Raw genomic sequence first — 72,089 nt, 5'->3', positions numbered from 1 at the left:
GGACCTTAAGCAAGAATTGCCCACCTGGGCTGAGTTAAACTACAGACCAGTGAGAGAGAATAAACTCTGTGTGTGTGTGTGTGTGTGTGTGTGTACCAAGTATGAAATTCCTTTATCTTTTGCTTATCAATTTATATGAAATTTTGTAAATTAGGGATATTAACGCTAATATTAACTCAGGATATTGCCTGACATTTCAATACCATACAGTTTCCCTCTTTTGTTATCTGCCTTTCATCTGCAGCACAGAGGTTTAGTTTTTTATATTGATGTAGTCAAATATTGCAATTATATGATTTTATGACTTCTGCTTCCACATGCTATTTCATAGGCCTGCCCCACATCAAAACCATATTATTTGGTCATTTATGTATTAATTTAACAAATATTCACTGAGCACATAGCCTATACCAGGTACTCCTCTCTTTTGCTAGGTCTACAGTATGAATAAAATAGAACAGGACCATGCCTTTACTAAGCTAACAGTCTCCTATGGGATGAGGAGAAGAATTTGAACACAGAACTGCTATAAAGAATGTTATCTGTAATGTGGGGGAAAGTAGCAGTTGCCATGCAAGCCTGTAATAGTTAAGGGTTTCCAGGGAGCTCAAGGAAAGATTCCCGGAAGAAATAAGGTTTAAGCTAACTCCTCAGATATAGGTAGGCAGGTAGGTAAGTAGGTGGATTGATCTTAGCTTTCCATCTAATACTTCGATCCATCAGGCGTTAATTCAAGTTCAAGTAAAAATGTCCATAGGCAATATGACATAAATGTAAACTATTGTTTTTACCTACTGGATTTCTACATGTACTTGAGTCTGTTTCTAGGTAATTTCTAGTCTATTTCTGTAACCTGTTCTAAAAATCTGCCTCTTTTTTTGCCTCATAGATATTCTCCTCATAATTGGTCTTTTAATTTCATATTGGGCCAAGATATAAAATCATTCATCTTTTTCCTACTGATGCTTCCTACTCTAAATTATTTTTCTTCATATGTACTTGTATTATTATATTCTATTATACAATCAATTTGCAATCGCATTTCATAGTTTTTAGTTTAACTTTTTAAAATATTTATTATTTTAAAATAATTTGTACTAAAGTGTACACAGTATATACACACTACTGAATGAGTTATAATAAAATCATATGCACATACCACCAAGCTCTGGGCTCTGAAGACCCACTGTGTTCCTTCCTAAACTATCCTCCTTCCACTCCCTTGAGTTAATCCTGTCCTGAATTACCATTAAGAATTCTCTTACTTTTCTTTATAGTTTTACTACCTGTATATTTTCCTAAACAATATAGTTTTTAGTTTTGTCTTGTTTCTAACTTTTTCTAAATGAAATTAACCCATATATATTTTTGTATTTTTCTGTAAATTTCTTTTGTGGCTCTACATTGTGTGTGTGTGTGTGTATGTGTGTGTGTGTTTACATATGTTGATGTGCACAATATAGTCACTTAGCTTTCACTTTTCGTACTATTCTATTTTTAATCCATTCTATTATTGATGGATATTTGCATTACTTCCAGATTTTTCTTAATAGGAATAATGCTACCCTGAATATCTCCTGGATTGTGTGTGAAAGTTTCTCTAAGATTTATATACAGGAGACAACGTGCTAGGTCATAAGTAAGCACATATTCAGCTGCACTAGTTAATGGAAGATTGTATTATAAAGTGTACCAATTATACTCTCTCATTCTTTGAAAATTCCTTTTACTCCATATCCTTGATATTAACACTTAATAACACTTAATATTAAACAACTTTTATTTTTTGTTATTCTGGTAGATATGAAAAGAATGTCATTGTGGTTTTTGTCTGGACACATAATGAAGTTAATATTTCCACATTTTTGGGGGGTATTTGTGTTTCCTCTTCTTCCAAAATGACTGTTCATGACAATTGCCCATTTTTCTATTAGCTTATTCAACTTTTTCTTAAAGAGTTCTTTTCGTATTCTGGATACTATCCTTTTGGTTAATGCCAAATTGTTATATGGGCAAATGTCTTCCCTTTCTTTATGAATATAGTGTCTTTTAATGAGGCAAAATTCTTGATCTTAATGTAATCAAACATATTTACCTTTTCCTCTATCATTAGTTTCTTTTCGTGTTTCATATAGTAAATCTTTCACTATCCTTACATCCCAGAGATAATCTCCACTTTTTCTAAAAGGTTTTAAATTTTGCCTTTCAATTTTTAAGTCATGAATCCATCTGGAACTGATTTTTGTTTAAGATGCGAAGAGTATTTTCCATTTTTTTATACTTCACAAAGACAACCAGTTGTCCCCCCACTTTTAACTGAATAGTCCTTCCTTGCCGCATTAATCTTGTGCCCAATGAAGGTGACATATTTTAGAAGTCCCAAATTTATGCAGAACTCTTCAACCCACCCTCTCCTTGATTAAACTCCCAATTTTTGCTCTTATCCCTTCAGGACACTTGGACCGTTAAAATCCAGGCAAAGTCCACCAGGGAGAAGCATCAGATGTTGCACACGGCAGATAACACTCTGAGGTCACATCCCCCTGTGGAATCACTCTTTCTTCTGTTTCTGGCCTCTAATTATTTCCCTTACTTTATTACTAGTTCAGTCATAATTTTATAAATATGTATCTCAGTATAACAGATTTCTCCACACTTCAATTTAAAATATTGCCTTTAACTTTAAATCTAAACCAATTCTGTCTTTTTTTTCTAGATTTCACTTATAAATTGGGTTTCTTTCTTTCTTTTGTTTTTCTTTTTAAAGATTTTATTTATTTATTTATTTATTTATTTGAGAGAAAGAGTGTCTGCAGGAAGAGTGGGAAGAGCAGAGGGAGAAGGTGAAGCAGAGTCCCCACTAAGGAGGGATCCGAGATGCAGTGCTCACTCCCAGGACCCCAAGATCATAAACTGAGCCAAAAGCAGATGCCTAACTGACTGAGCCACCCAGACGCCCCTCTTCATTTCTTTTTACATTATTATTATCTTTTATTTTTATTCTGATGGGCTGAGTTACATTTGCAAGAAATTTTCTAGGAAGAGTTCATGAATAAGCTCTTTCCTCAGAGTATTTTACTATTGGCCTCACACAAAAAAGATAACTTGGCTGAGTGGCACCATTTTCCCCTTGGCATTCTATGAATTATTCCTTCATCTTCCATCTGAAAATGCTTCCAAGGAGTCTGACATTAATTTGAACTGTTTACCTGTTTTTGTTTTTGTGTATGGAGGTTTATGGACATAGGGGGAGAAATGGAGTGAGAGTGACCTGTCTCAGTTTCTATTTGTGGATAATTTTTTTTTCTTTTTTGATGTTATTAACTTCACCAAAATGCATCTTTTTTTTTTTTAAAGATTTTATTTATTTACTTGATAGACAGAGATCACAACTAGGCAGAGAGACAGGCAGAGAGAGAGGAGGAAGCAGGCTCCCTGCGGAGCAGAGAGCCCGATGCGGGGCTCGATCCCAGAATCCTGGTATCATGACCTGAGCCTAAGGCAGAGGCTTTAATCCACTGAGCCACCCAGGCGCCCCCAAAATGCATCTTTAAAAAAAAAAAAAAAAAAGATTTTATTTATTTATTTGAGAGAGAGAGAGAGCACAAGCATGGGGAAGGGTAGAAGGAGAGGGAGAAGCAGGCTAAGCAGGGAGACCGACAGAGGGCCTGCGGCTGGGGTGGGGGCTGGATCCCAGGACTTAGAGATCATGGCCTGAACTGAAGGCAGATGCTTAACTGATCGAGTAACTGAGGCACCCTCACCAAAATTCAACTTGCTGTGAGATATTATTTATTAAATTTTCCTAAGCCAACAGCCTTTCAATCTGGATTTTCAGGTCTTTTTAAATTTTAGATAAGTTTTCTTATAGTATATCTCTGAATACTTTTTTCCCTTTTCTTGTCTATAAATTGCTATTTCAGGGTGCCTGGGTGGCTCAGTGGGTTAAGCCTCTGCCTTCGGCTCAGGTAATTATCCCAGGGTCCTGGGATCGAGTCCCGTGTCAGGCTCTGTGCTTGGCAGGGAGTCTACTTCCTCCTCGCTCTCTGCCTGCCTCTCTACCTACTTGTGATCGCTCTCTGTCAAATAAATAAATAAACAATCTTAAAAAAAAATTCTTAGATCTCCAATGGCTATTCTTTATATCCATAATTCCTTTCTAATCTCTTACAAGTCAGTCGTTTTCCTTAGCCATTTTTTTGATTTTTCTCAATCTCATCCTTTATTTCACTGATTTTGGTGCTTCACAGTATCAATATTGTTCTTTTACTGCTTCTAATGTAATTTAAATTTCTGTAACAAAATGGCAGTGCTGGTCAGGACACAGTCATGATTACTCTACATTATTTCAGATTTAAAATGCCCTAAAAATCTTATAATTTTTTTTAAACTTCATTGAGGAGTTTCCCTCAAGAAAAAGTATCACTAGCTTTATGGGAAAGGAGGAAAAAGTTTAAATGTAAAAGGCTATATTGGCATGTATAATATCTTTACATGCTCTTAGTTTCTTTTCTCCAAATGCACATTCCATTTTAAGGAAGAATTTAGGAAAATAGCCAAACATGAGTAAGTTCTGCCATACCCAGATTGAGCTGACAAATTCCCTTCACATTCTACAATTCTATACCATATACTGTTCAGATTGTTAAAAAGTCTCATCAACTCTTACATATCAAGGATATCTGTATATAATTTTTTCTTTTTTAATGAAATAACCACTGTTTTCTATCATATTCAAGACTCCCCCCCCCCCCCAACTGAATCCTGCCCAAAATATCAAAAGACAGACATGGCAGTCACAGTGTTTTCTACCCTTAGGGTCTAAATGAAACACAAAGAAATCCCAGAAAGAACCAGACCAGATCACTTTGGAATAGAACAGTACTTCAGATATGAAATAATTTCACAGATTCTAATTTCAATTATTATATCTTATTTATGAATGGGGAAGCTAAGGTGCAATGGAGGGAGCTCTCTAAAAATAGCTAGCAAACTGAGATTTCAATAAACACCAGACCCTTTTTCTGTCAATATATTTTTAAAAGTGCCCATGAAAAATGTGTGTGTAAGGATACCCTTACCCCTTTAGAGTAGGTGGAACTACTATTGCAACACTGTCATTTTCAAGGGAAAATTACTTGGGCAGCTTCCTTTATGCCTGGACAAATAAGAGCCGTGCAGGAATTTGCTAATTAGTATGTGGTGATGGCTCCACTCTGTAGCCCTGGCACAGAGTTATCCAATGGGGATAACATGAGAATTTATTAAAGTCATTTCTCCAAGTATTAAAAAAACGGACAGAATTAGAATTCTTTAACTTAATAAGGAAGAATTATTTAACTTAAGAAGAGAGAATGCCAAAGGCTAAATTTGTTATTTTCAAGTACCTCAAAAGTACAACTCTCTGTGGCCTATAAACAGGAAAATTAGATAAGTATGGCCAAAGAGTTGAATTACAGCAAAACAAAACAAAATGAAGAGAAACAAACTGCCAATCACAATGATTAGAGAAAAAAATGACCAAAGAAATGACAAAAGCAGTATTAATAATAATACCAATTATTTAGTATATTATATGTTGGTTTCTATTTTAAGCACTATATAAACATTATCTTATTCAATCCTCATAATAAGGTTCTACAATAAGTATTGTTATCTCCACTGAACATTTAATTATTTAATGATTATTTTTAGAGGGCCTGCTCTGTGCCTTCTAGGGCACCGTTCTTAGGCCATGGAATTAAATGTTCATAACACAAGGCAAAGTCCCTGGATTTACGAACCTTTTATTCTAGTGGAGAGGAGACCCACCATAAACAAAGAAATAAATAAGAAAAGTCACTTAGGGTGAAAAGTGCTATGCAGAGAATGAAAACTAAAGGAATAGAATAGTCACTGGGTAAATCAGGCAATCAGAGAAAGTATCTCTAAGAAGATGGGATCTGATTGCAGAGAAGGAACTAGCTAGGAAAAGGGAAGTGGCAAGAACACCAGTGATAGAGAGAGCAAGTAGAGACAAGGACCTAAGGCAGGAACAAATTTGTGGAAGACAGAAGGCCACTGTGACTGGAGCACAGCAGATACAGGAAAATGGCAGAAGAAGACAACCAAGGGGAGGACAGAGAACAGGTCATGGGGCTTTCTGAAGATTAAGGTAAAGATTCTGATCCTATTCCAAATATTGTGGGATGTCCTAGGAGAGTTTTAAATAGGGGAGTGAAATAACCAGATATATTTTTTTTAAACATCACTCTGGCTTTTGTGTAGAGAATGGACTATAGGGAAGTCAAGCAGGGAGATCAAGAAGCCTTTCCTAGGAAGCAGAGAAAAGCTTCTTCCAGGAAAAAGGACTCAGGAGGGAACAGGGTCACTCATCTGTTCTATAATTTGGTCACAGCTAGAGCCCATTAAATTCTCCCACTCCATGGTGGTTAGACAGTGTCAATGAGCAGTGTCAATCTGGTAGAAAACTTTCCAGCTGATAAATAGTGTCTCCCCCCCCCCTTTTTTTAAACTTTCAAGTCTTTGCTGCAGTAACTTACCTGTCAACATATCCCAATCCCCCCCACCCCGCCAAAAAAAAGGCAAAGCAAAAAAAAATCCATTTTGCACTGTCTTCAGTCATGTGGAAATGCCCTAAAATGTGTCTTCCATGGAATGTATCTCACTAGGGCCAACTCCTATCTGTAATACAAGGCCAACTCTACCCAGAGAAATCTTTTTCCTGTCCTTCTAATATATGGCCCAGAAGAATTAATGTGCAGGAATTCTTAAGGGACTCCTTATTACACTGGGGAAACTCAGCCTGCCAAAATTATTGTTAAAAAAAGCAAAGGTTTTGTGCTCGCTTCGGCAGCACATATACTAAAAAAAAAAAACAAAGGTTTTGATTAGGTTATTCCTCAAATTTCATTGCAAAAGGGGGAATAAATAATGTGGTATACATGATTCAGTTCCTTGATGAAGGGAAAAAGATCAAGGAATCATAAGCATTCATATATTCATCATGAAATCATCTACATGCATCTCTCATCCTCCTTCTACAATTGCTCAAGTCAAATGAATAATGTCTAATGCCCATGTCCAACGTGTGAAACAGATATTGGACAAACAAATTCCAGTTCAAGACAGCAATGCAGAAGGATTCTGGGCTTATTTCCTGCTATAGAAATACTGAATCTACAGCTATATATGGAGCAACATCCTCTGAAAAAAAAACTAAAAACTGAGCAAACAAGAGAAGGCCACATTGAAGCAGGTACTAGAGACTGGGACACAGTATTGCCATAAACTCCACCCCTACTGCAGTGACTCACTATTAAGAGGGAACTCAAAACCTGGAGTTTCTCCCTGAGGAGCAAAGGATTTGAACCTCACATCAGGCAACTCAACTCTTAAAGACAAGCACATGAGGGACAAGCTCCCAAAACATCTAGCTTTATAACCCAGTAGGGCTCATAACTTACCCACAAGGCTATAATGATCTGAGGACCACCATCTAAAAGGCTTACTCTGAAACTCACCTGTCCCAGGGCCTAGCAGAGAAATAGCCAAGAGAGGTCCCTAGACCTTACATGAAAGAGGCTCATTTTCTAATCTTAAAACGATAGCCTGAGGGGCAGGCAACTTCTTTAGCCCATAGCTGGTGGCTCCTGGCTGGTGGGCACCACTTTCCTGCTTTCCTTCTGCCTTCCTCTAGCCAGTGGGTACCACCCTATTATTACTATTACTATTATTATTATTATTATTATTGCAAGGGGGTTTTCCCCCCTTTTTCCTTTTCCCCCCTCTCTTTTTTTCCTGCAGGTACCATCTATACGCTGTCCTTCTCCCTCATTTGAGAGTAGAGTGGTTTTTTTAACATGTTTCTGGTACCCCAGTTTTTATGGATACCACCTGGGAGAGCCCCCTTAATTGCCTGGCTAGGGGCTGGGGTAGGAATTGGGGGTTAGAAGGGCAATGCCTGCATTCTTGGGTCACACAGAATTATAACAAGTGGAGAGAGAGTTCAGGGCAATCTACCACTCCCAGAGAACTACACAGACAGCAGGCTGAAATACATCCCATCTTTCTGTGAAAGAGGCCTATTCACTTGTCCTGGAGCCTTGGCTTGAGGAGCAAGCTGTAGGTTTGGCACACACTGAGGTACATGTGGAAATGCTCTCAGGGAACACAAGCCAAGAGATGCCATCTATGCACTCTCCTCTGCTTCACTACACCTCACCAGTATCTCCCAGGAAAGAGCTTATTTATACACTTGTCTGGAGCCCTGATTTTTTAGAATGCTGCTCAGGGGACACCTCTAGTTCAGCTGGCTTGGTGGCAAGGAGCTTTATCATCATGAGGCTTGCACTTGTGGTTCAAGAGGACTGTCTATATTTGTATATTTTTAAAGCTGCTGCCTGAGGGTCTCACCTCGAGTCAGCCTGCATTTGTGTGCTGACCGAGATCCTCCCCTCAGGGACACTGACAGGTCTCAATACACCCTCAACTACTGGGAGCTTTTAAAAATAAAATAGGCTGTATGGACAATCATAAAAGTTTGAGAGATAACCAATAGCTAGGGCAGGATTGAACAATAAGTTTCATCTCCTACAGGAGGCCACACCTTGAAGATTCAGATAGAGGTGGCTGTTTTATCTAATGCATAGAAATGAACACAGTCAAGCAAAACGAAGAAACAGAGGAGTATATTCCAAATGACAGAACAAGATAAAATCTCAAGGGGGTTTAAAAAAAAAAAAACCTTAATGAAATGGAGATAAGTAATTTTCCAGATGTAGGAAAAACACAAGTAAATAAAACCTTGAACTTCAATGATTTAAAAAAGAAAAGTGATACTGAAATACTTGATCTGTTTCTTAAAACAAACAGGCTGCCCAAATCATACCTACTACAGGATGTCATTATGATCTACAGACACAAGGATTCAGTAGTAATAAAAATACCAGCACTTCAGTGTTAATGTTGGGAGTATCCTTTGGTTTTAGTGGCCAAGGCTCCACGTGCAATTAGTTTGAACATATTTCCCACACAGAAAGGCTTTTTCAAATGCTCCCAGAGATATGGGGATACAGGGCCTACCTATGACAAAAACTGAACCAGGACAACAGAGAAACCCTATTCCTACCACCAGGCTAGCAAGCACCAAGTAACAAGAAATAGGAGTCTGCTACTGGCTGAGGGTCAAGAGCACAAAGAGAAACTTTCTCTGTGGCACAGGAGCACAAGAAAGTTGAAGAGGGAGCAAAAACATTGAAAAAATCCTCCAGTAATTCAACTATCACTACTATGCACAAGGTAATACTAGAGGAATTTGAAGCCAATGATATACTGAAGGTAACTATAACAATAATAAAAACAAATACAGCAAAAAGGAACTACTGGGATTTCATCAAGATCAAACTCTTTTGCACAGCAAAGGAAACTGTTAACAAAACCAAAAGACAACCCACAGAATGGGAGAAGATGTTTGCAAACGACATATCAGATAAAGGTCTAGTATCCAAAATGTATAAAGAACTTATCAAACTCAACACCCAAAGAACAAACAATCCAATCAAGAAATGGGCAGAGGACATGAACAGATATTTCTGCAAAGAAGACATCCAGATGGCCAACAGACACATGAAAAAGTGGTCCACATCACTTGGCATCAGGGAAATACAAATCAAAACCACTATGAGATATCATCTCACACCAGTCAGAATGACTAAAATTAACGAGTCAGGAAATGACAGATGCTGGCGAAGATGCGGAGAAAGGGGAACCCTCCTACACTGTCAATGGGAATGCAAGCTGGTGCAACCACTCTGGAAAACAGCATGGAGGTTCCTCAAAAAGTTGAAAATAGAGTTACCCTATGACCTAGCAATTTCACTACTGGGTATTTATCCTAAAGATACAAATATAGTGATCCGAAGGGTCACATGTACCCAAATGTTTATAGCGGCAATGTCCACAATACCCAAACTATAGAAAGAACCTAGATGTCCATCAACAGATGAATAGATAGAGAAGATGTGGTGTATATATACAATGGAATACCATGTAGCCATCAAAAGAAATGAAATCTTGCCACTTGCCACGACGTTGATGGAACTAGAGGGTATTATGCTGAGTGAAATAAGTCAATCAGAGAAAGACAATTATCATACGATCTCCCTGATATGAGGAAGTTGAAAGGCAACATGGGGGATTTGGAGGGTTGGATAGGAATAAATGAAATAAGATGGGATTGGGAGGGAGACAAACCATAAGAGACTCTTAATCTCACAAAACAAACTGAGGGTTGCCAGGGGGAGGAGGGTAGGGAGAGGGTGGTTGGGTTATGGACATTGGGGAGGGTGTGTGCTATGATGAGTGCTGTGAAGTGTGTAAACCTGGCGATTCACAGACCTGTACCCCTGGGGCTAATAATACATTATATGTTAATTAAAAAAATAAAAAAAATTAAAAACAAAAACAAATACAGTTCTACATTTGACAAGACTGACTCAACAATTTTACCCTCTTGCACCACTAATGGCCTAGGAGAAGAAGGGACATGTCCTTTTCCAGGCATAAAGATGATTTACCTCAGTCTCTACTGTTCTACACATTAGATTAAGGTATTCAAACAAAAATTAGAAGATACATAAAGGGTCAAGGAAAAACAACTCACTTTCAAAAGACAAAGCAACCAACAAAAAAGACTGAGAGATAAACTAGATGTTATGACTATCATTGAGAAATTTTAAAATAACTGATTAGTTGACTTGCAGAGAAAAATGGTAGAATAGGAGGACCTAGGCTCACAGATACAACTAAATAACACCCACGTTGGGGTAAATAACCCAGAAAATGACTCAAAGGCAGAGAAGACTCTCCATAGCTAAAGGTAGAGAAGAGGCCATGTTGAACAGGATATGAAGGACAGAGATTCAGTCTGGAAATAAAAATACCTGCAGGATTGTCTGTGGGAAAGAGGGACACTGCAAGTGTGGAGAGGGGAGAGCATATCTTCACACCAAGCACTCTAGGCACAGGGAACACACAAGAAAACCAAAGGGGCATATTTCTCTAGTCTTACAATCCACAGGGCTTAACATTGGAATTCTGAAGGTCAGAAGACTAGCAGGGAGGGCAATAGTAAACTGAGCCCCTGTCCCTACAGAGACAGCCAAACTAACGGCCCTGTGGAGATAAAGTATAGAAACAGCAATTTGAGGAACACATAAAGTATACAAGAGGGAGATTTGTTTTCCTAATTCCAGAATATGTAATGGAAGAGCAGGTGATTGTAGGGAAACTTCTCCAAGAGCAAATAAGCTGGTGGCTGCCATTTCCTTCCACTGCCCCCCCCAGCCTAGATACATAGACACTTACCAGAACCAGCATCATGCCGCATGCCAACATTCCCCACGTAACTTGCCAGCAGCCTGTCCCACCCACTGGTTCTCCTATGGACACGCCTCCTCCAGCCAGGCCTTAGTCCCAGGTTCCTACAACAGATTTGGCAAACCTTGCTAAAACTGTGAGCTCCCTCCCTGCCCCCACAAATTCTCCAGCAAATCTGTCCCCTCCAATACATCCATGGTTGGAGTCCATCCAAAGCAGTGCCACAAGCCTGGTAGGGTATGAGCAATCCCCAACCAGGGACAAGCACCATTCCAATGTGACTCAGACCCAGGAGAGATGAAATCCGTACACTTCAGTCCAGCCCCTGTCGTGGGCTGGGGACAGACATCTCATCTGATTTCAGGTCCCATGTACCAAAGAAATCACCACAGGGAAAAGACAGGGGAAGCACCAGTGTTACTGAATCTCTTAACAGCTTCCTGGTCTGATTCAATTCACAGCTCAAAACTAGCCACTAACAATACAGGGACCAAATGCTGCCCACACAGGCAGAGAGCCATGGCAGATGACTAGACTGGCAAACACAACTTAGCCACAACAGTAGGGAATATGCAACACACACAGGCAACACCCATGAAATGCCAGGTTCTAGTGAACAGGGACACTGCCCTACAGGGGACTATAGGACCTCTTCTTTCAAGAGTACTACTTTCAAGAGCAAAAGACATACCTGACTTTCCTAATACAAAGAAACAGATGCAGAGAGTTAGACAAAATGAGGAGACAGAGGAATATGTCCCAAACAAAATCATGGGACAAAAATTTCAGCAGAGAGCTAAATGAAACAGAGGCAAGAAATATGTTTGTCAGAGAATTTAAAGCAATGGTCATAAACACACTCACTGGACTTGAGAAAAGAGTGGAGGACCTCAGTGAGACCCTTAACAAAGAGACAAAAAACATAAGAAAGAATCAATCAGAGATGAAGAACTCAGTAACTAAAATTAAAAGTACACTAGATGGAATAAGTAGTGGACTATAAGAAGCAAAAAAACGGATCAGCAAACTGGAGGACAGAGTAGTATGAAGTAATCAAGCTGAACAGGAGAGAGAAAAAATAATAATAAAACTAAAAGAACTCAGTAACACCATCAAGCATAATAACATTCACACTATAGGGATCCCAGCAGGAGAAAAAAGAAGAAAGGAGGAAGGAAATTTATTTGAAAAATAATAGTTAGAAACTTACCAAATCTGGAAAAGGAAATAGAAATCCAGATCGTAAAGAGAGTCCCCAACAAAATCAACCCGAGGAGGTCCACACCACAACACACAGTAATTAAGATGGCAAAAAGTAGTGATAATTTTAAAAGCAGCAAGAGAAAAGAAAATAGTTATATACAAGGGAAACCCCTTAAAATTATCAGCTGATTTCCCAGCAGAAATTTGGCAGGCCAGAAGAGAGTGGTATATATATTCAAAGTGCTGGGGAGAAAAAAACCTTACAGCCAAGAATATTCTACCAGCAAGGCTATCATTTAGAAGAGATGAAGAGTTTCCCAGATAAAAGTTAAAGAAATTCATCATCCCTAAACCAGCTTTACATGAAATGTCAAAGAGGATTCTCTGAATGGAGAGGAAAGACCATAAGAGTAAGAAAAGTAGTATTATTCATATTTTGGAGTTCTCTGAATCTACATCTTTGCCTTATATTTTCCCCTGTCCTAGCTTGCTTCCTTCCCTTTCTTACAGATTTCACCTGGGAGCTCTCCCTCAAGATTTCCTTTCTCAATCTCTGCTTTTGAGGACCTAGATGAAATCACTCAACATTTCCACAAATGATGGCCTTAACCATAGGTTTTTCTACATCTTGTTTATAAGGAATTCCTTCTATTCCTTGTTTCCTATAGAATTTATGTCAAGAATGAATGCAATTTTTTGGTAAATTATTTTCCCACATTTATTTATATGACCATATGATTTTTCTCCTTTGTGTAATGTAGTAACTTTTGCAGAGTAACAGAATTTTTAGGATACACAGAATTTGATCATAATTTTTAAAAGAATTTCTTAATCTATTAACTTAAAACTTTTCAAACTATAAAAAACAAGATTTTTTTATCTTTTTTACAAGAATTCTGAAGATTATAGGGAGAAAAACTCATTGATACTAAGCAAGGAGCATCAGGAGAAAAACCAAATACATTTAAACCTTCCAAAGTTCCTAAAAACAAGAATAATGTTGGCACATTTCTTATTCAGTGAGTCTGCACCACGTCTGCAGAAGGAACAGTCCTGCCTGCAGGCAAGTGTGGAATGAGAGGGTCTGCAGATTTTGCTTGAAGAGCCAATAAAACTCTGTGCTTCAGTCTATAGGCATGGCTGTTCTGAGGATCAAGACATATGGCTCATCAATCCCACAGGATTATGAGAGTAGGGAATAGCCAAAGGAATCCACAAACTGGCAGAGAGCTTTTCACAGAATAGATTTTCAATAAACATTGGTGGATTCACAGATTTTTATTACCTATGTGTTATAGAATACCTTCCTGGTCTACTTTGTTCCTTTAAAAGTTGGAAGAACTTGGGGCACCTGGCTCAGTGGGTTAAGCCTCTGCCTTTGGCTCAGGTCATGATCTCAGGGTCCTGGGATCAAGCCCCACATAGGGTTCTCTGATCAGCAGGGAGCCGGCTTCTCCCTCTCTCTCTGCCTACCTCTCTGCCTACTTGTGATCTCTGTCTGTCAAATAAATAAAAATATCTTTAAAAAAAAAAAAGTTGAAGGAACTTAAACCCAATTGCCAGTCATTTCATCACTAAATACATATATTTATTAATGAGAAAATAAATAGCCATCAACATTCTAACTAGAAAATACATAGGTCTTCATGTATGGAATGAAGACACCAAATATACAAGTTCTGGAATGATGAGGTTACCCCGGTCCAAATAACTTATTCAGCCCCTCTCATGACCCTTATTCCTGAGATAGCTTGAAGGGCTGGTCACATATTCATTAACTACAAGGCTAAAAGATTTCCAACTTTGTTAACCACTGTAAAATGTTTTTTCCATTCTCTGCTAAACTCTACATTCCTCCAAGGCTTTTTTTGAAGACAAAAAAAGATTTGTCTTTCTTTCTGTCTTTCCTGGGAAAGTACTAAGGACATAACAGGTCTGGTCAATTATTATTGAATTAGATATGACTGACCCATGTATTTCAACACTGGACCAGGACCTCACTAACACTCGTCTTTAATCAGGTGTGTTACTGAAGAAAATATGTGAAGTGAAGTGAAGTGAAGACAGAAACACTCTGCCAAAATAGAAATCCTTAAAAAAAAAAAAACCAAAAACAAAAAACCTCTGAAATCATGACCTTTCTTTAAATTTTTCTATTGTCCTTCCATTTATTTATAAAGTCAAGGGCTTACTGGACACCTTTAACCTGAAGATCTGGGCTGTTCAGCAGCCCAGATCTTTTGAAACCTTTTGAAAGCCTTTTGAAGCCTTTTGAAACAGTCAGTCAGTTGTGAAATAAACACTCCTGATCATCTGATAGTTGCTGACTTGTGACTTGGGTTGCTTTTTTTTTTAATATTTTATTTATTTATTTGACAGAGAGAGGTCACAGTAGGCAGAGAGGCAGGCAGAGAGAGAGGGAGAAATAGGCTCCCCACTGAGCAGAGAGCCCAATGCGGGGCTCAATCCCAGGACCCTGAGACCATGACCTGAGCCAAAGGCAGAGGCCCAAACCGCTGAGCCACCCATGCGCCCCATGACTTGGGTTTTTCAGGGAACTCTCCTATGGCTCAGTTTAACTATTTCACCAAAGAAGAGGCTGTGCCATTTGTCAGCTCAAAACACTTTCATTAAGAAAAACTGGCCTCTCCTTTATTCTCCCTGACCCAGTCTATTCCTCCCCACCCTTTATAAGCATATTGTCCTGAATAATCTTACTGGTGATGCAGTTAGCATTGACTTTTAAAATTGTTCCATGACCTTAAAATTGTTCCAATTCGGGAGGCAATGATCCTTGGAAAATAGCCACTATTCCTTACATTCTTGGTTTTCACTTTTTTTTTTTTTTAAAGATTTTATTTATTTATTCAACAGAGATCACAAGCAGGCAAAGAGGCAAGCAGAGAGAGAGAGGAGGAGGAAACAGACTCCCTGCTGAGCAGAGAGCCTGATGTGGGGCTTGATCCCAGGACCCTGAGATCATGACCTGAGCCGAAGGCAGAGGCTTAACCCACTGAGCCACCCAGGTGCCCCGGTTTTCACTTTTTACCAAAATACTAAGTATTTTGGCTTAAATGGCATTACATCAAGTTGCACCAACTAATCAGAATTTGGGAGCTAGAAGGAACCTGAATGATTGGCTAGTCAACTCCACTATACTGAAACTGAGCTCCAGAATAAATGCTGTAGCCTATATCTATAGACAGATTCAAGAGGAAACATCAATTCTGTACCCTTTCTAATGAATACACTGTGTTACTCTACTGTCATAACCCAAATCTGAGAAAATGAGCTCATGAGTTCATGCCCAGTAGCATGAAAATTTTCCCAATTCTCTAGAAACAATGTGATAATTTAAGCAAGCAAGACCTCACTCTAGTTTCCCATCAAAATGAAGGAGCAGAGTTGCTATAAACATTGATGCCTCCTAGGGAATTTCCTCTTATATCCCAAGAAAGGAGAGGGTCAATACCTCATTTTGACAGATCTTTTTCACATTCCTGATCTACATAACTTCTTATTTCTACATTTAGTAGGGTTCACTGGAATAGGTCTCAAACACCTTATCAAGCAGTATTTAGAAATCTTTCTGTGCTATTTTTCCTGTGTATTCCAGACTCATACCCTCTCCTCTAAAGAAGGCTCCACAAAGATGGGAGAGTAGAGATGAGTCACCTCTAGAGTCTAGGAAGGGAGTCTGCTAAAAGCGCCCTCCTTCCAGTAAGAATTGTTTTTTCTGACCTCTATGTGAATAGAACTTGAAAACTTGAACTTTGAGTTGTGATTCGATACCTGAAATTCCTTTCATTCCACAATTAAAGATAAGGCATTCAGGGTAAATATAGCAGAACTAAGTGCTCTCTGGACTAACTAATGCTCATAAAAGAATAAATGACTACATGGGTCAATTCCTAGAGCTAATTTTGGAAAAAGAGGAGGAAAAGGAGAGGTCAAGGGCACTAAAGGGAGAATGAACACAGGAAAAAAGAAAGGCTGGAGGCTTTAAAAAGAAAGTCTGCCCACTTCACCATCTGCCCTGAATAATGCTGTTTAATTGCTTCCAGATCTGCTCCTCACTTTTTTTTTTAAATCAACTTTGACCACAAAGGCAACTATTATTGGTTTTCAAATGGACAAGGATATCATTGGGTGGCATCTATCTAGATGAAGATGAATGAACATTAGGTTCTTATAAATAGGCATGCTAGAAAGAGATTTTAAAACATGTAATAATCTTTGTATACCTAATTGTATTACCTAATCAGGATATTTTATATTAGCATGGTTCTCTCAACTAAGAAGCTGAAAGTTGAAAAGGAATCACAGATTTATAGAAAATAGAAAATTCAGCTCCCCAAGCACCCACCAGAGTGCTGTCTGTATTAGGAGTCACAAAAAAATGAAAGATAAACACTCATGTTAAAAAATTTTCCAGGGACGCCTGGGTGGCTCAGTTGGTTGGGCGGCTGCCTTTGGCTCGGGTCATGATCCCAGCGTCCTGGGATTGAGTCCCGCATCAGGCTCCTAGCTCGGCAGGGAGCCTGCTTCTCCCTCTGCCTCTGCCTACCACTCTGTCTGCCTGTGCTCACTCTCTCTGACAAATAAATAAATAAAATCTTAAAAAAAAAAATTTCCATAATGGTGTGATTGCTTCCATAAGTGGAACACTAGAAACAATAATGATGTTGAGAAAGTGGTAGAATTCAGTCTCTTTTTATTTTCTAGGAGGGAAAAAGCAGAGAAAGAGGAGGAAGAAAAATAGTGGATAGTTCTCCCATTTATACACTACCTGGATTAATATGTAACTGACAAGCTAAGAACAGCATAATAATTACCTCTGCTGTTTACCATCTAGATGGTGGCCAGCCATCTTACCACTCTCTCCAGCAATGGGGATGGCTTTGTAACGAATGCAGAAAGTGACTGATAGGCCACCATGTAACCTAGCTAGAGAAGACATTCAGGAGGAAGTACACACGGAGATCTGGTGATGTGCCCAATGGTGGTGTGTGTATCTCTCTGCACTTGGTAAAGACTCTCACTTTAAAACTGCTATGCTGAGTTGTGCCAGAACAGAGGTAGGTTGGGCCCAGCCAAACCCCACCTGCCCCATTTGAGAAAAACGAAAGGAAAACTCTCAGGATCCAGAGAAAGCTCTCATTTCTGTCCTCTCCAAAATGTTAAGGAAAAAAAAAAAAAAAAAAAAGGCAGAGCATTCCCTTGACTGTCCTTGCACTGACCTTGGACGTGCTGGGAAGTACTCACCTTTTATGTTTGTTTCATGTTGCACATTTGCAAGGATGTGAAAAAAAATTCCTCCTCACTCTTTCCTGATCCATTTTCTAAGCTCCTGCCTCTTGCCCTTCACAATGTGAGACAAGCAAAGATACCAAGACTTTTAGTCATAAACTACAGAAAGGCTTTCCATGGAAAGGTACCATGAACCTAACTGCTATGGCTCTAATCTCAGCTCATCTTGCCTCTGACAAGGACCAGGATGGCTGGACATACAAAAATAAGGGTTGTGTAATTTATTCTCACATGCCCTTGTTCTCTTTGATTACCTTAGTAATCAAAGTGTTCTCTTTGATTACCTTAACTTTCATGGGTCTCCTCAATTTCCAATAAATCAAGTTCAGATTCCTGACACTTGAGGAGGCTTTCCTGGGGGCTGGTAGTAATACTTTGCCTACCACCCCTTTCACTCCAACTTATAGTGCTTTATTGTGTCAGTCTTTCCTTTCTTCTGCCCACCTAGACATCTCCTTCTACTCACTCCCTCTCCCTTTAAATCCTGTCCCTCTGTGGCAAACCCTTTTGCATCTCCCTATAATAAACTCTCATACACCTTGTCATTTTCCTTCATAACACTTAAGGCTATAAAATACTTATATGTGTAGTCATCAGTAGGGTGACTTTCTTCCTCACTAGACAATTAGTTCCCTGAAGATAGGAACAGCAAGTATTATGTTCTGTGACATATATGTAGCAGCAAACCAGTAGTAGCTGTTTATATTAATTGTCAAGTTAGTAACTATATTAATGAAGGTAAACACCAGTTAAAATTTCTACTTCCTTCATAAGCAGGACCTTTAACCTCTCTAACTGATTATATTCTTGTTAGTCATCATCTGAAGTAACAGGCGAATGTTGTACTTCCTGTTGGCACTATCATTTTCCATGTTTCGTCAGCACTGTCTGGATCTTAGTCTTATCTTGTCTGTTATTCTAAGCCTCCTTGACAGCAGGGACTTTCATTCATTCTTTACATCATTTACAACTTCAATCATAAAAGTTACTAGATGGAACTCAAAACCTGTTGTTTGAATGATGGATAGATCTTTTATGTATTCATCTGTTTGTTTGTTAAATGTCTGTAATTTCACATTCTTCCTGCAAAAGAGGGGAAAAAAAAGAAAAGAAAAAGAAATTAACCAGTCAACAAATCTTTTCAGCATTTCAGAGTTTCAGCCGCGTAGCATATGCTCCTTCCAGGGCCATTCCATTGTGTTCTGAGAAGTTTGGAGTTTAAAGATGTGAAGGCAGAGCATGAAGGACTTTCAAGTTTTTGGCCAGAGACAACAGAAGAGGTTAAGAGGCTGGATCAGTGGGAAAATGGAGACAGCAAGAATAAGTACCAGGACAAATGTTTTCGGTGGGAAAAAACTATTAAGCTCCAAGAAAATCAAGGGAGTGATGGGCTTTGAGCTAAAGTCTTTATCCTGTATATACTGTGCCACTTTGGAAAATCATTTTTCTCCCTAGATCTGTTTCCACATGAGTGAAATGACACAAATGATACTTAACTTTCAGATTACTTACAGGATTCATACAATAATAAGTGAGAAATTGGTCTATCAGCTCAAAAGTGTTATGTAAGTGGAATCACCTAAATGGTGATTAGGACTGAGAACTGCAGTGAGACAGCTCAGAGGGCCTGGGAGATCACAGGCAGAAGCTTATGATTCATCAGGAGAGTAAAAGGACCAACAGCCTAAAAGTCCCTGAAGTAACTGGGGATTAAAAAGTTAAATGGGGAGAAGGTAGGCAGAATATGAGGAAGGAATGTGGGAAATGAGGCAGAAAGAGCAACTAAATAGAGTATGAATGAGGCATAAAGTGCACCAGGGGAAGGTGAGAGGAATACCCAAGGAAAGGGGACAGCTGGGCACTGAGGAGGCTGATGTAAGAGGACAGGTGCTTAGTTTTTCTCCTGTGAGACAGAAGATACATACAAGAAGAGACTGAAGAGAGGGAATCCAGGATAACACAGATGCAGCATTTAGGGGATGGGAAAAGGCTGAGTACCAAATGCCTCCCTCAGAAAGTGGACCTGTACATCTTAAACTTACACAATGTGATATGTCAATTTATCTCAATAAAACTTGGGGGGAAATTAAGTACCGATACTTCCTGTTTATCAGATGCAATCAGTATAACATTATTAATATAGTAAGCCAGTGTGATGTTTTATGGAATAAGATAAAAAAATATCAATTCGTAGAGATGGAAAGGAAAATGCTGGGGGTTGGGAGGAGGGGGAAAATGGGAGTTAACATTTAATGGATACAGAGTTTTGCACTTTGGCAAGATGAAAAAGATTCTGGAAACTGATGGTGGTGACAGCAGAAAAACAATGTAAATGAGCTTAATGCCATTGAACTATATATTAAAAATGGTTAAAATGGGAAGTCTTAATGTTATGTATATTTTACCACAGTTTTTTAAATAAGTAAATAAATAAACAAAAAGAAAATGAAACTTAAGGAGAGTCAACTGTACTTTCCACAGAGAGAATATAAGAACAGGAGGAGTAAAGGGGTCCCTGAAGAACTGATGAAAGGAAAAGAAAACCAAAAGCTGAAGAAAACGTCCAAGCCAGGCTGTCTTCTTCCTAGACATGCAACCCACTACATTTTCCAGATTCCTTGGTAGTTGGGTATGGCCAGGTAACCAGATTTTCGCCAAACTAATGTGAACAGAATGTTATAGGTCACTTCCACAGGCAGTTACATAAAAATCTTCCACTTGGGTTCCTCCATGCTATTTTCCCATCTGAAGGTTGGTTGCTCATGTCCAGGGTGACACAGGAAGCCACATGTGGAAGATAATGAAGTCACAAGATAAAAGGAGCTCAGTCTCCTACAACACTGCCTGGAGGATAGACCTTTATCAATTAGGACATCTACTTTAACTATTAAGACATCTATTTTAGACTTAACATTAACAAGAAAAAAACAAGGGCACTGTATTCAAGCCAATATACAATTGGAGGTGAATTTATTACAAGAGCTATCGTTACCTTAATTAACACAGCATTGACAAGGCTGGGAAGGTGACTGAGGAGCCCACTGGCTGCATTTTTGAATATTCAAGTGAGAGTTATAAGAAAAGGACGTGGAACAGCTGGGAGAAAAAAAAATAATGGCAGATCATATATGGATGGTCTTTGAAGCCAGAGTCCAGGAAAAAAAAAAAAAATCAAATTGTGGCTTTTAATGAATGATTTTAATAAAGCATTTGCCATCTGCACATCATGACCCAGTCAGTACATATAGATCCCTGTTTATTGGCTCTCCTCTATTCTATGACGTTGACCATGGCACTTAACCTGTCACTGGCTTTCTATTTATAGCCACAAAAGAAAAATATCAACCAAATTTCCATAAAGGAAAAACTCCAAGTTCCTTCTCTTGCTTTCTCTCTCTCTCTCTTTATCCCTCCCCCCCAATTTTTAATTGTTTAATGTGGGAAAATGTTTTATGGGAATTGCATTCCTTTCTGAGCCACTGCCTGGGTCATTTAAAAATAAACAATAGACAAAGGGAAACATTAACTTGGGGGTACTTTATAATAACAACCTCCAGGACTGATCCAGCACTGGCTAGGAAGATAAAAGGAGCTAGAAAATTTGTGGCCATCTAGGCTACATAAAAATAATACTCAGCTTTCCCCTCTCCTACTCCCTAACAGGTATTATCCAACTAGAGATGAAGCCTAACTAATTCTGTGGTCCTGTCAGTTCCTATTATTGTTAAAATGTTCTCAGATGCTCAGATAAGTCATAGCCCAGGGAACTAATATAGTTACTAAAGGCTAAAGTTTGCAGAGACTCTGAAGCCATTCTAGCAAAGACAAGGTGTAAACAGGATTTATTGTAATGACCATGATTATTTTTATTATTTTAAGCAGATAGGTCTAACCAAGACATGCAAACTTAGCTTTTGAGTCTTTTTTTTTTTAAGATTTTATTTATTTATTTGACAGAGAGAGATCACAGGTAGATAGAGAGGCAGGCAGAGAGAGAGAGAGGGAAGCAGGCTCCCTGCCGAGCAGAGAGCCCGATGCGGGACTCGATCCCAGGACCTGGGATCATGACCTGAGCTGAAGGCAGCGGCTTAACCCACTGAGCCACCCAGGCGCCCCAGCTTTTGAGTCTTGATCATAAACCTTTAGGCACTTTTCTAGCCCCTGTAATAGCATCAATGAGAAATTAAACTAGAAAGCAAGTCTACAAGTGAGTAGCTATCTTATAATTAGTAAGCACTCTCCTTCATATAAAATTCCATGACAGTCTTTAATAGCCATACTTTATACTCACCTAGAGTCTTTCATCTGAAAAGCTCAAAGCACTTCTTGCTAATACCAATGCCAATTCTCTCAAAATGATTTTAAGTTAGGGAGCTAGAGTTCCCATCTACAAGGCATTTTGGCCATTCCTGAGATCTGAGCCCTCAGTCTCTATCCCATGTAGTTGTGGGTGACATTATTTGCCCAGAGCACAGCTCCACTCCCAGCCCAATTAAGGGAAGAGGGATCCTATCAGGGCAGGAAATACTAGTTTCAGTCACATTAGAGGCAGTGGAAGGAAAAGAAAAGCTCAGCCTTTGGAATTAGACCTGACTACACACCATAGCTTTAAACAAACCATTGCAGGGGCACCTGGGTGGCTCAGTGGGTTAAAGCTTCTACCTTTGGCTCAGGTCATGATCCCAGGGTCCTGGGATCCAGCCCTGTGTCAGGCTGTCTGCTCAGCAGGGAGCCTGCTTCCTCCTCTCTCTCTGCCTGCCTCTCTGCCTACTTGTGATCTGTCTGTCAAATAAATAAATAAAATCTTTTTAAAAATTTAAAATAAACAAATCATTTTAACCTCTCTGAGCTTCAGTTTGTTCATCTATAATCAAGAATATAAGATAATATTATAGTTCTTGTCACACAGTAGCCATTCAGTAAATGCCTGCTTCAGAGTATAAGACCATGTCATTCTGCATATTCCTAATTTCACTGGATCTTTTTTTTTTTTTCCCATTGGCTCTTTAAAACTAAGCAATGTTTTATCTGGTTAATACTTGGTTGAAAGTCTGCATGAGAATACTGCAGAGAATACTGCAAAGAATACTCCACTGTTATTGAAGTTGTCTTGTTATGGAAGAAGCATATATTCAATGCCCACGCTAACCAAACGCTAACTTAGCCCAAGCTAAGCTACACCTTAGCTTACCTATAAAAACAAGTCCAATATAATCTCATATAAATGCTAATCCTTGGGTATGAAAGATTTATACTAGCGCAACTGTAACCCTCTTTAGAACACCTAGGTTGATTGTCTAAGTCCTTTACATCCTCTATTTGTATATAAAGACATATTGTTACGGATTTTAACACTTTTTAAAATACCAAATGATAAGTTATTGGTTACAGAGATTTATTTAAAAAAATATATAATGTTGTATAGACTTTAATATATTACTAACCTTTTGAATTTATTTGGATTATTTTTAGGAGACACATACTAAGTCTTTTCAGCTATCTGAAGACAAAATTGTATACCTTCCATTATAAATATCAAATTTTCGGGGCGCCTGGGAGGCTCAGTGGGTTAAGCCTCTGCCTTCGACTCAGGTCATGATCCCGGGGTCTTGGGATTGAGCCCCGCATCGGGCTCTCTGCTCAGCGGGGAGCCTGCTTCCTCCTCTCTCTCTGCCTGCCTCTCTGCCTACTTGTGATCTCTCTCTCTGTCAAATAAATAAATAAAAAATCTTTAAAAAAATATCAAATTTTCATTAGATTTTTTCATAGCTTATCAAAAACGCAACCAAACCATTTATCAATCAAGAATCCCTAAAATTGAAAGGAATCCCTGGGTGCCTGTGTGGCTCAGTGGGTTAAAGCCTCCGCCTTTGGCTCAGGTCATGATCCCACGGTCCTGGGATCGAGCCCCACATCAGGCTCTCTGCTCAGCAGGGAGCCTCATTCCTCTTTCTCTGCCTGCCTCTCTGCCTACCTATGATCTTTGTCTGTCAAATAATTAGATAAAATCTTAAAAAAAAAAAATCCCTATTCCCTGGATTTCAAGGTGTTAAAAAAAATTCTAGAAGGTATAGTGCTAAGTGAAATAAGTTAGTTCGAAAAAGACAAATATCATACGATTTCACTCATTTGTGGAATTTAAGAAACAAAACAAACAAGGGGAAAAAGAGATAAATGAAAAAACAGACTCTTAAATATAGAGAACAAACTAGTGGCCAGAAGGGAAATGGGTGAAATAGGTGAAGGGAATTAAAAGTACACTTATGAGCACTGAGTAATGTACAGAATTGCTGAATCATTATATTGTACACCTGAAATTAATATAACACTGTATGTTAATTATACTTGAATTTTAAAAATTAATTTAAAAAATTTAAGTTATTAATTTACTTCTTAGGCCATGACAGTGACACCACTTACTCAGAACTTGTCTAGAAACCTCAATCAATTCAAAACATGGTACTGACCAAACAGTAAGGACAAAAGTTGGGAGGAGCTTCTGAGTAGGCAAAGTAGATATTAGGAACATTTATGTCTAATAGTCATGAATTTCATTCAAGACATATTTCAGAATATCACTCAGGGCTAAGTTACCCTTACTTTGTCCACAATTCTAACAAGTTTTCATTTGATTTCTCCGATTGTCAGTAGATAAAAAGCAAATCAGAAGCGTGTAGACATTAAAAGGAAGAAGACTTCTTACAGCTGTCAGCCAATAATCCAACAAACCAAGAAGTTCTTTTTGAATGGTAACTATTTTCTGGCACTTTAGTAGTTTCTAAAGGACAGAAAAGTAGACTTGCCCTCCATAGCTTACACTTCGGTTAAAGGTAGAAAAGAGATCCACACAGAAACAAATAGAAACAAATAAATTAGATAGCACAGACCACAGCTTTAAAAACTTCAGAGAAGAGATAAATCAGCATAGGAGAGAATACAAAAGATTTCACTAAAGCCAAATCTTTTCTTTTTAACTTTTCAAAAAAGGACACACAAAAAATATTAGAAAAATTAGAACAAGCCCTGTATCTGAAAGACAAAAAACAAATGTCTGAAAGGGGATGCCTTGTAATCACTGTGGGAGACACTTAAAAATTTTTTTAAAAAAATCTTATTCATCTTGCTCAGAAAAGATGAACAGGGAGAATTAGGAAGTTTCAAGTCTCAAACACAGTGATTTTGATACACAGTGTGTATATCTAGAAAACCAAATAAGGAGAAATCAACTTCTAGTACAGAAGCAAAGACTTCAATAAGGCATTGATGTGTATTTTTAAAAACAATTGTTTTTTCAAGTCTTCCTTTTATATACTGCTCTTTAAATGGTTTCAGTGAACTAGCATGGAGGCAGAGTAATGCGTGCAATGACCCATTCAGTAGTGCTGGGTTGCATGACCTATGTAAGGTCATCCTCCCCTGCCCCACTCTACCAGCTTTGCCAAACTACAGGCTCACTAACACCTTCCCAGCAGCAATGGCTCTCCTTCAAGGAGTTTCACAGAGATCATAATCTGTAATCAGGATTCTGAACAAGAACTTCATGAACTGCTCTATTCATGACCCAGGTTGGAAAAGAGGGCCAAGTCTGTCTGCCAGCATCAGTGGACAACAATGATGATAAAGGCCATGGGCCAAAGACTCTGAAGAAGGACAAATGTGCACACACCAAACTTGCTGCCTGACTACTTGGAAATAGATGCTGGCTTGGATTTGAAGGGCACCAAGATAATTCCCAGTTAAATCTCTTTCCCACCCACAAGAAAAGCAATACAGTATGGTGAAGAGCAGATTACAGTTATTTCTTCCCCAAGTAAAACAAATGCAATAAAAGCAATAAAGTTCCTACCAGCCAGAGACAACTAATGACATAAAAATTCCAGGTTAGCGGCCATTTGCAAATCTGTCCTAGATCAAAGACGGCAGAGAATAGCCTTCAAAAAAATGAAAGAATATTTTCTCATATTCTTTGTTGACATCCACAATGTAATAAAACTGACATGACATACTTTTCCATTGCATTGCATGATCAACATTTTTTCCATCACTTTTTAAAGTCTAGACTCTAGATACTCAGCAAAGCATTAGATCAAGTCCCAATCTGCAACATTTGTGAATGTCTGTGGCTTAAACCATAGCCAATTTCAAGCTTCCAATACAACATCATTGAAAAAAGAGTTGGATGGGGCCCCCTGGATGATTTAGTTGGTTAAACATCTGCCTTCGTTTCAGGTCATGATCCCAGGGTCCTGGGCTTGAGCCCCACATCAGGCTCTTTGCTCAGTAGGGAGCCTGCTTGTCTCTCTGCCTGCCGCTTCCCCTGCTTGAGTGCATGCCCTCTTTCTCTCTGACAAATAGATAAAATATTTAATATATATATAGAGAAAAAAAAACAGAGTTGGTAAGGGATGAGAAACAGCCTACCACTATACAGTGTTTCTATCACACAGATAGAAAAGATTTAAGCAATCTCAAAAGAACAGAAATCTCAAAACACAGTAAAATAATTTGAAAGTGATGAGTTTTTAGAATGTATTATCTTTATGTTTAATATAATTTTTAATAATGAGTTTATATAATTTAACTTTTAATAATGGCTGTATTTAACAGGGCTCACAAAATTCCTACAAATTGAACAATCAGCTCTCAAGAACAGTATGCACCAGATTCAACACAACATGGGTTCCATTCTACCCTGAGGCCCACCTATATTCCCACCCTGATTTCAGGAGCTGACAAATGCCCTTGTTTGTCCAATCTATATAGATCAAGTTGTTTTTTGGTTTTTTTTTTTAAGATTTTATTTATTTATTTGACAGACAGAGATTTCAAGTAGGCAGAGAGGCAGGCAGAGAGAGAGAGAGGAGGAAGCAGGCTCCCCGCTGAGCAGAGAACCCGATGCGGGGATCGATCCCAGGACCCTGGGATCATGACCTGAGCCGTAGGCAGAGGCTTTAACCCACTGAGCCACCCAGGCGTCCCTAGATCAAGTTGTTTTCCAGTCACCTGCAACCAAAAGAATTTTGGCTTATTAAAGAGATCCCTGACAGCTAAGCAGATGAGGATGACTTCATCTAAGAGGCAGGATTGAAGCTGACACCTCTGAAGCCCAAACTTCCAGGTTGTTTTGTTTTGTTTTCTTTCTTTTTTTCTTTTAACTGGGCTTCCCATCTTGTTAAAGGGAATTTCCAACTATGAAAAACCTGGCCATGCCACGCAATGGTCCCTTTAAATGTCTTCCCCAGATGAAGAATGTTTAATCAGCTGAGGAGAGCCTGCAGGCCCCACAGGAGTTGGGAGGATGTTAACAGCTCACAACCGCTCCTGCATTCCCAGGGGCCACAGCATCACTTTGTGAAACTGCACAGGGTGGAGTCCTGCTTTTCCCTGGGGAGGAAGTGGCTGCTGAAATGCCAGATATGCCATTCCCACAGCAGCTGGTGGAAGGCCCATCTCTCCCAGGGTGAGGAGCAGCCTCTGCAGAAACCAAGCCCCGGAAGTCTACAAAATTTTCACAGACTTGACAGGAGAATCCAAGCTGCACAGGGCCTGAGGCAACACAGGATGATAAACAGAACATTATTCAGTGCTGATGCTCCCACCCACCTCCTTTGTTTTGGTCCACCAGTGTTTGAAAAACCTGTTTAAAGAGTTATCCCAAGTGTTTTCAAGTCTCTAGTCTGTCTTCAAAAATATCCTTGAAGAGGAAACAAAGGTTGTTTGCTAGCATTGGATGGGGTGGAAATGGCTATGAAAAGTTTTTCCAGCAAACCTAGATGAAAGCCACAAATTAGGGTTGGGGAGGGCTTAGACAGAAATCAGCTGTCTATCAGTCTGCTTTGCTCTGTTTGTCCTGCATTTTTAATAAGAGGGACAGCTGAACTCCACTCCTCTGTGTGAAAGCTGGGGGTGGCAAGATGAGGGCAAAAGAGAAATGGGGGAGCGGGGTAGAGAGGCTACAGATGATTGGAAAGGGGAAGTGGGCTAGACAAGGAAAAACAGCAGGGAAATCAAATGTGTGGTTCATCTGAAATCTTGTTTAATGTACATTTCCTCAAAGGGGTTGAGCTGAACCCTTCAGCCATGCATCCAGAGTTGATTAAAAACCTGAAATTTCCTGTAATTGGACCTCATTAATAAATTCCTCAGGGTCCCAGGAGGCTCTGAAGAGGTAAAACAAGGGTCTGGAGAGATGAGAGCAACAGGAGGTTGTAAGATCCCAGACCATGGAGTTAATTCCATTTAATCAGCCTGGAAAAAGTCTGCATTCACAACAATCCCCAGGACACACTGAGCCCTCCTGCCCTCTTCAGCAGGGATTTTCTCTCACTCACTGGGCCCTTACTTTTTAACCCCTACGTCCAAAATGGATAATGAACTGCCCCACAAGTTTTGTAAGTCAATTGTTAGGAAGTGACGCCTCTCTTCTCTCAAAGAGAAGATGTGGCAGGTGTGATTCTAGTGATTGAAGCAGAGAGGCTGCCACCTCCCAAGCTCCTCTGTTCATTTCCATCCACTACTGCTTTGCCACACCCATCTCCTCCCTTCTTGCCTTTATTTCCACCTCTATCCCCAGATTTTAGCTTGATCCCAAATTCACACGTAATCCCAAACCTTTACTAAGGCATTAGCATTGGCTTATTGCCACACATCTACTTCTTGAGTGATTAGTAAAGTGGCCAAGTGTGCTTGGTGTGAAATATACCTTCTCTTTTTTCCTCTAGTGGAGTGAGCCTAAACTACAAAATGCCCAAGGATCAGAAATCTAGGAAAAAACAAGAAGCAAAGGGTGGTGTCCAAATTAAGAAGTCATCTTCTAAAAAGGAAAGGACAGGGTAAAATGCAGAATTTTGCCAGGGCTCCAAATGACTCCTTCCCATTGTCTCTATATCTTGAAAATTTCTCCTTCTCTCTCTGGGCATTTCAGTGAGAAGTATCATTTGGTAAGACCAGAATGGAAGAGGCATAACAATATCAACCTCCATCCCCAAGGATCATTAACCTCCCTCCCCAAGAACCCCAAAGTCACTGGTCCTCAGAGCAAGACTCATACCAGGGCAAGGGCAAAGTGTCTTCTTTGGAATGCGATTATTTTTATTGTCCAGACTAGAGTTAAGGTGCAGAGAAAAAAGGACAGAGATGGAGAAGAGAGGAAAGATCAACTTATCAGAGATAGTGGAACCAGAAGTGGTAGTTAAGCCAGACCTGCAGTTACCTTCCTTTGCACCCACCCATAGCCATCTTCACACCCCAAATTTGAGCTTGGGAATGTAAGAACAAGCTACTCCTTTCACTTCTATTATCCTAGTCCCTCACCAGGTTGTATTTGGAGAAGTTCTTCTCAACTCTTCTCCATCCTTTACTCTAATACCTCCTCACCCCCACCCCAATGTAGAAAAAATAAGTCTCTTTGTACTACTTTTACTTATGATTATAGAAAAATCTCAGGTGACCCACTGTTTCCATCATAATGAATGGTAACTAAGCTGTACCTCTCCCTCTTTTTGAAGGCCATCTTTGTGTTCTTACTCCCAGCATAGGGCATTATACCTAGGCCATCATAAAGGAAAAGACTGATGAATATGCCTACAAAAAATAAAAATTAGATTTTAAAAAATGGCAAATATGAGGCAAATCATAAACGAAGTCCAACCACAAAAACTGAAGAAAATTTCTTGAAATATATCTAACTGACAAAGGTCTGGTTTCTTTTTCTTTTTCCTTTTGTTTTTTGTTTTGTTTTTTAAGATTTTATTTATTTATTTGACAGAGAGAGAGAAAGATCACAAATAGGCAGAGAGGCAGGCAGAGAGTGGCAGGGGGAAGCAGGCTCCCTGCTGAGGAGAGAGCCTGATGTAGGGCTCAATCCCAGGAACCAGAGATCATGACCTGAGCTGAAGGCAGAGGCCCCAACTCACAGAGCCACCCAGGTGCCCCAAGGTCTAGTTTCTTAATAAACAAAATAATCCTGCTAAATCAATGAGACAAGAGAGCAAAGGAAATTAACTCTCTGCTCATTAAGAAAAAAAAGAGATATACAATAAGTGTGCAACATCACTCAACATTAAAAAGATAAAAATCAACGACGCCTGGGTGGCTCAGAGGGTTGAGTCTCTGCCTTCAGCTCAGGTCATGATCTCAGGGTCCTGGGATCGAGCCCTACATTGGGCTCTCTGCTCGTCAGGGAGCCAGCTTCCTCCTCTCTCTCTGCCTGCCTTTTTGCCTGCTTGTGATCTCTCTCTCTGTCAAATAAATAAATAAAATCTTTTTTAAAAATAAGAAAATAAAAAGATAAAAATAAACAAGTCACTATTTTCCCTATCAAATTGGGAAATACCAAAGGTTTGGTAATCTCAAGTGTTGATGCGAATAGGGAGAAACAGACAGTCACATACTGTTGGTGGGGGTCTCCATTATTACACCTTTGCAAAAGTAAATTTGGCAGCATCTAGCGAAGTTTAAAAAAGTACATATACTTTGATTCAGAAATCCTACGATAAATCTATTCTATAGAAAAAAAGCACCCCAAAACATGTACAAAGATCAATGAAACTTCACTTGCAATTTTAAGAAATTATCCACATATAGGCCATTGTTATATTGATTTTTTTTTAATTCTAGGGAAGAAAATGTAAAAGGCAGGTGTCTTAGTCCATTAAACTGCTATACTAAAATACAGCAGACTAGGTGCTTATAAACAAAAGAAATTTATTGCTCACAGTTCTGGACGCTGGAAAATCCAAGAGGAAGGCAATAGCATGGTCACGTTCTGGTGAGAGCCATTTCTTGGTTCACAGGACAGCAACTTCTTACCATGTCCTCACATGGTGAAAGGGGCTGGGGTCTCTCTGCAGCCTCTTTTACAAGGCACTAATCCCATTCGTGAGGCCTCTACCCTTATGAGCTAATCAGTTCCAAAAAGTCCCTTCAATACTATAAATCTTTGGAGGTTATGACCTCAACATATGAATTTTGGGGTGACACAAATATTCAGACCACAGCACTAGGATTTGAGGTAAGATGAGAGGCTTTTATTTTTTCCCCAAAACGTTTCCATTTATCTTAATTTTTTACCAAATGTATTTTTTTCTAAAAAACATACATTTTCAAATCAATTAAAAACAAACAAGAAAACCCTTCTAGCTATACCTGCTGGCTGCTAACTCCTTTCTGGTGCCCACAAATTCCCCAAGACAAACATAGGATTCACTGAACCAGTCCCAATTGAGTAAAACCTTTGACAGAAATACTCCGTATCAGAACAGTTGACAAAAGACCAAAAAATTAATTTCCTGATGGTCTCTTTCCCAGTGACTGGTTCAGAAACAGTTGAGAGAAGCTAGGTTATAGGCAATCAAGAGGGGTTTTGGAATAAGCAGCCATCAGCTTCATCCTGTGCCCTTGTGGTGGGGGCTGGCCAGGGTAGAACTGGGAACAGATCAGCAGGGAGGTGGGTAGTACCAGGGGCACCTACCACTCTGACACCAAGTGGCCCCGCTCTCTATTGTACATACTGTCAGGAAGAGTCAAGGAGGCTTAGAATCCTGCCCCAAGAAATAATATTCCAACCATATGACATTCTGGAGAGTAAAAAAGATCAGTGGTTGCTAGGAGCTGGAATAGAGGGGATGAATAGGTAAAACACAAAGAATTTTTAGGGCAGTGAAACTATTCTGTATGACACTAGAATGGTGGCTACATGTCATTATACATTTGCATTTGCACAAACCCTCAGAATCAACAACATCAAGAGTGAACTTAGTTTACTTAATGTAAACTACAGGTGATTATGAATTACAGATGTAGGTTTGTGGATTGTAAAAGGTCCCACTCTTGTGAGGGATGTTGATAACAGGCGTGGCTGTACCGGTATGGGCACAAAAGGTATACAGGAAATCTCTATACCTTCCTCTCTAAAAAAAAAAAAAAGAGAGAGAGAGAGAGAGAGAAAACAGATACCGTTCAATGTATGCTCATTAGATGCTAAGTAAAAGCAAGTCCTGCCCCAGGCACTGTTACCACATCCACTGGGAGGAAAGACAGTGCTGTGCTCTCATCTGTCACCTGCTTTCTACAGCTCAGGACAATTTTCACTCTTAACTGGACTCTTTAGGGTTTGGCCAGGTTCCACCTGTAATTTCACTGGTAAACATTTGGGGATAATGTGGGGATTCTCATTTTTCACTCCACATACATTTATAACTTGGAATTTTACAATAATATCATCATGCATTGCTTCTACAAAAATAAAATAAACAGAATGTTGCAATATTGTATTAATTAAGCCTCTGATTTCAATTATAAGTCAGATGTCTGTCTGCTCAAGCCTTTCTACTCTCTTGGATTTGTTACACTCAGCCTTAACTCCCCTTCCGAAGCTTGATAGAGGTTCCCAGAGAGATAAGTCTTTGGGGAGTTATCTCCTGGTATCTGCTCCCCACAATTTTCAGCCTGGTGAGGAATGGAGTTACACATTATCTCACTGCCTGCCTTCCTCAGTCCCCCTCAGGAACACTAATGAATCCATTTCTTCCCATTTTTTATACGAATTAATTCTAGCTAATTTAACCAAAAGAACTATGTGTTAAGGATATAGGGAGTCTCAGGGAAGTAAGAACTGGAAAGCCCTGGGCAGGGCTTTATCTCTATCTCCCCTCTCTGCTTATCTATGTGCTGTATTCTTTTCTCTCTCCAATGCCTTTTCTCTGCTTCTCCATCCATATAGGGGTACATGGCTGCACCCTAGTTACCAAGTGTCCAGCTACATAGTAAGATAAACTGGCTGCCTGCCTCAGGACTCCAATCCCAAATTCCTAGGAAAGAGCTGGTCAGATTGGTCCTTGCCTATTATCTGCAGCCAAGAGAAAGAGGGACTTGCAGCAGCAGGTCACATGAAAGGTGAATGGCTCGTGGCTAGGCACCTCCCTGGTTCTTAATTTCCTTGTCTATGAAATTAAGATAATTATCCATCAAGAACGTGGCTGTGAGTGTGGGACACTCTCATCTACTTAAAGCATCACTTCACAGTGGGCTCTCAGAAAATGCTGATTCTCTTCTTCCTTTATCTAATTCTTGATGGAGTGAGACTAATCATTCTACAACAACATCTGGCTGTGTTACTCCCTTGCTTAATGCCTTTCTGTGGCTCCCCAAAAATCCCTCAGAATAAAGTCGTATCTCCTCAGGATAACATAAAAGGTCCTTAAAATCTCTCTTTTCTCTCTTTCTGTTCTCTCTTCTCTCTACATATTCACTCCCCATCACACCTATGACCCTGCCATACCAAGCCACTTGCAGTTCTTAGCAGTCATCAAACTCTGTCTTTCATTGTTCCTCTTTTCTCCACTCATGCCTCCAACATTGTCTGTCTATTCTTCCTTGGGAAAATTGTCTGGCCATCACTTCTACCTGCAAGGCTGACCTAAGATTCTCTCCCATGCACAGAAACCTTCCTTTGCCTTGCTGGGAACTAGCCTTCCCAGTTTTAACATTTCTCGAACTGTGCATTGCAAGGTAGCCCATTCTATAGCTAATTTCTTAAAATGTTCTGTCATCTTCATTCCAACTGGCAAGAGAACTGAAAAAGCCTTCCCAGAACTGCCACCCGGTGATCATAGCTTTTACCCTGGAACAACTTAGTTGTTACCCTAGTTTAAATTACTAGAAGCTTGGGTCAGCTACCCTCTCCCCCACTTCCCCAAATTTCTCTCTCCATTCCCTTCACTTGACCTCAGGAGGTATGGTTCAGAGAATATTCATTATCCGATAACATCCTCTAGTTTATTCCTATTTTTCTCAAAGTCTGGTGTTCAAAGGTAAGTTCAACCACCAGCACCTCCCTTGTTATGGATCCCACAAATATGCAGCCTGAGACTGAGTCACTCAGGTGAACTACCTACCTAGGTCCTGTGGTGCTTTTGGTCAACCACACCCACTCCAAGTCCTTATCATATGACCTGCTATCATGCCAGGTCCCATCTATCACCACCCCTAGACTTAACACAAGTGATTGAAGTTACCCAGCAAGCCAAGGGCAGAGACCAGGAGACATCTCAAGATTTATGATTTCTAATCTAGCATGGTTCAGCAATACATCTATCCACTTTGAACTGATGGCCATATGTCCAAAATAACAATAAGTATGGCTACTGACAGTCTATGCTGTGTTAGGTCCTGGGCTAACCAGTATACATGCATTTTCTCATTTAACCCCCACAAGTATTTTATAGACGAGGAAACTGACGTTTAAAGACATTAATAAATGTAATCAGTATCTCTACAGAATGGGAGGTCAGGTTAAACAACAAAGCAATAAGGTCTCTGAGCATATCAAACACGGAAGCTTTGGATGCTCATATTTCTTTCCCGTAATTAAGAGTCTCCTAATTTGAAACTCCTAGTTCCCTTAAATTTGAAACTCCTAGTTCCCTTAAACTCTTTCATTTAAACATAGGATAAAGAGGACTCACATCAATTAAGTGAAGCCTGAAGGTCCAGAGTAATAGCCCAGCTTTCAGGTATTCATCTTTTAGGTGTTTAGTTCCCTTCTTACAAAATGTTTAGATGCTATAGAGCTTTTGTCCCACCCACCTACCCCTTTTATTAAGCTGAAGGCGGTGTGAGGACAGATTTGGCAGCCTTGCAAAGTTTCTGTAGACATTTCTGTCTTACAGTACATAACACTGTGGCAAACTCTTGTTCATTTATTCAACACAATTCTGAGAGTTTCTTATATTTAATTTTTAAAAGGCAATTATGAGTTATTTTTATAGCTAAACCATGAAATGAGAAACTGGCAGTGGCTGGGTTGGTTCCCATGTAAAGAAGGCCTCAGAGGCTTGGTGGCCTTCTGGTGACACTGATCAGCTTGACTGGCAGATAGAGAAGTCTTCAATCACATCCTTTCCCTTGTAATCAATGTATAATGAAGAGAGATTTGCCCACCAAACCTTTCACCCAGTCCTAGAGCTCAGGAGGACCAGAGGCTGTCAGCCAACATCCTGGGCAAGGGCTCCCCATGGAAATTTCTGCTGGTCTAACTCAGAACTTGCCTTGCTTGTTCTGAAGCAGGATCAAACATCTGACTGCTCACTGTGTGGCTTCCCAGAAGATTCGGAAACATGCTTGATGTGGGTATGAGATGGGGACTGGGGAATTCTTGTGGCCTACAGGGCAGAGGAGGGTTCCAAACACAACATTAGGGTTTGGCAAAACCCAAGAACATCATGCCAAGACCTTTTCCCTTCACTTTTGAGCCCGTACACATTTCAAAGGGAACTAAGCCCTTATTTCAGGAGTAGCTGCACAGTTGTCGTGAGTGTCCAGTAATATTAGCACTAGGTCTTAATATGTAAAATGTTCACTCTATTTTTTTCCTTTTCCAATTTCTGTTTATCTGTCAGAATCCAGTTCCTTTCCACCAAGACTTCTCTATTAAGTCTTCTATGAACACTTTACCCCACAGGAACCACTAGCCTATGACAACATAGGCTCATTGTTAGTAAGGTGGCTCTGGACCATGTGCAACCCAGTAGCACCTTTTGAATTGCTTATTTGCATATACATACATATGTCCATATACAGATTATAACTCCAATGCACTTACTCAAAAATGGTTTACTAAGAACGTGGTATTGCCAAACCCAAGCTTGTAACTTGAGATGCAAGATAAGCAGGTCTTGGCCCTTCCTGACCTCACAGTGTGGAATCGTTATCAGTGAGAATTCAGTGCAAACAAGAGAACTCACTCAAGGTATTTCCAACTGAAAGGGAGTTAGTGTAGGGAATGGAGTGCTTACAAAACTACTGGATGGGCTAAAGAGGAAGTCAAGGGGCCACCACTGGACAACTTATTTTAAGGGCCTGCAATTCTAATTCTGATCTTGAAGCAAGGCAGATGCTGCAGCTACTGGAACTTCTATCTCCCCGCAAGTGAATCGGCCACAGAGCTGGAGACTAAGTATGGAATGCTTAGTCTATCCACCACAATCAACTCTAATGTCTACATGGGCTTGCTTGCAAGCAAAAGAACTTTAGGCGCTTTCCATATTTTGGAAAGAGAGAAGGGGAAGATAACAGTGGCCACAGATTGCTGTGTCCTGGACAGTATAGCACACCAGTCAGCCATGTGCTAAACACAGAAGGCTGAACTGCCTTCTCAGTCCTACAGGTGTTAGATTTTTAAATCAGACAATACTCCACAACTGACATTTCTCTTCGGATGAACTGGTTTGCCTTTCCTACATTTCTTCTTAGCTGCAAAACCTCTATTCATCTTTGAAGATACAGCTCAAGCATTGCCTCTTCCATGAGGTCTTTCTCTGTGCTGCCAATATAAGGACTGGCCCTTGGGTCCCATGGAAGCAGACACAGATTCTCAACATGATGCCTGCCATACTTCTTTCTACTCATACCAGCTTTTCTGCTTAACGGTCAGCTCTTTTTTCTTTTTTCTTTTTTTTTTTTAAGATTTGATTTATTTGACAGAGAGAGAGAGATCACAAGTAGGCAGAGAGGCAGGCAGAGAGAGAGGGAGAAGCAGACTCCCCACCGAGCAGAGCGCCCGACACCGGGCTCAATCCCAGGACCCTGAGATCATGACCTGAGCCGAAGGCAGAGGCTCAACCCACTGAGCCACTCAGGCACCCCAACGGTCAGCTCTTTAAAGCAATTCTATGGCATATAGCAGAAACAGAATTAATGCCTGCTGAATGAATGGGCAAGGCTAGGGTTCTTACCACAGACCCAAAAGCAGGTGGTGATTCCAGCGGTGCCCGTTATCCTACTGAATCAGAGAACTGAGTGAGTGGGTCAGTCCTCTGTTTTCATGAAGGCTGAAATTTTGGACAAGGTTTGTGCATCTTAGCTCTGGTACGGTTTGGGGCAATCACAAGACTCTGGGATAGCCTGAAAAGGGAGTAGGAAGTAGAAAAAATGTTTACTATCTGTTAGTATTCTCTTCATTGCAATTAAAAGAGTTGAGCTAACAAAAACTAGCTGGGCTAACAGAAACTCAGCTCAAATGAGTTTTTAAAAAAGTTGGGGTTGAGGGGTAGATGTACTCACCAGCATAACTGAAAGGTCAGGGTGCTGGCTTCAGGCACAGCTGGATCCAGTCTATACCTTATATGTCATCAGGGGGTCTGTCACCATGGCTCAGTTTTCCTCTGTGGCTTATATTCTAACACTGACTCTTCCCGTGTGGTAGCAAAGGTGATCATCATAGCTCCCAACTTCTACTCTTCACAGTTAGCAACCTCAGTGAAAACAGAAGGTCTCTTACCCAATATTTCCCCAAAGTCTTTCAAGATTGACTCTGATGTAGCCCAGTCTGGGTCCCAATTATCCTGAACCCAAAGCCAGGAAGACAGAAGATGTGCCCACCCTGAAACCCAGGGGCCTTCATGGTCTGGATAACCTCACCAATGTTCATGGGCTAAGCATGGAAGGTGGTAGCATATTAAGAAAAAAAGAAAAAGAAAGGAAATAAAAGAGGGGGGAAAAAAGAAAAGAAAAGAAAAGAAAGAAGGAAGGAAAAAAGAAAGAAAGGAAAAATCAAGGTGGTGTTATGAGAAAGAATGAGTATAGATAGTGGGTAGGAAAAATAACACATTTCCTGTAGTGGGCATCCAATACTGTGCTATCTCAAAAGCCCTACTCTTCATTTTAAAAGAGACTTTGAACTACTCAGAGGATCAAGAGCAATAGTAAAACTGCAGCCATTCGCAGGGTACTTCTCTGTTGGGCTGCCCAAGGAGACTGGTACAAAACAGAAAAATCTGACATCATTTCTAAGTTTCAGTTGAGACTGGGGAGAGAAAGGAAAAACCCATCAGTTTTGGGTCTTGAGTAGTAAAATGAGAGTGAGAAGGAAGAGGAAAAATGCTTGGGATGTAAATGTAATGAACAACAGAAAATAACTGAAAAGGAAGTGGCTTCCTCTCATGTGTCAGTCGGGCCTTGTGAAGAACAAGAGAAGTACCTTTTCTAGAGCCTCAGCTGCTCTGCTGCCTTTCCAGCCGCCTCTTTGGGAAGAATGAGGCTTTAACAACTAGCATGGTGTCAGGGCTGGCTTCCACCCAAGCCCGAACAGTGCCCCCATTGAGAGACCCCAGGGACAGCCCTGGATGCCTCTCCCTTCTCCTGCTCCCCTCAATGGGCTATTTGTGGGACTAACAAGAACAGGGAGACACACTGCCCATCTTCTACAAGACCCCAGCAGCTGCAGGAATCATCAGGAACTCCACAAGGTCCCTGTACATCTCTGCAAAGAGACTAACAGGAGGAATGCCAGATTCAGAAAGGGTCCCTAGGAGCCTCCTGGATGAGAGAGAAAATACTCCCTTCCAGGCCTTTCTCTCATTTCCTAAGACGATGGTTCTTCACCCCTAAAATATTTGATACCTTGCCTTCTTTATGGCAAAAATATGCTTTCTGTTCCACCCTCCTTGCTGACTGGGAGAGAGAAAAGAGAGGAGAAATAAGCTGAGAGTTTACAACTGCAGCCATATTCAAACTGTATCTTTATCACCCACTTCCAGCACTGAGATAAAGTGACCTCAAGTAGAGTAGGAAGTGGTGGCTAAAAATTCTCATCAAATACCAAGATCACAGCTTCTGTTTTAAGTGATCTTTTAATCCCACAACAGCACAAAAGGACAGCAGATGGATTGTAATTTTTCTCTGCCTATTAGGTAATGATTGCTACCACCCTGGGAAAACAGACATGCATATGGTCCAGAACGCACAGGTGAAAACACATTGTCTCTGGCTTCCTACTTCCATAAAATATAGAAGCGTGCCTATATGTTCTCATGAAGAGATACAAATTGACTCCTACCCAAAACTCTCCCTCTAACAGCTTGTTACTACACATGAAAATCTCTCATTCTTGTAACATGTTTTTGGTTTGTAGGTTGAAGCAAGCAGCGGTCTGCATGAATAGAAGCATGCTTATTTGGTGGAAATTGACCAAACCATAAATTTCTCTGGGCTCCAAACATCAAGCCCTGTAAGTGATAAATACTTGGAGGTGAGCCTACCTTTCCCAGAGTAATAGCTGGGATAAAGAGAAGAGGGGATAGCTCCAGAGACAAATTTTGACTACTTAGCAATGAATAGAATCTGAAGAGTAATCCAATATAGCTTCATATTTCAATCCCACCATACCCTCCCTGACAGAAGGTTGATATCTGGCCACATTCTTCAGCATCAGGGGATTCCCCTCTTCCCATGCCAGTCCATTCCACTTTGAAAAAATCTTATTCATCGGAGAATTTCCAATTTCATAAATGATTTCCTTACAATGTCCAGACATTGACCTGGGTCTTCCCCAGTGCTACATACTCTAATCCAGGAAATCCTCAACCCTTCAGATAAATATTTCTACACAGCAGTCACTCATGCCTCCTCCTGAGCTTTTCCTCTGCAGGCTAAATCATGGCTCCTGCAATTCCTGCAACAGTTTCCTATGTCACCTCTTCCCTGATTTTTACCAGCTGGTTGACTGTGTCTAAATAAAGTCTAATTTGTTTTGGACCCTGTAATGATAAGGAACTTGGCTGAGGTTTGGCCAAGATTAAAATACAGGACCATTAGCAATCCTTAATAGGAGGATTCTACCTCCATTAAGGCACTCTTGGGTTGATACTTGTCATGGGACACAGGACTCCCATTAAACTTCCTGGTGATAAAACTCATGAGACTTTTCACATGAACTTCTATTAAGCTAATCATCTCCAGCCAATTAATTTTTTTAAATCTAATCAAGTATTAATTTCTTATTAAACTTTATCCCCTTCATTTCAAGCCAACAAATTAACATAGGGAGATCTTTTAAGAATATTGACTCAGTTGTGCTGTGAAGTGTGTAAACCTGGCGATTCACAGACCTGTACCCCTGGGGATAAAAATACATTATTTGTTTATTAAAAAATAAGAAATAAATAAAAAAATTTTAAAAACCCATAAAAAAAGGATATTGACTCAGTTATTAGTTATTAGATCCTAAATTTATATAAATACCTGAATACATCTTCATTTCATTCAAATTATTAATAAAAGTGAAGGCCAAACTGAGAAGCTCAAATAAAAAGCCCTGAAACCCAATGTTAGAGACCCTTCAATGCCATGTTCAAAACTGTATCAGTACACAAAAAACACGTGCCAGCACCCTGACAGCTCTGTCCTTTCCAACCCAGAGAAACCTCAGATAAAAGAGTATCTTACTGTTGAACATAAGGAAATGTTTTTATGTTTTCCTTAAGATGACTTTGGATAGAGATGGTCAGTATTGTTTTTCATACTATACAAACACAAAATTCTATGGAGACAGAAGAAGCAGTGGCCTGTTAATCTACCTCATGCATTAGGTAATGGGTCTCTGATCTCTTTAAAAAAAAAAAAAAAAAAGGATTACTTTTATTAAGACAGTCTTATGCCAAATTTGACATTTCATGCCAAAATCCTTGCCCTCCTTTCTAAGACTTCTTTTTTTTTAATATTTTTTAATATTTTTTATTTATTTGACAGAGAGAAATCACAACTAGGCAGAGAGGCAGGCAGAGAGAAAGGAGGAAGCAGGCTCCCCGCGGAGCAGAGAGCCCGATGTGGGGCTCGATCCCAGGACTTCTAAATCAAAGCCAATCCAATCAATATGACAGTAAAAGACACACCAAAACCTTACCCATTATTGTGCTGGGGTTCTCCAAAGCCTCCCCAAAGAGGCACTATGTGTTCATTATCCAGGGAAAAATAGAACCATTCTATAAATTATTTGCAGATAATAGCATGAATCCCATATCCAAATTCTTACAAAGTAGATTTGAATTTTCGGCTAAGGCAGCTCTAGAGTAAAAGCCTCCATTTGAATGCAGAAACCCCTTCTGGCAAAGTCATGTGAAAAATGCAAGCACATCTCAAATCAGATGTTTTTCCTAAGCCATTCCCTGGCTTCATGTCTCAAAGAGGTTGAGTGCGAGCTGAAAAATGAATTGGATAATAACATGAGAATAAATAAGTCACTTATTTTGGGATTTTAATGGAAAAAAAATTCACTGAAAAAAAAAATTCACAGCTAAGTTCAGGTTTTGAGCTAGTCCAATCATGGGAGGAACAACCAAAAGGGAAACTCAAGTAATTCTATTGCTTTTTGGGCTCATAGTAAGCTCTTCCCTACAAGGTCCTATTACAAATCATAACTTGCACCATAGCTTACCTTGCCACATTTCAGTCTAACAAAACCAAGGTTTTGGTGTGTCTTTTACTGTCATATTGATTGGATTGGCTTCTGTCTCCAGAAGAAGTTTACCTCTTTCTTTCCAAAAACCCTGTTAATTATCTTGTATTCTACTCAATCATTTTGCAGTTCTATCGTGATGAAATATTGCTTCCCTCATCCAGTTCTAATGCTCAGCACCTTCCCACATGTCACCAAATCCTCCCTTCAGAATATTTCCTCATTCATTCCCTCCTTTGTTTAATACTTCCCATTGGAAGGAATAATACTTTCAAGCTCCAGGATCACCTTTTCCATTAATATCCAAATATGAGTCTTAGAACCACAAGAAGTCTAGTACCCATCTCAGTACGTCAGAGGACCAGCCACAGGATGCTTCTCCTGGCGACTGCCAGTAATCTATTTCCCCAAATCCCTGTTCCTGGCTCCTCCAAATCCATCTGCTCCTTTTGTCCATCCTCACAGCTTTTTGTCCTTCACACATACCCTGGTCTTGCCCCTTCCTTACACAAGATATTACCAACATAGACCATGTTGTATAATACTTTGGGAAATTTTGGAGAGGAATTACACCACAACATAAAATTTAATTCAGACATCACTGTTGCTAATGTCTATCCATAAAGAGATCCTTCCTGGTCAAGTTACTGGGCCTGCCCTCAGAATGAAGTCCCAAGCATCATTTTTTATCCTCCTCACCCATGAAGGGAAAACTCCACCTTCTTTGACATTAAAAAATACAAACAAATTAAAAAACAAACCAACCAAAAATCTACAATAATTCAGCAGTTCTGAAGCACAGATACATCTTTTGTCAGATTTTTTAGTAGCCATTTTTTAAATTCAGCAAGCAAAAAAAAAATTTTTAATGACAAAGATGCAAAATTACTGGAATATTTTCTTATTTTTTAAAAGATTTTATTTATTTATTTGACACAGAGAGAGAAGTCACAAGTAGGTTGAGAGGCAGGCAGAGGGAAGCAGTCTCCCTGCCAAGCAGAGAGCCTGATGCAGGGCTCCATCCCAGGACCCTGAGATCAGGACGTGAGCCGAAGGCAGAGGCTTAACCCACTGAGCCACCCAGGCACTCTGGAGCATTTTTCTAAAAATCACAGTACATCCATATGATGTAACAGCACTTTGTTCTTTAAAGTTATTCTGCTACATCTAGAAGGAATAAGTATTTGTAGCTTCTTTCAGTTGTGGGAAAGCTGTTTATTACATAATGTTAAAGAAAATCAGGATCCCAAACTGTAAATAGAGTATGATATCAACTGTAAAATGTCAGGTGGAAAGCATGCAAGATTATCAACAGGGATTATAGGAACTTGGGTGATTGCTATGTTATTGTGTAAGCTTCCCTATGCTTCTTAAAGCCCATTGGATAATCGCTGTCTTTTATGACCATGCAGAACATTGAGTTTACTTACATGGACACCTATCTGGCTGTTCTCATGTTGGGGCTTACCCTACTCCCAGAGAAATATTCCGTAACATTCAGCCCAATTATCACCCATGGAACCATTTAACCTACCCATCTTCCCTTCTCACTGGGCAGTTGGTTGCTTTCCCTACTGTCTATCTCTAAAACTCTGAACAACCTTTCTTAGTACTTCTCATTTCTCTATCAGTAGGGTCTCAGCAAGAGACAATTAGCACTCTTATATTGAAGAGAGTTTGTTACAGAGACTCTTTACAAAGAAGCAAAGTATAAGGAAATTACAAAAGATAGTGCATACCCCAGAGAAAACAAGAGGGGCTCTGTTACCACCCTTAGCCTGAAAAAGTAATGGAGAAAGTGGTTCCCAGAACCTGGATAAGGGATGAAAGAAAGCTGCAGTGATCACTAGAGGGATGCAACTAGCCTATTAAACCCTCAGGAGAAGAGCCAATGCTCTCTCCTCCCTCCAGCCAATTATTTACTGATGGTCAATATTGGCCATTCCAGGCGGAAGCCAAAGGACAAGAAAGTCCTTTGATGTGGTACATAGAGGGCAGTTTCCCAAGAGGAAAGCAGAGCGAAGAATGAGGAATGGACCTAAAATCCAGTATAGTAACATAATTATTGATCAATAGGTGTGGCCCCAGTGTCTATTGCCTGAAGTCAAGGTCACATTCCATGCTCTGCAAAATCCAGACCCAACACCCTTTCTATTTTACAAAGGAACTCAGAGGGTGAGGCTTCTCTTGAGCTAGGCCTTGCTACACCCTGCCTGGTTCCTCTCACTAGACCACTTCCTCCCATGCTGGATACCACCCTGCTTCCTTCCTTTTCTCAAATCAGCATGAATTCAAGGATTATTGTATGTATCTCACTTTTAACTGAAGGGCAGAGAGCAAAGGAGGTAACTACAGCACAGCATTAGGAACAACTTCAAAACCTTTATCAGTCATCTCTTTCATAAATATTCATTAACCATTTTCTACCATGAAGAATTTCTTGACTATGCTCACTATCATCTTCCAGGAGCTCCATCTCCCCCAAGGGCTTTCTCCAATGACAATTCTCTAAACCCTAAGCTCTGTTATAAAATTCTTTGTCTAAACCATTAGATATTTTAGGGCATTAGTATTAAAAAAATCAAAATTGCCAAATTTTATAGTTTTATTGTACCCAGGACCAGAATTAGGGTGAGGAAAATGAGGCAAGATTATATACATGCAGGTTCAGATCTTCTCTTTTTTTTAATTTTCATACTTTGTTCACCATGGATTTTTTTTCATCAATTTTGATTTTAAATATTATAGTAATATTTACCTTAACAACTAAGGTTTCTGGCATTCCCTTATTTTCTGCACCCAAGGCAAGTGCTTCACATCACCCTAGTCCTGGCTTATTCTTGGGGGGGGGAAGCAGGGAGGGCAGTGTTGGAATCAGAGGGGAAGAGGCAGGGGCTCATCTTTCTACATTAAATATGCTTTTAAAGGACTTCTAAACCAAAAGATAATTTCTTTTCCTAAGCACAATTTTTCCCTTCAAATTCTTGCCAACTCTGAGAACAATTTTTTCTTGCTATCCCTCCTCCATTGGACCATGAGATCCTTCAGGATAGAAAATGATGCTTAATCTATTTCTATATCCCCAGTGCCTAGATTTAGAGGATGAATTAAAACATTTACTAAATACAAGGGTCTAGTGTAAAAACTCAAAAGCAAGGTCAGTTTTTTAAATATTGAATCTATTTAGAGTTTTTCTTTTTTTGTGTCAAAATCCAGAGTCCTAGAAAACTAGCTGGCAAGAGCCCAATCAGATAATGTAATCTATAATCTTTTCATTTTATACATTAGGAGGCTAAGGACTATGTCCATGGTTATAATTGCAAGCAAGTTGTTCAGGATTTATCCAGAATAATTAACATTTCCCACTGTCAGGGTGCCATCCCAGCTGAATAATTTCTTTAACGATTTGTTTATTTATTTGAGAGAGAGAGAGAGAGAGAGAGAGAGACAGTGAGCAGGGGGAGGGGCAGAGGGAGAGAGAACTTCAGCAGACTCCCCACTGAGTGCAGACCTGAGCAGAAACCAAGAATCAGAGGTTTAACTGACTGTGCCACCCAGGCACACCTGAATAATTTTGGTAGCATCCCAGTGGACAGAACAGAGTAAAATTCCCCATACTATTACAATGCTGTTATTTCTCCCAGCAGAAATCTCAGGCCATTGGAAGGGTACTTCACTATGTAAACACACGTAAGAGATGCAAAATAGGGAAAACACTGACACCTAACCTAGGACCTGAGTCAGAACACCACTTTTATCAGAGCCAGATACAGAAACTCTAATCTTAAGGAGAAACTGGACTTTTAAATCAAAGTCAGAAAAATGTATTTGCTAAAGGTAAAGGTATGAGTGAAAGATTTACAGAGAAGGACAGCAATGATAAGGAAAGTTTGCTTCTTCACAATGAACTCATTGTGTCAAACTTGTGAGGCACCCAGTGAGCTGACAAAAGTCCCTTCACCCCTGTGCCCAGGACAGTTTGGCCAAAGGACATCTAGGGTGACATGCCTCAAACAGTCAGCACTAATCTCTTATCCCGGAATAGACCAACAAACCAGTCTAACCTGACTGGCTGCCTTTTAGAAACGCCTTTTGAATTCTTTGTTTAGTCCTACTTGGTTTACACTGGATCGTCTCTCCTGCGACTCCTCTGATGACCTGATCTTTGTCCAGGACGACTTCCCCCAAGACGTCTACCAACCCCCAGATATGACCAGCAGGTGACATTAATAACATCCAATTAGAAGTAATGCATTCAAAACAGACGAGGCACACATTCAACACAAGTTAGAGCTGCTGCAGAGTTACTTCTTCCTCACAATATTCCCCTGGCAGAGAAGAGGTCAAACTGACCTTGAAGAAGAAATGTCCTTTTTGACTAGTTACCAAGACAACACCAACTGTCTCTCTGCAGGGTACCTGCCCATGGGGTTTGCACCTGCCAGCTGGTAGCAAAAGTGGCCCAGCAGCCTTAGTTCCCTGTCACTGGGCTCATTTCACCAACAAAGGTGCCAGCAGTGCCAGTTGGCTTCATGAAATGGATACCTGCCCACTAAGCATTGGCCCAGAGATTGGGGACTTTCACAAAGGCCAGCCAACAGCTGGCAGGCAGGCACCGCCAGGTCATTGTCATCCTGGGCTGAATAGGAGACAAAGGCTCTGTCTGTACCATGGCATCCCTCCCTCCGTATTTTATTTTCAGCTCCTAGTCCGTCCCTATGGGAAGGCCATGTAGCTGAAAGTGCCTTTCTTGGCTTTTTTTTTGTTCCTTCAGCATTACCCTGTCTATATATGCTAGTGTAGAAAAGCCTCCCCTGCCCCATGTCTTATTTTTATTGGGAATCAGAAAGCTCTCCATAAGTCACCTAGGGCCAGTGAGTTCTCATTTGGAGCTGTAACCAGAAGCTGCATCAAACTTTTCCCCCTGGCTTCTTACCAAGGCCTCAGAGGATCCCTTGTCACATGAGGTTGGTGTAGTTTCACATCCTCTAAAGCAAAGCTCTGTCGAAACTCTCTAGTCTCACATGGCTTCAGCTCCAAACAACTGCTCGACTCAGCTGCCTTTCTAACTGTTTTGAGCAGTTAGTCAGGAGACTTGGGTTCCAGTTTCAGCTTAGTCTACATGACCCTGAGCAATCACTGGTCCTCAACCACTTCTTTGAGAATATTAGGGGCCAACATAGCTATCACTAGGGTCCATTTCAACTTGCATTTTTTTTTTAAAGATTTTATTTATTTATTTGACAGAGAGAAATCACAAGAGAGGCAGGCAGAGAGAGAGGAAGGGAAGCAGGCTCTCCGCTGAGCAGAGAGCCCGATGCGGGACTCAATCCCAGGACCCTGAGATCATGACCCGAGCCAAAGGCAACAGCTTAACCCACTGAGCCACCCAGGCGCCCTCAACTTGCATTTTTTAAAAACCAAAGAGACAAACAAAAATAATCCTTTATTTTCCCTACTGCTTTCCAAAGAAGATGCTAACCCAAGAACTTCTAAATACTAACAGACTACTTTGGTTTAAAAAATAAATGAGGGGTACCTGGGTGGCTCAGTCAGTTAAGGTTCCTACTCTTGATCTTCACTCAGGTCTTGATCTAAGGGCCATGAGTTTAAGCCCAGTGTAGGGCTTAAAAACAAAACAAGAGGTGCCTGGGTGGTTCAGATATTTAAGCATCTGACTCTCAATTTCAGCTCAGGTCATGATCTCAGAGTCATGAAATCGAGCCCTCCAAAAAATGGATATATACAACAAACATGGATGAATCTCAAAAACATGATGTGAGCAAAAGAAATCTCATACAAAGTCCTAAAACAGACAAAACTAATCTATAATAAAAGAAATAGGAAAGTGGTTGTCTCTGGGAGGAGGAGTTATCTGAAAAGGAGCATGAAGGAAATTTGTGATACAGATATTATAGTTTATATATATCTGGATAGGGGTTTGGATCACACATGCAAAAGCCTCTGTCAAAACTCACAGAATGCCACTCTTAAGATGGACTGTCAGAAGCCTGGAGAAATAAGTAATAAAATAATTATAGCAAAATATTCATTGTAGAACCTAAGTGGGTATATGTGTGTTCACTGTGTAATTCTTACAACTTTCCTGTATGTGTGAACATCTTCATAATAAAATAGTGGAGAAAAAAAACCCCACTGTAATAAATTGCAAAATTCTTCCCTCTTTCTAGACATATGATCTTTTTTCCCATTAAGTGAGTCAGTGGAAATCGGAAAATTCATTGATTGGAGCAAACAAGTTGATGGTGCTTCGTGGTGACTAGTTACTTTATCACTGCCTGAGGCCTTAGAGGGAAGAGGACACAAGTTCTGCACGTTCAGAACCCCACCCCACTTTTGGCCTCATCTTCCTCCACACAATTGTCAGAAACGGGTTTCCTGGGATGCTGGCTACCTGCCTACTTGAGCAGTTGGTCTCTAATCATACTATGTACACCTCCACTCTCTGATTACCAGTATTCTTAATAACATAAAATGAGCAGATTCAGAATTAAGACATTTAATCCAATCCCAAATAAAATGGGGAAATAGATTTCTAGAGCCACTCTGGGAGTAAGGGACAGATTACAAGTGACTCTTTCATTAGATTTACTACCCTGTTACCCATCATAAATATAAATATAAATATGTCCCTAAAATGTTGACTTTATTAACCACTTTCCTTTAAGACTCTCAAAACATATTCTTCTTTGTTCCTCTCCAACTTGATTTCTTCTCCCTGAAAATCTTCAAGCCACACACACCCACAAAAGAGCACGCATTATTATGGTCTACACAGGAACCTAATTCACAGTTAACTTCTTCTGAGGAAAGAAGCAATTACTAAGAAAGCAGAATAAATCTACTTCCTAGGGGTAGAATTCATGACTCTTGTCCATTTTTCTCATTGGTAATTTAATCAAATCTAATAAAAACACACATTAACTGAGTACTAGATATCTTCAAGCCCTTGAGTGATCCAAGGAATTAAATTAGTTTCTTTACCCCAAACTAGTCTAGTGAAGGAGAAAAAATAAAGGCTCACACAAAGTTAAACAATAAAATATCCAGATAATTGTTTCCTATGTCAGTGGAAGAGGTATCCAAGCTCCATGAACAGTGAACTGACAAATGAATGGGGGAAAAGCAAAGAATTTAAGAAAGAACATACAATCTCTAACAGGAGTGGGGGCAGAGGTCTCACAAAGTGGGATTTCAGATATGTCTGGAAGAATAAATAAAATTTGAGGAATGCAAGAAGGGAAGAGACCACTTTGGACAGGTAAAACCAAGTGATGAAAGCAGCACTCTTATTCACAATTCTTCAACACTAAAGCATCATTCCATGTGTAAAAGGCCTTTGCGATTCTGAGTTCTTTGAAGGAACTTGTGCCCAAATACTCTACTCACTATTATAGGGGAAATTCTGAAATTTGAATTCCTTGAAAATCAACCTCAATCTGCCTTAACATCTCATAAGCAAGGATAGATTACTTCATCTAACTGGACCACTGAGACATTAGCAGGATCTCACTACTCAAAAGGGTTATCTCAATTATAAGAGTACCCCCAAAGGACACACATGGGAGAATGTTAGTTTTTCTAAAGAAGCCCTTATCCAGCATTAAAAGGAAGCCTATGTTGGGGTGCCTGGGTGGCTCAGTGGGCTAAGCCTCTGCTTTCAGCTCAGGTCATGATCTTAGGGTCCTGGGATTGAGTCCTGCAACGGGCTCTCTGCTCGGTGGGGAGCCTGCTTCCCTCTCTCTCTGTCTGCTGCTCTATTTGTGATATCCCTCTCTGTCAAATAAATAAATAAAATCTTAAAAAAAAAAAAAAAGAAGGCTATGAGCCGCTTTTCATTTAGCTGGGTCATAGCAGGGAAAGATGATGCCTAGGGTTCTTCACAGTCATCATGGTCAACTCTTTTGACCTTATTTTTAGAATAATTCTAGATTTCTATAAGCCACAAAAAGGAAACTCCACCAAAAGGCAAAATACAAAACGATTCTAAGCAATTAGAAAGTTTACACTACTTGATTTCTCATAATTTTTGTTGTGACAGCAGATGATTTATACTTGGATAAAAAGCCAAATTAAATCTGAGTCAATGTATATTCAAATAAATATAATAGTTTTTCCAGCTTTACTGAGATATAATTGATATTCAACATTGTGTAAGTTTAAGGTATACAGATGACACAATATGATGATAAAAAATGTGATTATTGGGTTTTTAAAATTAATATATTTCGGGACACCTAGGTGGTTCAGTGGGTTAAAGACTCTGTCTTCGGTTCAGGTCATGGTCTCAGGGTCCTGGGATGGAGCCCCGCATCGGGCTCTCTGCTCAGCAGGGAGCCTGCTTCTCCTTTTCCCTCTGCCTGCCTCTCTGCCTACTTGTAATCTCTCTGTGTCAAATAAATAAATAAAATCTTTTTAAAAATTAATATATTTCCCCCCATTTCCCCAGTGTACCATACAACTATCCTACTGGGGAATGAGCAAAGGAAATAGAGAATACAGAGGTTTAAATTCAAACTTTGAAAAATAAACAAACAAATTCCAACTTTGTTCTGTGTGACTTTGGGACAGTCTCACAACATTTCCAAGCCTCCATTTCTTTATACATAGGTTGGGAAAAGAACAGCTACCTCAAAGTGTTGATATGAGACTGAAATAGAACAGTAGGTATAAAGAGCTCAGGGAGAGGATGCTGACCTTCCATAGATGCTCAATATACATGTCTGTCAAATTGAATTTAGAAGAACCTTTTTTGTGAAGAGACAATCATGTTAAATTGGTCAAAAATCAGATTTGAACCCAGAATTAGTCAGCTATGCCATCGTTTTTGTCCACTGCAATAATTTCAGATTTCCACCTATAGAAGTTTGTTAGAAAGCACTGCAGATTTGACAAGAATCTTTCAAAAGCCCTGTCCCTAACCCCAACACACACACATTTGTTAAGACTTAACATTCAGTCCCTTTTGTGAAGCTTCTATCAGGATATCTCAACCATGGTGCTGAAAGGAGGTAGTACTTTCTATTTCCTCCATTTCTCTGTACTTGTAAAAACTGAGGCACAAAGTTAAGCCACAGGTGTGACCAGGCCTTTTGAGATGCTCAGCTGACTGAATTGCTTCCGGGCCAGAAGCAATCACCTAGATACCCAAAAACAAAGCAAAGGAATGGGAAGTAAGAGAAGAGGAAATACAGTTTAAAAATACTGTAGTTCCAATGTGAATTGACCAAAATTCAGGTTTAAAGACAGATTTCAGTTGTTTTTTTGTTTTGTTTGTTTGTTTCACAAAAAAAGGGCAATTTCCTTTCCTGTCACTACTGGTTTAGAGCGTAAAGCAAACCACAAGGATATATCTCTACTCCATACTCTGTCTGACTCAAGGCAATTAGTACGGCAACGGCAAAATACATACACTACATCTACAAATGTATGTGACACAGACTCATGTCATATGTGTGTGTGTGTGTGTGTGTGTGTGTGTGTCCACAACCTCAAAGAAATTAAAAAAAAAAAAATTCACCCCTCCAACATTTTTTTTTTTTAATTTAGATGTTTAATTTCACCAAGGTAAGGGAAAAAATCCAAAAGTACAATGGAAGGAAAGAATGTTAGACTTGGGGAAAATCTTACAGTCCATTTTAGCCAAACCTATCTATTTTACAGAATATAAATTGGACCTCAGAGAGATTTCTAATTTAAATGGAAATTACATCTGAGAGTCTGAATCTGAGATCTTCCATGGTACCACTCAAAGATGGGATTGGAGAGCGCTGAATACTAACCACTAGACCACCAGAGAGGTTTAAGACAGGACTGGAATTAACTTTTTTTTTGTTTTTTTGGTTTTTTTTTTTAAGATTTTATTTACTTATTTGACAGAGAGACAGAGCAAGAGAGGGAAGACAAGCAGGGGGAGTGGGAGAGGGAAAAGCAGGCTTCCCGCTGAGCAAGGAGCCCGGTGCGGAACTTGATCCCAGAACCCTGGGATCATGACCCGAGCCCAAGGCAGCCGCTTAACGACTGAGCCACCCAGGCTCCCCTGGAATTAACTTTATAAATAATGTATCCTGGGGCACCTGGGTCAGTTGACCATTCGACTCTTGGTTTTAGCTCAGGTCATGATTTCTGAGTTCTGAAACTGAGCCCCTCATCAAGCTCTGTGCTCAGCTAGGAGTCTGCTTGAAATTCCCTCTCTTCCACTCCCTCTGCCTCTCCTGCTCATGCTCTCTCTCTCTCTCTCTCAAATAAACAAATCTTTTAAATAAATAAAGTATCCTAAGTTACTCACTTCACTAGTGAGGAAACTGAGGCCCAAAGAAATAAAATATCTACTTTGAGGTTATCTGGTTACTTAGTAGGACTAAATCTCTTATGTTTATGCTTCCTAGAGACAGAGAGCTTTAATACCTTCCCTCCCCTATCCCAAACCCCATGCAGCAGCCTTCACCATTCTTTCATTCTATGAATGGGCAACTGATGTTTTTCACACATCAATAAGGTTTAAAGACCTACATCTCGGGCGCCTGGGTGGCTCAGTGGGTTAAGCCTCTGCCTTCGGCTCAGGTCATGATCCCAGGGTCCTGGGATCCAGTCCCGCATCGGGCTCTTTGCTCAGTAGGGAGTCTGCTTCTTCCTCTCTCTCTCTCTCTCTCTCTCTCTGCCTACTTGTGATCTCTCTCTATCAAATAAATAAATTAAATTAAATTAAATTAAAAAAAGACCTACATCTCCTCTCCAACCAGGTTAGCATTCCTTTGTAGGAATTCAGGAAATCACCAGTTAAGTCCAGCCCAGTGCAGACAAGTTCAGGTAGCATCCAGGCAATTTTAAATACCTGTCTGTTTTATAACCACCCAAGGTTGGTGAGCCTCAAGAAGATCAATTAGGAGATCAACATTTTCCCATGTGGTAGTCTGTATCTATTCACCAAAATAAACAACTAGGGTATTGAAAGATTACAGTAAACAAAGATATTTTTATCCTCAGTTACAGTGGCTGTGTTAACCTTCTGCTTTCAGTGGTAAATAGACTAAGATAAGATTACTGAAACTTAATCAAAGTAAAAAGTTGTATAAAGGGGTGCCTGGGTGGCTCACTGGGTTAAAGTCTCTGCCTTCAGCTCAGGTTATGATCCCAGGGTCCTGGGATCGAGCCCCACATCAGGCTCTCTGCTTGGCAGAGAGCCTGCTTCCTCCTCTCTCTCTGCCTGCCTCTCTGCCTACTTGTGATCTCTGTCTGTCAAATAAATAAATAAAATCTTAAAAAAAGAGAGAGAGAGAAAGTTGTATAAATTCTATGTGGTCCTGTAGAGAACTATTTTCTTAGTAATTCAGAAAAACCCATGCTTTAGAATCATTTGTTTCATTCATTTAATAGTTTGCCAAAAAACTGCTTATCATGTACCTAGAACTTTTGAGGTGCTGGAGATACAGTAGGGAAAAAAGTTCCTGCCCTCTAATAAACAAACAAGTCAAGCCATACTATGTTAGATGTTGATGTGTGCCATAGTAGAAATAGAAAGCAAGGGAGGTAGGACAGTGGGTGCCAGGCTGAGGTATGGGAGGGGTGGTTGCTATGTATTATATTTAAGATGGCCTTGCTAATAGAGATAAAAGAAATGTGAAAGCAAGCTTTGTGTACATTTGAAGGAAGTGCTTTCTAAAAGCACTAGCGGGTATGCCTAGAGCAGAGTAAGTTAGGGAAACAGTGAAAGGAAATGATGTCTGAAAGGTGGTTGAGATCAATTGTATGGAGTCTTATAAGGCATTGGAGGGGCTTTGACTTATACTCAAGTGAGATGGAAAGGCAATCGAAGGAATGGAACAGAGGAGTAACATGTTCTGATTCCCACATAACAAATCACATTGTCTGTGTGTTGAAAAACAACTGTAGCCTATTACTGGCTATTTCAATAATACAGGTGAAAGATGATGGTGGCTTGGACTATGACAGCAATGGTACAGTGTATAAGAAGTAGTAAGATTCTTCGAGGTAAAACCCACAGGATTTCTTGGTGAACTGGATGTGAGGTGTGAAAAAAAAGAGAAGAGCTGATAACTTCAAGGTTTTCCACTTGAACAGCTGTTGGGTGGAACTGCCATCTGCAAGAATGAAGAAGAATATGGGAGGAATAGGTTTGGGTTACAGGGAGGTTATTAATCAGGAGTCCAACCCTACTTGAGTTGGGCTGAAGATGCCTGTGTTAGATATCCAGTTAATCGAGGCATTCTGTTACAGACACATCCTGCTAGAGATGTGTCTCAAGAATGCAGCTGAATATGCAACAGCATTCAGAGCAGAGATCTGGTCTGGAGATATAAATGTTGGTGTTGTTAGCATAAGGATGATACTGAAAGCCATGAGACCAAACAAGGTCACCTAGTAGAGGTAGATAAACAAAAGAAAAGAAGAATCCTATGTTTGCAGGTCATAGGGGAGAGGAGAGGAAAGCAACAAAGAAAGTGGAGACAGGACTCACAGAGGTATATGAAAATGAGAGGCCAGCATTCCCAAATCAGGCGAGTGAGCAGCTGTATCCAGAGTTACACATAAGATTTGGAATTCTGGATAAAATCTGAATTATAATGGGAAAAGCAAAAATAACAAAAACAAAACAACAACAACAAAAAAACAGCTTCCTGTGTCTCCTGTTATCATACCTACAGCCTCCTGGTAATAATACCAGCAAGAATAGTAATCATGAAGAACGACCGCCCACTGAGTGTCTTTCAAGTTGGCAGGATTGTTATGCTTTGGCAAATCTCACATGCCAACTCTGATGCATTGAAAGTGGCTAGCTAGAGCATTGTGTTGAGGAGTCTGAGGCTACCTTTTAGCTTAAGGAAAAGGATTGAGTTGTATGTGATGTCTGTCATCAACAATGAATGAGGAATTGGCTGAGTATTCATGATCCCTGTAATAGGACTTTGCATATATTATCAATAGGGTTCATAGCACCTCATTGGTAATGTAATTAGCCCCATTTTACAAACGGAGAAACCTAGTTCAGGGAAGTTTACTACCCACCCCGAAGTGGCACAATTAGATGTGGCAAAGGGGAGACAGCACAGGCCAGTTGGACTTTGCCCCACATTTGTACATTTTCTCTCCCCATCTCATCAGAAAAGTACTCAGAATTTCAGATCTGCAGGGTGCACCTTTTCCAACTTAAACCAATGACATGGAAAGTATATAATCAAAAGTATAAACTTCAAAAGTAATGGTTTCTTAATTCTCAAAGAAAATATGGTACAACTGATTCACACAGATTTAGAAAGGTATGTCTGCAAACTTAAATACAAGAGAAAAAGAAAACATGAGACAAGAGTAGTCAAATGATTCAAACAGGAGTTTTTTCAACCTAGGGCAGCTGAAGATGACACAGTATGAACAACCATTAAAAACATGACTATTATTTTGTCTTCATCATTCCCATGGCAACTTAGTATTAATCTCTGCCAAAAAATAACTCTGTAGGCACCAAGAATTCTCAGCCTCTCTTTTAGCACCAAGCCCTTCCCACAGTCATTTGTATTAACATTTGCAAAAGATTTATTTCCCTTTGATTCAAATAATTCCACATTCCCAAGAATATCTAGACTGGAGCATAGCCAGCTGCCTGCAGGGCCTGCAGCCGTCTCCTACCCTGGTCTTGGGTAGCTCCCTGGGTGCCCATGAATGGCTCATTGTTAAAGACAAACCCACTGCAGAGAACAGAGAAAACACAGAAGAGAAATCAGTGTCATGTCCTGAGGACAGGTCTGGATTTTGAGCAGCGAAACTGAGTGGGCATGACAAGCACCTAAGGCTGCTATGAGTCAGTGATTGATGCCTCCTGGAGCTCCTCTGAGATGCTACCTAAGTCACCATCAGTCAACTCACTTCAGGAGATTCTGAACCCAAGTCATTCCATGTGACCAAGGAAGGCAAGAGAACAGGCCCCAAAGTGAAAGTCATCTTCATTATCCCCAAACATCTGTTAAGCACTAACTATATGCAGGAGCAAACACTGGATTTCAGAGAGAAGTCTAACGTCACCTTCAAATCGTGTGTATGGCTCAAGCAACTGGCTGAAAATCCAAGAAAAGTGTGATTTCTAGACTGTTACATGATGAAGACAGAGAACCCACATCTTGCTCTGATTGTTGCTACTGACTTTCTGCGTGTGTTCTGTTTTATCTATCCCAGCTAATAGGGTACTTTGGGAAAAGGTCGAGCTGTATATTTCAAAGTCCACTGAAATCAAAGATAAAAAGTTCTATAACTTTAGTGTTTTCCTGGGATCAGTCAACTTTTCACTAAATTCAAATTGCAGAGTGAATTCAATATCTTCCTGATGTAAATGTTCTATATTTAGACATTTACTATTTCAGAGATGTACTAATAAACCCTACAATTAATACTTAATGAATACAATTTAGTAGCCATAAGCCTATAGTCCAGAATATGTCCATTTTCAAAAGTTGTATCATCTGGTATTTATTCGGATTTTTTATTGTCCTTGTTTGAGGTTTTTTAATAGTCAGAAAATTACCATAAGTTCTCATGCTGCTTTACTTCTCCCAGCTCTCAAAAACCCACCAAAATATATCAGAGGAAAGCAACAAAGTGATCCAGAAACAACAGACTAATTCAGTTATGGTCATAATTAACCTATCTGCAAAAACAATAGCTGTATCTGCTCAAGTGAGAATATATCTGACTTTTTGGCACAGAGAAAAATAAACCCAACTTGCGAAGACATGTTTCTATCCCTCAACTGCTACTACCATTCTGCAAACAGACAAAAAGGCTACACAGAGTCTGAGCTTCTACCCTATGGACACATCTTGGTCTTCACTGAGGCCATTAATATAACACCGATGAAGGGCTATTTGTTGGGTAAAGTCATTTTTCCCTTGACATTTATTATCAGTAGAAAAGTTTTCTGTTTTAATACCCACATTCTGGCATATAATTACTGTAATAAAGTCTGCTTCTTCACTCTGGGTGACTGCTGCCAGTATTATGAAATCATGGCAATGGTTGTAAAAATAAGGGAGGTCACAACCTTTCCACACACACACACACCCACTCTGCAGCTGATATTAAATAGCTTTGGTGGGAAAATGCAGACCTTTAAACTTTTTCTACCAAACTCAATGCATTCTGTATTTAACTTCTTCTTTAAAACAATTTGTGTTGTAAGAATTCAAAAACTGCATATGGTCATGGAAAAAAAAAAGATTATACTTAATTAGCTCCTAAGTCCGACTTGGACGGACGAAGCACAATAACAACCATTTCTTTGTACTAACTATTTTTAATGATATGCATTACATGCATTGGCCCGTCTACCGCCCAGACTGTTCCAGCATCAATCCTGCTTTATGTGTTATGCTTTTTGGCAAAGAACAACATGAGGAAAAGTCCCCATTTCAATATTTTGTCATTTTGATTGGAATAATAACTCCTAACAGCACGAATTCCCTCTAAACCTTAAACCACCCCCATGGTTTCATAACCACAAAACAAATGACATTCAAGCACATCAGACGCTATACAAATACTCTCCTTATACCTCCAGCAATACTCAATATTTTGATTCATCCTCTCACTTTAAACAGCTTGAATATTTTAATCCAATTGCTTTCAGCTATTTTTTTTTTACATAACTATTGGATATAATTTTTCTACTTCTAGCCAAGACCCAAGCCAAGCTAATTCAGGATCATAATAAGGACAGATAGGCCCAGGAGGGAGTATTTGTGCATTTTTTAAAAATTTTTCTACTTCTTCATGGAATAGGAATTTCCTTAGGGAGGGTCTAAGGAAATACCTATTTTAAAGTAGAATCTTGGGTTTCCAAATTAAAGTTATCCTAAGTAGAGATGCTATTTGGGGGTCAGAAGGTCAGGATCTTTTCTTGCCCTTGAAATGGTAAATCACTGGAATCCATTATCTTCCAAAGCAACATATAGAATATAGAAGCAACCAGAATATTGGAGAACAAGGTGCATTAGACCCCACAAAAAAAGCACCAAGAGAACACCACACAGAGCAGGTCAACCCTAGGACTGTCACCCTGTTCCAAACATAGCAGCTCTGCTGTCATCTACTTTATTTCCTGGTCTTAGGCATCAGGTTTTACTTAGGGAGGAAAAGAGCTACTATAACCACATTGGACAACAGATTGAGGTATGCATGCCATGTGACCAGCAATTCTGCTCCTAGATCTCTATCCTGAAGTAATTTGTATATATATGTCCAAGACTGACTGTATATCAGTCACAGCACTGTTGTCCATAATGGTTCCAAATTAGAAGCAACCCAATATCCATCCTTATTACAATGGATCTATATATTGTAGTAAATTCACACAATGGGAAACTATATCACAGTAGAAGTTAATAAACCAGAGGTTTGTGTCATAACATAGATGAATCCTGCAAACACAATGCTGTATGTAAAAAGCAAGACAAAAAAGAAAACAGAATTATTCTACTTACATAAAATTTAAAAATAGGCAATATTCAACTATATTTTTTTCTATCAAGATTTTATTTAAATTCCAGTTAGTTAACATACAGTGTAGTATTAGTTCGAGGGATAGAATTCAGTGATTCATCACTTGCATATAACACCCAGTGCTCATTACATCACGTGCCCTCCTTAATGTCCATCATCCATTTACCCATCCCCCAACTCACCTCCCCTCCAGCAACCCTCAGTTTGTTTCCTAGAGTTAACAGTCTCTTATGGTTTGCCTCCCTCTCTATTTATAGATTTATTTTTCCTTCCCTTCCCCTATGTTCATTTGTATTGTTTCTTAAATTCCACATATGAGTGCAATCATACGGTATTTTTCTTTCTCTGACAGATTTCACTTAGCATAATACACTCTAGTTCCATCCATGTCATTGTAAATGACAAGATTTCATTCTTTTTGATGGCTGTAATATTCCATTATATATATATATACACACATTATTTCACTTAGTGTAATACACTCTAGTTCCATCCATGTCATTGTAAATGACAAGATTTCATTCTTTTCTTTTTTTTAAAGATTTTATTTATTTATTTGACAGAGAGAGATCACAAGTAGATAGAGAGGCAGGCAGAGAGAGAGAGAGGGAAGCAGGCTCCCCGCTGAGCAGAGAGCCCGATGCGGGACTCAATCCCAGGACCCTGAGATCATGACCTGAGCCGAAGGCAGTGGCTTAACCCACTGAGCCACCCAGGCGCCCCAAGATTTCATTCTTTTTGATGGCTGTAATATTCCATTATATATACACGTGTGCGTGCACACACACACACACACACACACACACACATGCCATATCTCTTATCTGTTCATCAACTGATGAACATTTGGGCTCTTTCCATATTTTGGCTATTGTGAATTGTGCTGCTATAAACACTGGGATGCATGTGACCCTTCCAATCACTATTTTGGTGACCTTTGGATAAATACCTGTATTGCAATTGCTGGGTCATAGGGTAGCTCCTAAACTATATTGTTTAGAGATGCACACATGGACAATAAAACTAGAAAGAAAAGCAAGTATATGATTTTCACTAAAGTATTAAAAATTTCCTTGTGGGGTAAGAAAAGGTTGTAATCAGGACTCAGGATGTGAATGAGAAGAAACATCTGGGAATTTGTTAATTCTGTTTCTCATCCTTTAAACTTAATATTCTACCTTTCATTTCAAAACTGCAGAAAAAAAATGGCACTACTGCTAAAAAAAGAAAAGTTTGAAACTCATTGCTTCAACCCAACTTCTTCATGGTAAGGGTAAGAAACTGGATACCAGGGAGATTATATCAATTGCCCATTTCTCCTGCCACCCTAATGTGCATCTCCTGGGTCTGGGGCTATCACAGAGCTTCTTCTCTAGTGCATTAAGGGGTCTAAGTCTGGAGGCTCAGAGAGCCTCTCATTGTTCCACAGGGCTCTTCAGTGTAGCTTGCAAACTGACCCATTCCTCTCCCTTCTACCCTACCACTCCTACCCATCATGGCCAGCCCCTAACATGTCTCCCTGTGGGTCCACAGCCAAAGTCCTCCTCTGAGGCCCACTGGACCAATGCACATACTATATATGCATCTACAGATAGATACACATGCCTACTTGTATCCTGTACCCTCTCCTGATTACATGTCAACCTGTCTTGCCAATCCTATGTAGATAATATGTAATATTTAATCTATACCCTAAAACCTACTATACTTTGCATTTTACAGATGTTAAAAACCAGAATCAAGTTGATTAACAGCAAATATTAAATTTGCTCTACAAACACTTTTCAACCACCCTTCCAATAAAAAGTGGAAGGGGCAGTGTGAATTACAGACTTGCCGCTGGTGGGTAGGCGGGTTGTCTCTTCCTGAACTACTCCTTGAGCTGCACAGAATACATTGCTTTTATAATGGAGCTTTCTTTTAGTATTTTTTTTTATCACCTTCCTTTAAAAACAAAATCAGCTCCTGAGAAAAACATCGAGCCAGAATTTTGTTTAGAAAGTAAAACTAGGACTTAAGAAATTCCACGAGACATTTGGGAAAGGCATCACATGGAGATACGGATAATATGATTTCAAAGTTTATACAGGAGTCTAGCTACTAGATTTGTCCAATTCGGGGGCATTCTTGGATTTTTTTCCTATTAACGACTTTATTTTTTGGAGCAGTTTTAGGCTCTCAGCAAACTGAGACAAAGTCACAGAGATTTCCCACCTCCTCCCTGTGCCCACACAGGCACAGCTTCTCCTATTATCAACGTCCCACACCGCAATGGTACATTTGTTACAACTGACCTCTCCCTCTACCTGTCGCTCTGCCTACTTGTGCTCTCTCTGTCAAATAAATAAATAAATAATCTTTTTTTTTTTTTTAAAGAAACAGCCAAATTGTCTTCAAAAGTTGTTATACCATTTGCTTTGCACTAGAAATTTCAGACTTGACAAGGTAGGTCTGTCTTCCATAACCTTTGGAAGAAAAGTCAGTAGAAAGGTAGAAAAGCCTATCTATGTCCCATCTGTGAGGAATTTTAAGATAATTCTCCTAAAAATGGAACTACAGAAGGAGCCAAAAATCTAAGATAGTGTATACCACCAAGCAGAGCAAGAATAAAGAAGGGAAGAACAAGTAAAAATGTAGGAAACAAAAGAAAACTATTACAAAAAATCCAAATAAAGGTATAGAGTTCTTAGCCCACAAACAACTTCTCTCCAAATAAGCTTGCTGTCATTCTTTTTTTTTTTAAAAAAGATTTTATTTATTTATTTGACAGACAGAGATCACAAGTAGGCAGAGAAGCAGGCAGAGAGAAAGGAGGAAGCAAGCTCCCTGCTGAGCAGAGAGCCCAATGTGGGGCTCGATCCCAGTACCCTGGGATCATGACCTGAGCCGAAGGCAGAGGCTTTAACCCACTGAGCCACCCAGGCACCCGCTTGCTGTCATTCTTAAAGAAGCCCATATCCATGTAGGAATATTCCAGCCATGAATAAACAAGAAATAAGTATCATTTCAAGAAAAAGTGGCCATGGAAAAAAAGGCTTTTGTCAGAAAAACAGCAGTATTTCCAATTTCCCAACTTATCAGTAGGAGGCCAATGTAACCAAAAACACCTGAAGAAGTAAAAATACTCTATGTGTCACATTGGTGTTATGCCAGTAGCAGATTTCAAAAAGCAAGAAGGGTGATTATTCCTTTCTTTGAAACAACCCCACGCGCAATGATTCAGTTCGCCTTCTGGTTTGCATCTTCAGTGGTATGAACTCATTTAGTTAAAATTCCAGATCATATCACTTCTTTAAAAGTCATTCCCAGGAAATTTGCTTTCTAGTCCTCCTATCTGTGCTTAGCTGTAATCTACCCACCCTTCATGGTGCTCCTCAAGCACATCAGCCCACAGCAAGAGTCTCTAGTCTTTGAATTCCTAGGACACTAACCATGCATCACTCATTCAGACTTAATTTCATAGAGCACTGCAAAGGAGTTTAACCCCTCCCCCAGTGTGACCTCTTTCCCACCCAGATTCAGAGGTCATGGAAGACACACCTCTTATGCTTTCTTATCCATCCTCTATCACAGTGCTGTACTCATAGTAGGTGCTCAAACCTTCCCCAGGGTGGTTCATTCAGTCCATGTTGCCTTCCTTCAGAGGTCGAGGTTGTCACCAGAAATAAATCTCCCTACAACACCACCCATTGTGGCAGCCAAAGCTTCCCCTACCTCTGTTATTTCAATGCCTTTTCCTTCTTTATTTTGCTTTAAACAGATGATGGACAGAAACTAAAAACAAATCCAGATCAGTGAGTATGTATTTTATGGAAAACAATGGTTCTCTCCAAACTAGAACAGGTCAGATCACCACTGAAATTTAACATACCATGATCATAATCAAGTTCATAAATGGGTGCTAAACATAGACAGGATCACTGTGAATAACAAACAAATGCAGGGAATAGATTAAAGCTTTCATAGTAATCTGGAATCAGACTCTCAAAGATTTTAAGAGTATTGTACTGTTTGTTCTGCTATAATGTAATATGTAGATTCCTAAAAATTACCTGGTTTGTCAAAAACTGTGATAGTACAACAGTTGTTTTAGTGAAAGGGGAAGGTATTAAGGTTAGGATTAGAGCATTTCAGACATTACAGTCAACAAAAGCGGCATTTCAAAGTTATAAGTATATATTATTATCATAATCTAAAAAGTATAGATCCACAGATCAAAGTGGACAAAACAAACCCAAATGTTTCATTCCACACACTCAGGAATTTTGTGGTCTTTTCTAAGTCCTTTGACTTTTATTGTATGATTATGTTTGCTGAGCCTCTAATCTTGAAATAAAGAATAAAGAAATAAAAGTCAATCCTCAGAACAATTCACCAAGAATACACACAGCAGCATCTTCCCAGGCTTTGCAAGGCTGTGACTTTTCTCTTCCTCCTTAGGGTTCTAGTCCCTCAGTAGTCACTATAATCAAAAGTAGTTGCATAATGCAAAGGTGCTCCTTAATTAGTAGAACACCTCATGTCTCATCACCATTATGAAAACTTCCAGTGTAGGAAAAAATGGTTGAACTTCAGGCTCAAAATTAAATTTGGGCTTTTCATCTCAATCACTGACTTTGTGGGGCTGTATCTGTGATATTTCTGCAAGGGGTCTATGGCCATAGAGACATTAACTCTGTCCATTCTCAATCAGCCCCTGAGATTCACTTTTCTCCACCAGCATAGGATAATGTTTACTGCTCAACAAACAAAACCAAAAACCCAGTAGAGAAGGGTGGGTACATCTTCTTAAGATATAATAGGCTCCTCTCCATAGGGCCAATGATTTTGGAGATTACACTGAAGGGGCCTGCAGCCATACCTTCAAGACACCTCTTCATGTCATATGGTTCACTGAGATATGGTTTCTTAAAGGGATGTTGTTGACAGCGAAAACTGGCAGATTCCTGAGGAAGGTGAGAATGAAAATTCAGTAAAAAACATATCATCTGGTTCACTGTCAACAGAATCTACTAAATCCATCCTAGATGAGTGGGTGAAAAGTCTTACTTCTATGTCAGCAATTGAGATCATTAATCCCTTCCAGAACTGACATATTAGTATGAGCTTATTAGGGATTTTGACTACAAAGCTTATACAACACTTCTGATGAACTCATTCTAAATTCTTCTGAGCCTTTAGGAAAGTCCAACTTGGATTCTAAGTGCTCTATTTACTGATACAGTCCATCCTTAGAACATTTCAAGAAAGACCTCAAAAACCCCATCTCAAAAATGAGGAAACTAAGGCTTAGGGAGTTTTAAATATCTTGCTCAAGAACATGTATCTGGTAAACTTAGTGGAATCAGGATTCAAACACTTAACCACTACACCACACTGCCTCTCCTGTGTAAGTCACAAGGACAAAGAGTAGAAAGGAACACTAGTGATTTGTTGGTCCCCAAATCACATCCCCTCAGTCCATATCTGATTTCAGCCACAGTTTTGGCAGAAAGCTCCATAAATCTCAGGTTGACTTTTTGCTTTCCTGCCTCAGGATTTCTTCTGAAAGAGCAGGAGCCCATTCAGTTTATATTCAAATTGGCTTGAAAATCTTCAAGCAGTGGGGCATGGGAACCAGGAAAAATGCCTCAGCTTTCTAGTCTTCCAAGTGACAATGCCGAAGACATCCCATTTGCTTCTCTGAATACGAGTGTAATTGAGCTGTTGCCCAGAGCAGTACACCCTTAAACTGGCTTTTTCTCCTTCCTGCCACTCTCTCCACATTACCTCACTCGTGCTTCTGAGGTTCATTTCCCAAATAAACTACTTGCACCTAAGATTTTCTCTCAGGCCCAATTTTGAGGGAACCAAACTAAAACATCTGACCTTTTGGGCATGATTTACTAGACAGTTTCTTATGGCTGTCCTTCCTAATCTATTACTCAGTGACTTTAAATCACATGGAAATTTTCAAAAATGTTACACTCAGTCCCAAATGAAGCTCATCAAGGCAAACACTCCAAGAGAAGCTACAGCTATTGTGGAAATGTGGAAACATAATCATGGAACAGTTCCCCCACGTTACAATTTACCAGGATGTGAAGAACTAGATCTACATTTCCACTTAAAGTCTGGAAAGGCTTGTTTTACTCATTAGTCTATATAGAAGGCATAACATAATTCTGTATTAAATTATCCAGAAGAGACCGTTCTGGTCCTCATATTTTAATTTGCATGTGTCCAACCAGACAGACCTTAAAGTACAATTAACAGGTTCTCCTCATCCAAGTAATATTTTCTAAGGCCAAGCCCTTCCTAATTGTGTGACCCTAGGAGCATACCTATGACCCTAGGGAGAGTCCCCAGAAATCCCTGGAAGTCTAGAGAAGGAGTAAGGACAAGATGATAAGAGACACAGTTTCAACTAGTCCAGCCCTATCTTTCACAGATGAGAAAAGATAATTGCTGAGAAAATTTTTGACTTGTGTACCATGTTCCATAAGCCAGTAAGAACTAGAAGGAGAGGGGCGCCTGGGTGGCTCAGTGGGTTAAGCCTCTGCCTTCAGCTCAGGTCATGATTGCAGGGTCCTGGGATGGAGCCCCACATCGGGCTCTCTGCTCTGCAGGGAGCCTGCTTCCTCCTCTCTCTCTGCCTGCTGCTCTGCCTGCTTGTGATCTCTCTCTCTCTCTCTCTCTGCCAAATAAATAAATCTTTAGGGAAAAAAAAAAAAAAAGAACTAAAAGTATAGCCTAGGCCTCCCCACACTGTGCTGCATCCTCCATGGAAAGCCAACTGCTGATAAAACCCAGCCTAAAACATCCTTTGTAGTCCCTGTCTCCAGTTGTTCTAGAATCAACATGGTATACTAACTTTTGCATATATCATATAGACTCCCATCCTGTCTGTGTGAGTAGTAATAAAAAAGCCAGAGTTCCTCAATGGTTCCTCAATGACACCCAGGCGTCCCAGAAACTGTATATTTCTATCTAAGAACTATCAAAGTGCCTTTTAAAAAAAATTCCCCAATTCTTTACTTTTCAAGACAGCAACAGCAGGGCGCCTGGGTGGCTCAGTGATTTAAGCCGCTGCCTTTGGCTCAGGTCATGATCTCAGGGTCCTGGGATCGAGTCCCACATCAGGCTCTCTGCTCTGCAGGGAGCCTGCTTCCCTCTCACTCTCTCTGTCTACTTGTGATCTCTCTCTGTCAAATAAATAAATAAAATCTTTAAAAAAAAAAAAAGACAGCAACAGCAGTAATAAAGATTTATTGTGTGATTACTGTACTAACTGCTTTACAGGTAGTATATATTCCTTATGCTGTAAGTACAACTATCATCCCCTTTAGCCTCTAAAGATGCACCATAAGCTCATAACTTAATATTCAAGAAAAATAATAATTTCTATCTTTGCAATTCCCCCATAAAAAGACAATATAAACATTTCTTCAGAGTTCTGTGACAATGTTATTTTGGCTTAAGACCTATTTTCAGTACATTGCCCATTACTAGGGAATGTTGTTTGTTTGTTTGTTGTGGTAAAATATACATAATATAAAACTTACCATCTTAACCATTTTTAAGAGTACAGTTCAGTAGTGTTAGTTATATTTTCATTGTTGTGCAAACCAATTCCAGAACTTCATCTTACAAAACTGAAACTCGGTACCCATTAAACAACTCCCCTCTTCCCCCTCCCCCAGCCCTTGGCAACCGCTATTCTACTTTCTGTTCCTATGACTCTAAGTACTTTAGAAACCTCATATAAATGAAGTCATACAATATCTGTCTTTTTGTGACTGGCTTATTTCATGTAGCATAATGTCCTCAAGGTTTATTCATGTTGTAGCATATGTCAGAATTTCCTTCCTGTTTAAAGTTGAATAATATCTCATTTTGTGTATATACCATATTTTGTTTATCCATTAAATACCCATCAGTGGACACTTGGGTTCCTTCTACCTCTTGACTACTGTGAATAATATAGCTGTGAACACAAATGTACCAACAAACTGCTGTTAAAATAAAGTGAGGGTCACCTGAGTGGCTCAGTTGGTTAAGAATCAGACTCTTGATTTCAGCTCAGATCATGATCTCAGGGTCCTGGGATTGAAGCCTGTGTCAGGCTTCCTGATCAAGAGGCAGTCTGCTTGTCTCCCTTTCCCTCTGGCCCTCCCCCTGTTCTCTTCATCCTCACCCCTCACTCACTGTCTCTCTTCCTCTCTTAAATACATAAATAAATCTTAAAAAAATAAAATAAAATAAACTGATTATATTCTGTAGCATTCCTTCCAGCACATAGTCTTAGATTACTGTTCTCAAGAAAAGCTAACCTCAGTCCTTTTTATTCAGTGATCCACACCTGGAATAAACTTAGCCTCTTGGCCAAAGAGTTCTGACTAGGTGTAGCCATTTATCTAACAGTACAGAGGAAAAGGCAATCTGCCTAGGAGGCTAGGTTCACCAACCACTGGCCTTGCAAAACTCAATTCATGAAGTGTAACAAAGTTCCTTAGGGAAATCATAAAACCACAGCAATTATAAACATCAGTCTGGGATCAGAATTCCAGCTCTAGCATTTAGCTGTATGATCTTGACCAAATTACTTAACCCCTCTAAGCCTCAATTCCTAATCTCTGAAAAAGAGGCAGTGAGAATAGTTCTACATCCTAGGGTCAGAGTAAGGAATAAAAGAAATAATTCATTTAAAGAATTTAGCATAACGCCCATTATAGACAAAGTACGCAGGAGCTGTCATTCTTTATTCTGTGGTTGTAAGTCACAGTTGCAACTACCTCAACTACAGATCAGGACCAACAAGATGAAGAAGCACAAACTCCTGCCAACACAGCCAAAGAGCTCTGGACAGACAGAGATCCCTTGTCTGACATGAAAACCATAGTGATAAGGGATTTATACCTATCTTTTTAATCATAAAAGTCTGGTTTATTTCAAAACTTTGGCTAAAAAAATCACTTAACCTAATGTTGACCCTTTTAAGCCCACATACTTAAAACTGAGAGCTAAGAAATGGGAACTGAAAAAGTCAAAAAATAAAATCTGAGCAAAATCAAGTAAACATCACAGAGGCCTTTCTGCTAAGAAAATTCCTGACCCTGTGTGTCTTAAATCATGTTCAAAAGAGAGTTGATTTTTCTACTGCTTGGGTATCAAATATGGGCCATCACAGCCATCATGCAAAGACCACTACATTTTAAAAAGCTTCTTGGTTTCTGGGGCACATGAGTGGCTCAGTTGGTTGGGTGTCTGACTCTTGATTTCAGCTCAGGTCATGGTCTTGGGGTCGAGACCCATGTCCAGCTCCATACTAAGTGCAGTATGTGAGGGTCTGCTTGGGATTCTCTCTCACCCTCTGCCCCTCTCCCTGCTCATGCATATATTCCCTCTCTCTCTCTCTAACTAAATAAAAAGAAATAAAATCTTAAATTTTTTTTTCTTAAATAAAAATTAAATAAATAAAAAGCCACCTAGCTCCAGTATCCTCTTTAAGTCTCTGGGCCATAGCACCTGTCCGTACAAAGTATGTTTCTTCTAGGAGTCTTACACAAGTTAAGGAACATACGTGGCCCTCCTCCTTTGATCAAAGATATTCCACGATATCCAGGGTTCACAATGCAAAGCAATATTAATGATTTTTTCTTTTTCATGCCACTCTGCTTTGTTCTTGCTCACTGTTGATACACTTAGCCCAACAACCACCCAGCACAAGAGTGAATAGCAACACTGGCTGTACATTAGAATCACCTGGATCACTTTTTATAAAACTGTGGATGCCTAGATGTTACCCGAGAACATCTGAAACTGACGTTCTGAGGATGGAGTAGAGAATCCAGCAGTTCTCTGGAGCTCTGCAGGTGAATGTGATGTGATGTACAGTGAAGTGGAGAACATCTGCTATAACCAAAAACCAAAACAAGAAGTCAGAGTACATTGTCAGGCACTGAGCTCCAAGTAGGTCATGCTCAAGATGAAAGTTGGCAGAATCCTTCAACCATACCAAAGATTTCAATTAGTAACCCCAGTTCACCACTGAAAGGAAAAAAGTCCTTCTCGCCCATCTAGAAGTCAAACCTGCAAAAACATTTCTACCTGAGACTGTTGAGGGCCTGATCTCACACTCTAGCCAATATCATACTGTGAGCGCTCGTCTTATCTGGCTGAACTCTGTCCCCACCCAGCCTGTCTGCAGAGACTGTGCCGGTGCAACTCAACTTTACCACACAGTCAGCAAAGTTGTAGAGAGCCCTGTACTGTCATGGCTCTATAGGAGATCCTAGGAGCCACTGGCAGGGTTCTCTATAAGCAGCAGGAGCAGTAAATATGAAATTGTCAGGACCCAGAAAGCAGGCGGACCGCAGAGCGAGGGTGTCATCAACAAAAGATGGAAGCAGACATGCTGAGGGTATTCAACAGCAGCACCGAAAACAGAAGAACATGCAGGAGGCTTGTCCCAGTACAGGCAGAGGGTCAGACAGAGAAACAAGGTAGAGATTGAATGTAGAAGCAGGGCAGGGAAGCCGTGTGACCTAATGCAACTGGGCTTTGGTAATAAGCTGTCTGGATTGAACCTTGGCTATGATTCATGATTTGGGGCAAGGGGGAAAAAAACATCAAAAAACAAACAAACAAACAAAACCCCATCAGTCTCAGTACAAATAGCTGGTACTTGATCAAATATTAGTCATATTATTATGAGATAAAGAGGTAGCTCCTAGGACCTAAGAAAGAGGTTTAGTCAAAAGGAATGGGGCAAAAGGGCAGTTACAAATCAGAACAGGCCCTACAGTAGCTGAGAAACAAGTTCACTGTAATAGCAATGAACTAAAACTCTTGATTCTAGTATCTTTTTAAAAACAGGCTTAGCTCCAGGGTCTTCAGCAAAGTGGCCACCTGTAGCCTTAGTTGCAAAGTTAGAGGCCTCAAGGCCAAGGGCACCAAGCCAACTACTACACTGATTGGCTTGGCACAGGTTCAAAGTCAAGTTCATCCCTGGGACTCCAAGGGACCACTTCCCTTTCACTCAGAATGTTCCTCCTGGGGTGGTCATTACCTTTAAGAGTTACTTCTTGTTGTTCTTATTGTTTTTTAAAACTCCTAGTATTTTTTTTAGCTCTAATTCCAGGTCCCCATTCCTGCCCTGGCTGGTGGCTTCCTGCCTGTCCTCTATCTTCCAGTCATTTTAGTTTCTCTCATACTTCCCCTGTTTTGTTCTGTCTCCCCTCCAGCCTTCATTCTAGGCCCTTCAACATGCCCAGAATCCCCAGAGTCCAAAAGAAGTCTTTCTTCCCTACCCTTTCTCCCCCACCCCCAACTGGTCCCACACCCTGCCCACCACCAGCCAGCAAGGGTCTTATTAGCCTCCAACTCTATCCCATAAAGCCTTCATTTAAGAATTCTCATACATATTTTCATATTAATAACACCCACCATCTTCCCTGGAAAGTTCCCATTAGTTTTTCCTTAAACACTGAAAATACAGTAAGACTTCACATTAACATCTTAACACAGAAACCTCTGTCCTGCTAGCACTTCAGCTCACTCTCATTAGGGGGAAGGGAAACATCTGACCATACTCTGAAAAGAAACTAAACTGAGAAGTGGATAAAGAGGAACATTTTTCCAAATGTGTTTATTTCTGACCTTCCCTCCCCACCCCCACCCCCTCTAAAGCTTATACACCCATCAGATTGGACCAGCACTCATGAAATTCTGCTATTGCTTCTCACTGCAGCAAAGAGATACTTGAAGTCTGTTCCCAAAAGAGAATATTTTTACTTGTTGTCTTCCAGGGTCAAAGCCTAAAACTTTAACCCTGTCCAGCCATTTTACAAACCAGGTTATAGATCAGTTATAGGTCTGTCACAAGGGGGATCAAGGGCATGGAGTTATCCAGGGGCATCAGTGTGGCTAAAGATCAACATACCCAAGTGGCAGGGCCTGGTGGAAGAAGGCCAAGCTGTAGTTACCCATCTGGCAGAAAGTAATCCTATCTGTACCTACAGGGTACTATCTTCTGCTTATTTTCTGCATTTGTGCAGAGGAACTGAGGGGGAAATAAAAAACCTGAAAGATGATATGATGAAATGAGCTGCACTGTCATGTTAGCTAATACCAGAAGAACAATTCCATTTTATAAAGATACTAACTCTTCGACTGTTTTCAGAGCTGGAAGGGACCTCAGGAAATATCTCTTTAACTGCTTCATTCTAGATGAAAAAACTGAGATCTTGAGAAGTAAATGGACCCACCAATGGTCACCAGAGCAGAAAAGGAACTGACTTCCCTCTCCCTCTACTGTATCCATTGCACCACACTATTCCATGGACATCTTCATCTTGACTATTTACAAAATGCATTTTTCAGTGTAAATATATGACAGGAACTGAAAGGGAGCATATGAGGGGATTTTTCCCTTGAAAAGCGTCATGCCACAATATTTTTACAACATACATACCTGAATTGGTCTCAGAGAATGACAAAGTACTAAGGATAAAAGCAGTTACTTATTTAATGGCAGGGAAAAAAGAAAAAGAAAGTCCAGTGCTATGGAAAAAATCAAGATGGGAGGTTTAAATAGTATATAGACTGAATGTAAGACTGAGGCAGGAAGAATGGGACTGAAAAAAAAAGATATCCATGGAAGGATATGAAAGATCAGGAGAGAACAAAGATTCCCTTACTATTTTATTCTATTCCAAGTAAACTGGTTGGACATATGACAGTAACTTCTTTAGGAGATACATTTTGCTTTCTTTTATGACTACAATACAGATGGAAATTAATTTAAGTGATCTCTTACAGAGTTTCTTCCTTTTTTTGACAAATCATTTCCAAATCTCCCTTTCCAAAAAACTCTATAGTATCAAAATAACTGAACTGGCATTATTTTTTTAAAGTCCTAACATGACAAGAAGAATATCAAATTGCCAGAAAGGAGTTTCCTCAGCAAGACAAGTCTTAATGAAACCGTTTTTTAACCCCAGATTGAATTAACTTTTTATTCATTTCCACATCAAATCATAAACAACACATTCTGAGGTGTTATTTTTAGATGTTTTTAATTTGTCTAGTCTAAGACGCAACCCAAAAAATTTCCATTTAGGGTGTGACAATGCTTAAAAACAAAACCTTTTTCCTGTTCTGTTTAAGGTGGGTGGATCAAAGAATGTCTAGGCAGATAAGAGAGCAGTCTCAGTTACTGCGAAGAATAAAAAGGAGGGTTCCTGCAACTATAGCTGTGAATATGCCCAAAGAGACAAGAGAATTTTCCAAACAACTATTGGTTAAAATTCAAGGTAGTATGCTATATTTCATATCTTCTCAGTCTTCAAAGGTTACAAATTTGAAACTTTATTGGGTAGGAAGGTTTTGAAATTCAAGTTCCATTTGCTCTTGGCTAAGCCCAGCAGTCTGATTCCTGGGATGGGAGAGAGGGAATGTCAAACTGTTGAAATAGCTGCTGCTGATTTCCCCAACACTGAAGCTCCCCAGAGAAAGAGTTAAAAATGTTTGCTGTTGTGTTTAAAGTATCGTCTAAAACACAACTTAAAAAGATGTTTTGTGTTTTAAATGCTAAAGAACAAGAAATTCTGATTCTGTAGATTGAGTCTCACCTTTCTTCTTAAGTAACTTATTGAAGACAAGTGCCTTCCCTGCAGTGATAGTAAAGAAAAACGTTCATTGTCATCTGGAATCAAGACAAAACAAATCTTAAAGAGCCAGTTACATCTTCAGTACCATAAGAGGGCTAAAAGGGACCCTGAAAAACAATCTGAGGGTTTTGAAGGGGCATGGAACACTGGGTATGTGCATGAACAATGAACTCTGGTACACTGAAATTTAAAAAATAAAAAATTTTTTTTAAAAAGGGTCATTAATGCTTTTCTTTTTTTGCTTTTATTATGGTTCTATCTCACACATATGACTTAATTTGACTTCTCACAATTCAAATAAGAAAACCATTCTGCTATCTTCAGTTTGACCTCTATATGAGTGACACCAACACCCCCAGCACCCATTCATTCACCCACCAGTTCTCAGGCTGCCCTTATTTGATATAGAGCAGGTAAAAAATTGTCAGAGGAGAAATGTAAACTCTAGAGAAAGAATTGAACAATCTTTCCTCTTGCCCCCTACAATGCTATACACAACACAGGTGTGGAAGTTGACATCTCAATGAATAACAGTCTCACTTCAGTTTATAGATCCTCTAGAAGGAAATTCCTCTATGAGAAGTGTGCTGTGGATAAACAAACAAAGTTCATAAATCACTGTTGTTGAGTAATAAAGCTGTTCCATACCTGCTGTTCATCTGCCCTTGCCCTAAGTAAGATCCCCCTTTTAGACAAATCCAAGCCATCTCTTCTGTTTTTTTCATCCCATCTTCAGTTTTAGAGTCCATTTCCTCCAAAATTCCTTTCAGAGCCCGAAGCTCTCT

This window comes from Meles meles, chromosome 3, assembly GCF_922984935.1.
Source record: "Meles meles chromosome 3, mMelMel3.1 paternal haplotype, whole genome shotgun sequence".
NCBI lineage: Eukaryota > Metazoa > Chordata > Mammalia > Carnivora > Mustelidae > Meles > Meles meles.
The sequence above is the reverse complement of the archived record's forward strand: the minus strand, read 5'-3'. Positions refer to the sequence as shown.